This window comes from Centroberyx affinis, unplaced genomic scaffold (assembly GCF_046629955.1).
Source record: "Centroberyx affinis isolate AG114_WGS23_722 - 3 ecotype Tasmania unplaced genomic scaffold, CSIRO-AGI_Caff_v1 ptg001403l_1, whole genome shotgun sequence".
NCBI classification, from domain to species: domain Eukaryota; kingdom Metazoa; phylum Chordata; class Actinopteri; order Beryciformes; family Berycidae; genus Centroberyx; species Centroberyx affinis.
This window is the reverse complement of record NW_027279885.1, coordinates 1020-72920: the sequence shown is the minus strand read 5'-3', so window position 1 is coordinate 72920 and position 71901 is coordinate 1020. Positions and strand designations below refer to the sequence as shown.

General features: G+C 44.6%; 5 protein-coding genes and 1 pseudogene across 5 annotated transcripts; all 6 read right to left on the bottom strand.

The window, feature by feature from the left end:
* Positions 1-1820: 1820 nt before the first annotated feature.
* LOC139649839 (olfactory receptor 11A1-like) lies at positions 1821-2753 on the bottom strand. Its single transcript, XM_071526340.1, has one exon. The coding sequence runs from the start codon at positions 2751-2753 to the stop codon at positions 1821-1823; it is 933 nt and encodes a 310-aa protein (XP_071382441.1).
* A 2724-nt stretch (positions 2754-5477) lies between these two features.
* LOC139649838 (piggyBac transposable element-derived protein 4-like) lies at positions 5478-13491 on the bottom strand (annotated as a pseudogene).
* A 3987-nt stretch (positions 13492-17478) lies between these two features.
* Positions 17479-18411, bottom strand: LOC139649837 (olfactory receptor 11A1-like). Its single transcript, XM_071526339.1, has one exon. The coding sequence runs from the start codon at positions 18409-18411 to the stop codon at positions 17479-17481; it is 933 nt and encodes a 310-aa protein (XP_071382440.1).
* A 14446-nt stretch (positions 18412-32857) lies between these two features.
* LOC139649834 (olfactory receptor 11A1-like) lies at positions 32858-33790 on the bottom strand. Its single transcript, XM_071526338.1, has one exon. The coding sequence runs from the start codon at positions 33788-33790 to the stop codon at positions 32858-32860; it is 933 nt and encodes a 310-aa protein (XP_071382439.1).
* Positions 33791-45983: 12193 nt separating this feature from the next.
* On the bottom strand, positions 45984-46916 carry LOC139649833 (olfactory receptor 11A1-like). Its single transcript, XM_071526337.1, has one exon. It carries the CDS (start codon positions 46914-46916, stop codon positions 45984-45986), a length of 933 nt encoding a protein of 310 aa, XP_071382438.1.
* Positions 46917-55054: 8138 nt separating this feature from the next.
* On the bottom strand, positions 55055-64749 carry LOC139649832 (olfactory receptor 11A1-like). The gene is made up of 2 exons (XM_071526336.1): positions 63856-64749; positions 55055-55297 (listed from the first exon to the last, which is right to left on the bottom strand). The coding sequence occupies exons 1-2, from the start codon at positions 64747-64749 to the stop codon at positions 55055-55057; spliced, it is 1137 nt and encodes a 378-aa protein (XP_071382437.1).
* Between the last annotated feature and the right edge of the window lie 7152 nt (positions 64750-71901).

Here is a 71901-nt window from a genome sequence, read left to right as displayed (position 1 = left end):
TGACAGAAAGCTTGGTTGTTTACAATTCTTTCAAGATAACATACTGACTCCGGTATGATCATACTGTTGTTGTCACTACCAGCGTTGAGACACGATTATAAACAGGAAGTTGAAGTTGCAGTTGCAACTGAAGTAGCTCAGTGGACAGTCAGGGTGTTGTGATCGGTTGGTGGATGGGCCGATGAGTTTGACTTCAATGCTGATGGGAGTTCAATTCCCAGCTTGTACGAAGGAAATTTCTAGTGTGAGTCAAATTTAAAATTTTTAGCGAAAGGTTTTCTTATTTAACCATGACCAAAGCCTTTCCCTAACCTTAACCAAGTTGTTTTAGTTCCTTAAACTTAAGTTAGCCAACCTTTAGCTGAAAATGTCATGTCCAATTCATTTAATTCACCCACTTAATGAAATTGGTGCCAAACCCAAATCTGTAGCCACAGCTGATGAAGTGCGCGTGCTGAGACTGGATTTCTTGTTCTTGTCTTCCTGCATCAGACTCTCTGCTGCACGGCGCCTCCTACTAACAGACTGGAGGACCAGAGACATGTTGACTGATTGACTAATTCATTGTAGAACTAGTTTTAATAGAATGCCTTGCTGTTTGCATGCGTTTTGTCACCTTGCACTAAATGTGAGCTGTATTGTGCTCTTATATATCATGTGCCATGTGTACTCTCGTTCTTTCTTTATTCTCTTATTTTGTATTTTTATTTTTAAGGAGTGCTAATTCCTTGTGATGTTTTTGTTGGGGATTTTTGTATATACTTCTGGTTTATGTTAAGTGTATCTGTGTATCATGGAAAGTGAACCAGTCACACTTCTGCTGTGACATTTATGTTGCCACTAGCTCTTTTTCTACAGATTATTAAAATAATTCCAAAATACATGAACATGTTTTTAATCTTGTTCCTGTTTAGTGTTACATTAAACCTTAAATAAAACAGAACATGAAATAACTTCCCATTAATGTAATAACACTTTGCATCTAAAGCATCATAATCCTGTTAATGTACAGAATAGATTTTCCTTCAGCGGAGAAACAGTTACCTGCCATTAATGTCAAAACTTCTTTCTTGTTAATGTGATCATTTTTTTTAAATCATTGCTTTTTTACATGAACAAAAAGGTTGATATTTTCAGTTAAAAAAGTAATAACTAAACTGATAGTGTTTATATGCATCCATTAGTTAAGAGCCAAATACATTTTTTGGCAATTTTGACTATTATTATTATTATTCAGATTTTTATGTATGTTATCTATGTTTTCATTAGATTATTGTGTTGACAGGATGATGACACCATCAGCTGTAAATTGTTATTAGTCTAATGGTCTAAAGATTTATTTCATAAATGGGAATGTTAATACATAAGCAGTTGTGACAAACAGCAGCAGACTGTTTGTGCTGGTCAGATCCCAGTGTGACTGTGTTGAGCTGCTGAGTGGAGCTCTGTTAATATTCCCTGGATCAATAAAGATTCAAATAACAATGATGATAAGAATGTGATGGTTAACAATCATGACGCAGTTCCCTAGTAACACAACAGGTTTTTCACCCATTCAGAAAACTTTGATATACATTATCCATGTTTTTGTTACTATGTTTTATTATATGATTGAAATATGTGTTACATTAACAGGAAACAGGATTATGACTCTGTTTACTTTAATGCTTTATTTCCTAAATGGGAAGTTATTCTCAGTTGTGACAGCAGCAGACTGTGGTTGCACCCAGTGTGAGTGTGAAGCAGAGTGGAGCTCACTCAGCCTTTCCTGGATCAATAAAGGTTTAAAGAACAACAGCAATATGAAAGCTTTAAAAAAATTATCCTTCAGTTCTGTGGTAACACAGCAGTTTTTTAACGCGTTTAGAAATCTCCTGTGTCTTCAGCCCGTAAACCACCGGGTTGAACAGAGCTGTGATGATGGCCATCAAAATGGACATGACGCCGGGAATGACGGCGTCCACATCGGCCTGCAGTCGGTTGTTGACGAGCTCGAACACGGTGCAGACGGAGTAGTTCATGAAGACGAGGAGGTGAGGCAGGCAGGTCCGCACCGCCTTCCCTCTGAAGGAGCCGGACTGCTGCAGGCAGACCACTAGGATCCGGCTGTATGAAAACAGAACAAACGCTATCGGCAAAAACACGACGGTTGCGTTGCACAGCAAGCCGTACACGTTGTTCACCAGCGTGCTCCCGCAGCTCAGATTCACAAAGGAGTAGATGTCACAGTAGAGTCTGTCCAGTTGAAACCTGCAGAGCCGCAGACGGCCGGCCAGCAGCGCCGCCCCCGCCAGCAGGCTGGCCGGCAGCAGCCAGGCCAGCAGCAGCAGCGCCGCTACGGCCGAGGGCGACACCAGTGTGGCGTACCGCAACGGCTCACAGATGGAAACGTAGCGGTCGAAGGCCATGACTGACAGCAGCATGAAGCCGGACCCACCCAGGGAGTAGACGACAAACGCCTGACAGAGGCAGGCGGAGCGTGACACGACAGGACGCTCGGACAGGAAGTCAGAGAGTAGTTTGGGGTAGACGGCGGTGCTGCAGGTGAGCGAGTTCAGCAGCAGAGCGGCGATGAAGACATACATGGGCTTGTGGAGGCTCCGCTGGGAGCAGATGAGGAAGACGATGAGGGAGTCTGTGAAGGAGATGAAGATGTAGACTGTCAGGAACATGAAGAAGAAGAGATATCGGAGTTTGTCGAATCCGGCGTGACCGGGCAGAGTCAGATAGGTCTCGTTAAACTCCTCCGCCATCCTGGATGTCTTCATGTCCGAGAAATATTAGACTCAAACAACAGGAGCAGAGGTGCAACCATGAAACATGCAGGAATATTACATCAGTAAACACACACTGTCTCTATTAAAAACACTGTGGATCAGTTGTGAAAGGAAAAGGCTGACATTTCAGTCATGGAGCCTGAAAAAGTAGATTGTTATCTTTTGTAAGGAATGACAACAACAGAGACATGAACATTTTCATCTAAAATGAATTCAACAAGATGAACATTGATTAGAAAAAGTGGATCAGACATTTCAAACCATCCAGTGTGAATGTTTCAAACACTTCCACACAACTGCTCAGTGTTTCCTCTGAGCAGACGCTGATCCGTCTGTCAACAGTCAACTGGTTTTATCCCACAGTTTCCATCCTCCATGGATCTCATTAGACACTCAACCAGCAACTGAAAACAACAGCAACTTTATTCCCAACAGTTTCCTCATTGTCACTGTTTGACATTTGTCCATCAGGGCTGAGAATTTGGTTGCAGGCAAAAAAACTTCACCCGGAAAACTTCATGAAATGAGTCTGAACTGTGAAGCTCAGCCTCCATGTTTCTGACAGGAATACTGCTCAGATCAGGTTCCTCCACCAGTAAAGGATTATGAGCCAACAGCAGGAATTGTTCTGGACATTTCCACCTGTTGGTCACTGTAAAGTTTCTGAATAAAACACTGACACAACTGAATAATAAAGTTAACTTCTTTAGTGAACTTAATCAACTCTAGTGGCTTCCAAACATGTTGCTTTTCCCACTGTTGCAGCTATCACACCGGGCTCTCATAATCTGTCCAACCTATTTCTTTTAAACACACTACCACCGAACCAATGAGAGCCTCCATACCCCAACAACAAAACTAAGAGCGTCCCCCCGCGGACAAAATAAAACACTATCAAATTATAACATAAACACATCACATGCCATAAGCCATAAACATTACAACCCTCCTTTCCTTACTTTTATTTTATTTATTTATTTATTTTTTAAACATTAACTGTTAGCCAGTTCAACTCAAATCTTTTTTTTTTTTTTTTTTAGCATTACACCTTTCAGTCCGTTCACATTATTCAAAGTCAGTGAGGTATGACGGGGGCCCTCTGTTTGTCCTGACTGGATATCTACGAACAGGTGACCGTGACCCAGAGGGGTCAGGGGCCAAGGGCTCTGGGGTTTGTTCAGGATGAATTCCAGTCTAGTCCATGAAATGTTGACCGCCATCCATGACTTTCCATTTACATGACTGAGAGTGGTGATTTTCAACCACCAGTAGAGTCTTAAAGTGGGATGAGTTTCTGGTGATGACATAGTCGTTGCATTTGGCTGTCACCATGGAACCTTTGACAGCGATGACCCTGTATGGGAGGGGATTGTAGGCAGGGCATAGCTTCCCTTCCTTCCTTTGATGACACAGGACAATGTCGCCCACTTTTAGAGCCAAGGGAGCAACATGGCGCGTTCTGTCAGCATTGTGTTTCATCCTCTTCTTTGCCACCGCATCCGCTTGTCGTGGCTTTGCATCAGTCCGAGACTGGAAGGGAAGAGGAGAGTCAGGCAGCTTGATTCTGAGGGGCCTACCAAATAGCACATCAGCAGGAGCCAGCCCAGTCGAGCAGTGAGGCGTGGCACGGTACTTGCGGAGGAACGCATACAGTCTGTTTCCATGGATGACCTTCAACATGGGCAGCACGTATAGTCTTTTCAAGAGTACGCATGAAGCGTTCGGCCTCTGCATTGGCCTGCGGCCACAGTGGAGTTATCTTCCTATGTCTGAAACCCAAGTATGTAGCGAAGTCTGCAAATTCCGTGCTCTGGAAGAGCGGGCCATTGTCTGTTTTAACCACAAGTGGAATTCCTAATGTTTTGTCAAGTTTAGGAATTGTCGCTCTGGCTGATGTGGACTGTAGAATCTCAACCTGGAGTATTCATCAATGACCACCAAAAGGTAATCACCAGAGGGGAACGGACCACAAAAATCCACACCAACGTTTTCCCACGGTGATGATGGCAGCTCAGACATGCGGAGAGGTTCATGTGTGTGATTGGGCACAACAGCCTGACATGGGATGCAGCCAGCTATCATGCTTTCTACCTGGCTGTCAATGCCAGGGAACCAGACTTTCTCTCTGATCAACTTCTTAGTCTTGACCACCCCCTGGTGCCCTTCGTGTGCCAGTGAAATTGCCCTGATGTGTAAAGAATAAACGATCCTTGTGCCCCGTAGTACAGTGTCATCAGTAGCGTTCACTGTCAGTTCATCTTTGATCTTTTTTAATGACATGAGAGCAGTAACATCAACTCCGTGAGCAAAATCCTGCTTCCCACACAGTGACCCCCACGAGCCTTCTCTGATGAGTCAAATGACTTCGCACAGAGTGGGGTCAGCCTTTGTCGCATCCTGAATTTCAGCCAGTGTCATTGCCTTAGTGACAGCATTTGCAGTGACAACGTTCACGTATGCAGACTTGTAACAGACTGTGTAGTTGTAAGGGTGCAGACGTAAACTCCAGCGTTCTATACGAGCAGGTGGCTTGGATTTGGGGTTGTTGAAGATCCATTCCAAAGGTTTGTGATCACTGACAAGGATACGGACTGTCTACAGCCCTGGAGTCCATTACCATGCCAAGGAACTGCATTGTCTGGGAGGGCTCCAATCTGCTCCTCTTCAAGTTCAGGTGAAGGCCCAAGCCCTGAATATGCTCTAGGTCATGCTCCTGGACACGTGACGGCGCCACTGTTGCTCTGTGTGGGTGCAGATCAGCCAGTTGTCCAGATATTTTAGGACCCTCAGCCCCTGCTGCTGCAGGGCTGCAAGGACTGCATCCATGCACAGGGTGAAAGGGTGGGGTGCACACAATAACCTAACCACAATAACTGCAACCCGTAGCCCTGTGTCATGGTGGAAAGGATCCAGGGGCACGCCCCCATTGCTAACCATGCTGTGTCTGAGAGGGAGAAATGCCAGGCTGGGCTCAGGACACCATCAGGAGCGAGATGGTTGCTTTGGATCCCATGACCTCGAGCTCTGCCATCTTTCTTTGCCTGCTGAGACTTACACTTACAAAATGTCTCAAGTTGAGGCCTGAGGTCCCCTGGGCACCAGTGTGGCTGCTCTAGGGAGTCCCGGGATTGAACCACTTTTGCCACCCTGGTTCCAGCCGAACATGCCTGACACCTGAAATGCACGGCGATGGGCCTCCTGGGCCTGCGGCTACCAGCCGCCTGCCCATCCCAGACCAGCGGTGTGCAGCTGCAGGGGTAACAAACTATTTCTGCACTACTTCCTCAAAGTCTGGTAGAAGAGGCACCACTGTTGGGTGTCATCCTCAAACCACGAGAGTGCATGTTAACATCAAGCTCTCTAGCTGCCTTGCTTATAATAGTTCCTATCCAAATAGAACACAACTATTGACAGAAAGCTTGGTTGTTTACAATTCTTTCAAGATAACATACTGACTCTGTATTTTATGGTGTGATCATACTGTCGTTGTCACTACCAGCGTTGTGTCTTCGGCTAGTGAAGTTATGGTTTCTACGAATAGGGATCATGACGGAAAACATGTTATTGGTCCCCATCGTTCAAAATACCTAACTATTCCTTTAACAACATTTGTAGTGAGGATAACGTTGGGCCAGATGACTGTGGTCGCTCACACTTGGATAGTCCAGTGCTGATACTCACCTTCCTATCAAGTGTCTATAATCTGTCACTAAAAAGTCTACATAGCTTGTGATACTCATGATTGTGTTAAAAGTCTCTATAGATATTCAGTGCCTGTGCTAGGGTTAATGTGAGGGTTAGGGTGAGAAATACTCTCATGTTAGTGTCAGGGTTAGGTTTGTTTATAGTCAAGTCAAGTCAAGTCAGATGTATTTCTAAAGCACATTTAAAAACAACTCACGTCGACCAAAGTGCTGTACAAACCAGAGCAGGAAGTAAAATCACAATAAAAAGACTAAAAACATAAACACCAACATAAGCATCAACACACACAGCACATGGGTACAGATCGACAAGTCAGGCACATATCAAACTACATCAGGAGGATCCAAACGCTAAAGAATAAAAGTGTGTTTTGAGCCTGGACTTGAAGGAATCAATGGAGGGGGCAGATCTGACAGACAGGGGGATGCTGTTCCACAGTCTAGGGGCTGCAACAGCAAAGGCGCGGTCACCCCTGAGCTTAAGTTTAGATCGCGGGACAGGCAGGAGCCCTAAGTCAGATGACCTGAGGGACCTGGAGATGGAATAAGAGGTTAAGAGGTCTGCGATATAAGAGGGAGCCTGCCCATTCAGGGCTTTAAAGACAAACAGGAGAACCTTGAAGTCAATTCTGAACCGCACTGGGAGCCAGTGGAGAGAGGCCAGAATAGGACTAATATGGTCTCTCTTCCGGGTACCCGTCAGGAGCCTGGCAGCGGCGTTCTGGACCAGTTGCAGGCGGGACAGGGACGACTGACTAATCCCAGTATACAGGGAATTTACGAAGGCATGGATGACCTTCTCAAGATCTTTGAATGAGAGAAAAGACTTGATTTTGGCAGTAGTGCGAAGCTGGAAGAAACTGGCTTTTACTACTGCATTGACCTGCATGTCAAACTTAAATATCATGCCATGGTTTTTGACATAGGGTTTAATAAGAGCGGACAGGTTGCCTAGGCTGTTGGCGATCAGTTTGATGGAGTCGTAGCTATCCTATGACTCTCTCCCAACCTGATCTCACACAAAAACATGAAATAAACATGACTTGTCAACACCAAATATCCAACTTGTACAATGAAAATTGAACAAGGAAGTCGAGAGCCAGAAACAGAGACAGCTCGCCTTCAAAATAAAAGTTGCGCGTTTTGAAGCGTGTTGGCTGCAGCGGTCAATTTAAGGAGAGCTAAAATAAATAAATAAACAACTAGCTGAAATAATTAACATAAATTATAACTGTTAACGCTTCGCTCATTTTTATTTTACACACTTTGGGGATGAAACGGGATGAAACATAAACACAAACAGAGTACATTGATTTCGTTTTGGATTTAAGCACTGTCTTTTCATTTACTAGATGATTAGACGAGATAGTTAATGTTTGTACAGTGTACATGTACAGTAGCTCATACTGGTCCCATAAAATGAATTCTTCATCATAAATCATTGTGGTTGTAGCGATACCAGTGAGACCTTTGGAGAAAGCCCCAACCTCTCTGTTGCTTTCTTGAATCAACACAACATGGCCTATCACAACAAATGGCCATAAAGGTGTCTGGTTGATACAAACCACAACTTCAAAAGTGGTATCTGCCAGCAGGAGATGTAACCCTAAAAGCTTTTGGGGAATTAACGGCAGGATACTGCGAAGAGGTTTGCAACTTTCTCACACATTCCAGAGTTAACGACCTTTATCTTCCAGCCATTGGGAGAAGAAGGACCCAAGGACTCAGGAGCCCCAATAAACAATACATCCACACATTCATACCTTCCACACCTATGAATATAGGGAATCATCCTCCCTTCTTCATTGGAGTACCAGACGGTCTGATTAATCAAAAGGGACAGTCACCATTGGGTGAGAACGGGTATATATACCAATGTGTCAATACGAAGGAACAACAGACTGCTGTTGACACTTACCAGAGTCTCATCACTACCCCTCTCTGGAACAGGACTGTCATAAATCTTTTCCCCTCTCTCTGCTCTCTCCTCTGAACTTACTCTCAACCCTATGCTTCTTAAAATGTTTTTAATAAATGTATTATGTATCTTGAAGTATAGGCTAAATGTGCCAACTATATATGGTGAAGCTGTTTAATTTGTGGTGATTTGTATGCACCCACAATGTTAGCTATTTTAGTTGAGGAAATAATTACAATTATATCACTCTCCCTTCCTTTTTGCATGGTACCACACTGCCACCGTGTGGTCATTTATAACTAGGACAGGTCAATATAATGTCGACCAAGCTTAATTGTATTAAATGGTTAAATTGTTTTTCACATTAGTCTCACAGTTAGAAACACAAGTTACATGTATGAGTTAACTTGGTGAAGACAGTATAGTCATAGATTAGACCATGAAGGTTTATTTGAGGTCCTTATATTGATATGCTAGCCATATAAATTTGAATGTAAGTTCCCAGGTTTTTATTATTTTGATCAATTGACAACAGTAATTGGTGGAGATGTAAAATACCTGCGTATTACTTTAGGAAGAAATCTTAATTAAGATCACTTTGGAGGGGATCTCAAAATAAAATAGACTAGAGGAAAAATTCCTCTTACATCCATTTCCCCCCCTCTCCCTATTCGGGGTGGAACCTTCTCAAACAAAGAAATTAATTAGTAAACAAGGCGTAAAAGAAAAAAGAGTGCGAAGCGTGATTTGCATGGCAAACCACGCCTGAAAATTTAAAGATCTATAAAACTCTCTTATCTGGCCCTTGTTCACAGTTCAACGTTCGTTCAACACCCCGTTCTCGCCAAGAAACCAGCTGAAACCAAGATCAACAATTTTAGCTGCAATTCGCCTTTAGTGAAACTTAGAGTTTGAGCCTGGAGTTAGAGACGTCTTCTCCAGATGAACTTAAGAATCGCTTGCAAGAAGTTTGAACCTTGCGTCTAATAGTCAAGAAGTTATCGACGCCCAGCCAAGCGAAGATTGCTTTCTAAGCTATTTAGGAACGAGATTATTTAGACATTACAACAGTTAGAAGAGCTAGAAACTTCAACTCCATCCAGCAGCCAACACTGTGCAACATCTCCACAGTGTTCTACATCCGCGGGCCTGACGACTACAGCTTTGAGAAAGCCGGTAGCGCTGCTTGCCCCGACGTGACGATAGTACCAGAGACCAGCTGTTCCATCCAGCATCTGCCGTTGCCTGGTAACCGGCCACGCCGAGTCCGTCTCCCAGACAACCCCGACCGGCAAGACCTCCCAACTGAACAAAGTAGGCTCTGACTATCCACGTCTTTACTGCTGAGAGTTGATGCAAAAGCTTAGATTCAAATTAAATAGATCAAGAAAGTTAGGCTTTATAGTTTAGTTGTCCCGTAGCTTTCCGCCTCGTTCCTCTGCTTAATTGATCCATACATATCTCCATTTACTGCTGCCAATTCTTATTCCCACATTTCATTATCGTTTTCCTTTCATCCTATTCTGTTTCCATGTCTATTTTAGTCTATAGTTTCCGTATTTCATTCTGGTGATCAATATCAGTGACTTTTTGACTTATATTGCTTATTTCATTGAATATGGTTATACTTGGATCGTAAAATAAATATTCCCATCTATTGCAGAGAAGTTGTCATGTGTTTCCTTACCTGCAGAGAAAAGTAATCCCTGAACTGGAAAGATCTCATGATCTTTAGATTGATGACTGATTAGTATGAGTAAAGGTCCTTCATTTACGAAGGTGGTGCCCCTACGAGTGTAATTTGATCTCTTGATCAAAATATTAATATTTATATGCCTTTACCAAATTATAAGTTCAATATTTTCGACTCAGCACGCTACATGGTATTGTTTTGTTGGATTTGTATTCATCAGTGATGGTGTACACAACATGGTCTAATTCTGTCAGTAAAAAATGCAACAATTCATGAAATAAAGTAAATTTTACTTGTGTATTGTGCCCCCTCCTGCCAATGTTAAAAGCCTATTAAAATGCTAAATGTCTTAAATAAGTGGAGGGAGTTATAAATACCTGCTAACTTAAAGAAATAATGTGTTGAATGACGTTTTTCCCCCTTAAAATCAAATAAAGGATGTGTATTGTTATGAATCATGGGTGGTAATTAAATGCAATAAATTACACAAATAATTTATTGTAATTTGGAATTTTCACGCAATTAACTCAGTAACACATTAAGGCATTTTGAAACTGTCTTGTGAAGGAACTGCAGATTATCAACCGGGATTTCAATGTTGATTTCTAGTTGAAAACTAGAAATCAACATTCTGAACGTCTGAACGTCTCAGACCTCTTTTCGCCCTCTTGTCAACCAGCTAAAATGTGGTTACAACATCAACGTGTCACAAAACACAAATTTGTTTAATCATTTGATAATTTGTTCAGTTGTAGCTTGAAAGAGAGATGACTTTCTCCAAAGTCATATTGCACTGGTAGGCGAAATGTGGTCTACACGAAGACGTAATTTCAACGCATTTAATGTTTCATAAAAATGTCATAAATATGGAACTATATAGTCTCTGTGCTGCCAACAAGAAGCTTCCAGGACATCACAATGGGAGCACTTCTATATGTTCATGTAAAATAAGAAATTGCGCTTACTGCTGTAACGCACATGAGCAAGTACTTAGGTGGTACAGCTTCGACTACAACTGACACTGACATACTGTAGTTAAGTGGTGTATATACTAAGGGTTATATACTAAAATATTTAATGCAAAATGTTGCGCGCTCCGGTAGCCTCCTGGGGCCAGTTGCATAAACATAGACCTGGTCTTAGACTTAAATGTGACTTTAAGTCAAACTTGCTATAGACATTTATATTTACCTGTTCCTACTACTACCAATCCAGCAGAGGATGGTGTTCGAGGAAGGTGTTGGCGCCTTTGAATGAGGGGTGCCACCATGGCTTTCCCCAACTCTTCTAGGAATAGTCTCCTCTTGAAGAATTTCCCTGCTTCCAGCCTGGATTCACCTCCATCCACACCACAAACGCGTTGTAGGCCGACACATCTAGCATGTTGAAGAACGTCACCATGGGCCAACGTGCCGTCATCCTCTTACAAGAGTATGTGCCAGTAACATGCAAATGTGCAACAATCAGTAAATAAAATAATGAGTACATACAAGTGATACTTCATGTCTTGCATAGTAACATGTGAAAAATTGCATCAAAGCATTATTTTAATTTATCACATCTAAAACATATTTACATATTCAAATGAATAGAATTGACTCCATATTTTTCACAAATTCAATGAGCATTTCACCAAACAACAACATGTCTTATTTTTATGGTGCAGATAAAACAATCTGGTAATAGAAAAAAACAGTACATGAGACTTGAAAGATAAAAAGTAACATACCTTATCAAGGTTGTCAACTTGTTCCTGTTGTAATCCAGGACAGCGTTGGACTTCTTGTCTTCCCTGGTACTCACAGTGGCATCCCTGTGCAGAGTTGTCATCAGGAGCACATTCGTCTTTTTCTTCAGGCAGTAGGACACAAGAGTGTGTGTAATTTAGAGGTAAAACGATCCATGTCCTTGGTAGTGAGTAAGGCAGGAGGCAACTCAGGCTTGTTCCTTCTGACCGTCCCCACCATGGTCATTTTTTTTTGGGGCAGCTCCTGACCAAGAGCATATGAGGTGAAGAAATTGTCACATGTTATGTTGTGCCCCTGGAGACCTGCAGTCATTTCCAGGACCACCCGCTTCCCCTGGTTCCTTTTCGGGAACACCGTCCCGTATATCTTTATTCCATATTTAGACGGTTTGCTTGGCATGTACTGTTTGAATGGGCAGCGCCCCCTAAAAGCGACCAGACGCTCATCCATGAGTGGCAGGTGCTCCACCCACTTGTGCCAAACCTCTCTGATCGCTGCCAGCTTGTCTTTTTGAAGGCGTGACAACACGTGAAATGTCTGGAGGGACATAGTGGCACGAGAAATTGCCCGACCAGACTCTGCATCCCATGAACCGGTGGTAGATTTGTTTCTGGATCTGTACACACCAGACAAAATCAAGAGACCCATGTATGCTTGGACGTCTGTGCGGTCTACCTCCTTCCAGTTGTCTTTGTAAACACGTCTCCCCTCCAAGTTGGTCATGTTTATCACTATAGTTTCCATTGGCTCTGTCAGGAACAGTTCGAAGCAGGATTTTATGTCATCAACCCGGGACATGGCATATCTCTTTGGTCCTGGGGTCATCCTGACAACATTTTCAGCCGACAGCCGACCTCTCCTCTCAGGTGGGGATGAAGACCAGGACAAATTCCCATTCTTTGACCGGAATGTAACAGCAGCCTCAGCAGGGCCCTCTTCCACACCGGTTGTCTCTTGGTCTGGATCATATTCTGTGTTGTCTTCAACTTCTGACACTTCCTCCTCTAATGCATCTTCACTGTCAGTTTCCTGGCCTCTCTCCTCATGTCATGATCAAAGATAAGATCAAGAGCCTCACTTACAGTATATTGTTTGGTCATTGTGCTGCTGTAACCCCTCAATTTCGGCTTGACACAGCAGACTGAAGAGACCATGCTGCAACTTCTCTCAGGTTCATGTTGTTTATTTCTGTCAGATAACACAGAAATCAATGTGGTTCAGAGTGGTGGTTGAGAGACACATTCAGCTCCTGCCCAGTCTGGAAGCATCAGCAGGCAAAAGGGCTACAGTGTTTACACAATGTGATCGTATAGTTTTGTTACATAAAAAGATAATAAAAAAACACTCAAACGAATCAAACGAAAAGCTTATTCATAAATGTACACTGTACATTCTGTAACATCTGAGTTTACTACATAAACAACCATGGACCCATTTTTATATATTTATATAGCAAATAACTTTCTATCCAAAGGTTTACACATTGCTTATAAAAATAATGAGCAGAAACACTACGCTTCATATAAGTTATAAACATACCTGTCAGATAACACAGAAATCAATGTGGTTCAGAGTGGTAGTTGAGACACATTCAGCTCCTGCCCTACACATTAGAATCAGAATAAAATCAGCACACCAAAGCAATCGCCATTTTATATAAGTTGCACGCTCCGTGCGTGAGGTACAGCAGCTAGCCAACAAAGACTAACAGACTTTTAGCTAGCTGGATTTCACTCGACCTAGCACCATGAAAATTCAACTTAGCAACTCAAACACAGTCACAAAACATGGCCACACTATTTATGTCACTTTATATGCACTTTGATATAGACTGGAGTAAGGTTTCCTAATTTAATAAGTAGAAACACTGTAGAGCTGTTTTCATTACATACCAGTCTGGAATCGTCAGCAGGCAAAAGGGGCGAACTGAGCGATTCCGGTTACTATGGTTACTACTAGAGATGCGCCGATCGATCAGTCTCATATATCCGATTCTGTGCCGGTCAAATTTAAGACGCTGTAATTAAGCAATATTACACGAAAGGGTGTGCGTTACCTTGATGCTGACCGCATCACTGGTGACAATAATGACGGTAATGCACACCCTCGAGTGTAATATTGAGATTATACAACAGTTACCAACAACATAAAAGATACAAACAAAATGTATTCATAGTGTGGGGCAATTCGGTCTCAAAATAAAAAACGTTTTGCTAGTGTTATCTCCGTTTCCCTGGAAATACATGGGGTCTGACTAATAACTGGAAAACAATCAGTCACGTCAGTAGGGTCCTATGTAATGGAACCTAGTTTACTGCTCCAGCAAGTAGGCGGAGCCTTAGTACCGACCTGCAACAGACGAGTTCTAGTCCCTGTTGAGTCAGCAGCCAACTGGAGCTAATGCTTTCTAGAGATCGCGGGATTTCCCAAACTGAATAAATACCACACATATAAACACAAAACTGCCTTGCTAGCCCAATCTTGTTGTAACTAAGATATCTGCTGAAAAAAATATGTTTTTCCATGGACAGATTTAGCTAATATGTCCGCGAACTTCACATGTATTTTTAAGCTAGTAGCGCCGGGTCACCGACTCACCGGACAGCTGATGGAGGATGCAGAGCGTCTGGAAACGTCAAGGCTGAACAGAGTTAGCGTTCTATTTAAATATATTGTATGATAATATGGCGGAGTAATATTTAGTGATGAGGCTAGGTGTGCTGTCATGCTGATTTGATCACGTTCTAAATGTCTAGTTGACCAATCAGATCGCTTAGTCGGAACTACCTGTTGTATAATACATAATAGTAATAGTCCGTGTGTTGTTATATAGATCTGTTGCACCTGTTTTCTTTCGGGAAAGTATCAATTGGGATGTACTGCAATTCATTTTCATTTGGATTTTATTTGTTCAAAAAAGGTCTGTCCAGTAACCTGGAGCACTTTTTTATTTTGAGATTTGTTTGAGTGAGAGTGAGAGAAGATCCTGTAACCTGGTGCAGTTTTGTAGAAAATGTAAGTTATTAATAGTCAATGTTTTATTATGAACATACAATTGAATTTTAATTTTCCATTAAAGAAAAGTTACAAAAATGTTTGTGTATGCTGTTTATAGTTCTTAGAAAGAAAATCGGAATTGGCCAAAATCGGAATCGGCAGGTCAGACTTTTAAAAAATCGGAAATCGGAATCGGCCAAGAAAATTGCAATCGGTGCATCTCTAGTTACCACCACTCCCCGCATCAGGGCGCTTGAACAAAACAAATTGAAAACATAAAATAATACAGGATATGAAAACACTTCCCCAAAGAAATAAAAATAGCAAAAATAAATTGAATGCATGAAAGTTAAATAAAACAAAATGTAAAAAAAAAAAAATTATTAAAATGTATTTTGTGTGTTCAGATGCCCTGTGTGGACAAAGTCATGGAACCTTATGACAATCAGATTAAATGAACTACATTTTTCAGAGAGAAAACCTGTAAATCGGTCCAATTCGACTGGAACACAACAGGAGGGTTAACTCAAGATTAGCCGGGGGGGAAGGTGGCTAACATTCCTACCTCAAAATAGGTCAGTTGTAATATTTAAGTAACAGACCGTCTTAATTAGACTATTCCAACCTGAGAATCTAAGACCAGTCTAAGGCTTAGACTAGTCTTAAACTAGCTTTATGCAACCGGTGACCATATTTCACCGGTGAAATATGTTCTAAATGTGAACGTTCAATCAACGTCTTCAAATAGTCGGTGAAAAAACTTTAACTTTTGAGCCTGATTTGAACGTCTTTTCACCGGTGAACATAGTCATTTTTTAAACGTCTTTTCAGCGGAAAAATGCTCACTATACATTCTAATGTTTCAGTTTGAGGTGAGTCCTCTGAACACAGCACATAAAACATGGCTAGATTCACAACATGAAAACCATATCTAGGTCTTCAGTTTTCAGTACAGTCATAGTGAGGTTGTTGGCCTGCTTTCAGAATTCCTTGTTTCACATAATATGTCATCACATTGTGTAGGTGTTATCAGACACGTGCTGTATATAAATACAACTCAATAGAAATGACCAGAAGTAAGATTTAAAGTATTTTAAATGTATTACAATAAGTGATAAGATGCTAAGAAATTTGAATATGAACAATGAGTCAGTTACACAGCCTGTCCAGTGTGACCTGGAGAGTCTGGAACCTTGAGTAAGGAGTAACCCTGATCCCATTTCACTGCAGAGATGCAACCAGCTGAGTGTCTCAGTGCAGGTCAGTGAGGTTAGGACTGACAGCAAGTTTCATGCTATATAGTGATTAAAAACTGTCAATACACTGTAGTTAATAAACAGATCAGAGTCAGGTTCTGGGTTTAACTAAACAATTTTTAATGAACAATTGCACCTTAAACGTGTGAACAAACTCACCTTTTCACATTCAACACGTTATTTCTTTAAGTTAGCAGGTATCTGTAACTCCCTCCACTTATTTAAGACATTTAGCATTTTAATAGGCTTTTAACATTGGCAGGAGGGGGCACAATACACAAGAAAAATCAATTATATTTCATGCACGGACCCTTAATCAAGTTGTTTTAGTTGCCTAACCACAACCTTAACCCAAACCTTAACCAAGTTGTTTTAGTTGCCTAAACTTAACTTAGCCAACCTTTAGCTGAAAATGTTGTGTCCAATTCATTTAATTCACCCACTTAATGAAACTGGTGCCAAACTGGTGTTTTGTCACCTTGCACTAAATGTGAGCTGTTGTCATCCTGTGTGTCAGTGTGTACTCTAGTTCATTTTTAACGAGTGTTAATTCTTTGTGTTGTTTTCTTTTTTTTTTATATATATACCTCTGGTTTATGTAAAGTGTCACATGAAAAGTGAACCAGTCAAACTCCTGCTGTGGCATTTCTGTTGCCACTAGCTCTTTTTCTACAGATTATTAAAATAATTCATAAAGACATGCATATGTTTTTAATCTTGTTCCCGTTTAGTCTTAAAATAAACTTTAAATTGAACATAACTTCTTATTGGGTTTTGTTATATTAACCAAATAGTTGACATTTTCAGTTTAAAAAAAGTAATGACTAAATTGATAGTGTGATATTTACATCCATCCCTTATTTAACAGCCAAATCTATGAATGGATGACAGATGTTGAATTTTGACTGTTATTACTCACATTTTCTTATGTATATTATCTGTTTTCATTAGATTATTGATAAATGTATTGCGTTGACAGGATTATGACACTATCAGCTGCAAACTGTTTCTCCATTGTCTTGAGGAGTTGGAGTTCTCTTAATATTCCCTGGATCAATAAATGTTTGCATAATGATAATAATAATAATAATAATAATAATCATCATCATCATCATATGAAGGTTTCAAAATTGGTAAAGAAGTTTTTTACATTATCAGTTTTTATTACATGATTGAGATATGTGTTACATTAACAAGACACAAGATTATGATTTCTTACTTAAATGCTTTATTTCACAAATGGGAAGTTATTCTCAGTTGTGACAGCAGCAGACTGTGGTTGCACCCAGTGTGAGTGTGAAGCAGACTGGAGCTCACTCAGCCTTTCCTGGATCAATAAAGGTTTAAAGAACAACAACAATAATATGAAAAGTAAAAAAAAACAATCATCCCTCAGTTCTGCGGTAACACAGCAGTTTTTTCACCTGTTTAGAAATCTCTTGCATCTTCAGCCCATAAATCATCGGGTTGAACAGAGTTGTGATGATGGCGATCAAAATGGACATGACGGCGGGAACGATGGTGTCCACATCGGCTTGCAGTCGGTTGTGGACGAGCTCGAACACGGTGCAGACGGAGTAGTTCATGAAGATTAGGAGGTGAGGCAGGCAGGTCCGCACCGCCTTCCCTCTGACGGAGCCAGACTGCCGCAGGCAGACCAGCAGGATCCGGCCGTATGAAAACAGAACAAACACTATCGGCAGGAAGACGATCACCACGGTGCACAGCAAGCCGTACACGTCGTTAACCAGCGCGTTCCCGCAGCTCAGCTTCAGAAAGGAGTAGATGTCACAGTAGAGTCTGTCCAGTTGAAACCTGCAGAGCAGCAGCTGGCCGGCCAGCAGTGCCGCCACCGCCAGCAGGCCGGCCGGCAGCAGCCATGCCAGCAGCAGCAGCGCCGCTATGGCCGAGGGCGACACCAGTGTGGCGTACCGCAACGGCTCACAGATGGAAACGTAGCGGTCGAAGGCCATGACCGACAGCAGCATGAAGCCGGACCCGCCCAGGGAGTAGACGACAAACGCCTGACAGAGGCAGGCGGAGCGGGACACGACAGGACGCTCGGACAGGAAGTCAGAGAGCAGTTTGGGGTAGACGGCGGTGCTGCAGGCGAGCGAGTTCAGCAGCAGAGCGGCGATGAAGACATACATGGGCTTGTGGAGGCTCCGCTGGGAGCAGATGAGGAAGACGATGAGGGAATCTGTGAAGGAGGCAAAGATGTAGACTGTCAGGAACATGAAGAAGAAGACATATTTGCGTTTGTAGAGTCTGGTGTGACCTGCCAGAGTCAGATAGGTCTCGTTAAACCCCTCCGTCATCCTGGATGTCTTCATGTCCGAGAAATATTAGACTCAAACAACAGGAGCAGAGGTGCAAACATGAAACATGCAGGAATATTATATCAGTAAACACACACTGTCTCTATTAAAAACACTGTGGATCAGTTGTGAAAGGTAAAGGCCGACATTTCAGCCATGGAGCCTGAAAAAGTAGATTGTTATCTTTTGTAAGGAATGACAACAACAGAGACATGAACATTTTCATCTAAAATAAATTCAGCAAGATGAAGGTTGAGTAGGAAAAGTGGATCAGACATTTCTAATCATCCAGTGTGAATGTTTCAAACACTTCCACACAACTGCTCAGTGTTTCCTCTGAGCAGACGCTGATCCGTCTGTCAACAGTCGACTGGTTTTATCCCACAGTTTCCATCCTCCATGGATCTCATTAGACACTCAACCAGCAACTGACAACAACAGCAACTTTATTCCCAACAGTTTCCTCATTGTCACAGTTTGACATTTGTCCATCAAGCCTGAGAATTTGGAAAATGCGTTTCCCCAGGTTGCAGGCAAAACTTCATGAAATGAGTCTGAACTGTGAAGCTCAGCCTCCATGTTTCTGACAGGAATACTGCTCAGATCAGGTTCCTCCACCAGTAAAGGATTATGTGCCAACAGCAGGAATTGTTCTGGATATTTCTACTTGTTGGTCACTATAAAGTTTCTGAATAAACACCAACACAACTGAGTAATAACTGAGTAATTTAGTGGACTTAATCAACTCTAGTGGCTTCCATACATGTTGCTTTTCCTGCTGTTGCAGCTATCACACCGGGCTCTCATAATCTGTCCAACCTATTTCTTTTAAACACACTACCACCGAACAAATGAGAGCCTCCATACCCCAACAACAAAACTAAGAGCGCCCCCCCGTGGACAAAATAAAACACTATCAAATTACAACATAAACACATCACATGCCATAAGCCATGAACATTACAACCCTCCTTTCCTTACTTTTCTTTTCTTTTTCTTTTTTTTAAACAGTAACTGTTAGCCAGTTCAACTCAAATCTTTTTTTTTTTTTTAGCATTACACCTTTCAGTCCGTTCACATTATTCAAAGTCAGTGAGGTATGTTTGTCCTGACTGGATATCTACGAACAGGTGACCGTGACCCAGGGGGGTCAGGGGCCAAGGGCTCTGGGGTTTGTTCAGGATGAAATCCAGTCCATGACATCTTGTACGCCATCCATGACTTTCCACTTACATGACTGAGAGTGGTGATTTTCAACCACCGGTAGAGTCTTAAAGTGGGATGAGTTTCTGGTGATGACATGGTCATTGCATTTGGCTGTCACCATGGAACCTTTGACAGCGATGACCCTGTATGGGAGAGGATTGTAGGCAGAGCATAGCTTCCCTTCCTTCCTTTGACGACACAGGACAATGTCGTCCACTTTTAGAGCCAAGGGAGCAACATGGCGCGTTCTGTCAGCATTGTGTTTCATCCTGTTCTTTGCCACCGCATCCGCTTGTCGTGGCTTTGCATCAGTCCGAGACTGGAAGGGAAGAGGAGAGTCAGGCAGCTTGATTCTGAGGGGCCTACCAAATAGCACATCAGCAGGAGCCAGCCCAGTCGAGCAGTGAGGCGTGGCACGGTACTTGCGGAGGAACGCATACAGAATCTGTTTCCATGGACGACCTTCAACATGGGCAGCACGTATAGTCTTTTCAAGAGTACGCATGAAGCGTTCGGCCTCTGCATTGACCTGCGGCCACAGTGGAGTTATCTTCCTATGTCTGAAACCCAAGTATGTAGCGAAGTCTGCAAATTCCGTGCTCTGGAAGGGCGGGCCATTATCTGTTTTGACCACAAGTGGAATTCCTAATGTAGAGAATATTTTGTCAAGTTTAGGAATTGTGGCTCTGGCTGATGTGGACTGTAGAATCTCAACCTCTGGATACCTGGAGTATTCATCAATGACCACCAAAAGGTAATCACCAGAGGGGAACGGACCACAAAAATCCACACCGTTTTCCCACGGTGATGATGGCAGCTCAGACATGAGGTTCATGTGTGTGACTGGGCACAACAGCCTGACATGGGATGCAGCCAGCTATCATGCTTTCTACCTGGCTGTCAATGCCAGGGAACCAGACTTTCTCTCTGATCAACTTCTTAGTCTTGACCACCCCCTGGTGCCCTTCGTGTGCCAGTGAAATTGCCCTGATGTGTAAAGAATAAACGATCCTTGTGCCCCGTAGTACAGTGTCATCAGTAGCGGTGACTGTCAGTTCATCTTTGATCTTTTTGAATGACATGAGAGCAGTGACATCAACTCCGTGAGCGAAATCCTGCTTCCCACACAGTGACCCCCACCAGCCTTCTTTGATGAGTCGAATGACTTCGCGCAGAGTGGGGTCAGCCTTTGTCACATCCTGAATTTCAGCCAGTGTCATTGCCTTAGGGACAGCATTTGCAGTGACAAAGTTCACGTATGCTTCCGCTTGTCTTTCAGCGTTCGAAGCGTCCTGAGAGATACACGATACTTATGCAGGGTGGCGTGACATATAGTCTGCCGGGTTATCCTTACCAGACTTGTAACGGACTGTGTAGTTGAAGGCTGCAGACGTAAACTCCAGCATTCTCTACGAGCAGGTGGCTTGGATTTGGGGTTGTTGAAGATCCATTCCAAAGGTTTGTGATCACTGACAAGGATAAAGGGTGCTCCGTACAGGTATATGTGAAAATGTTCACAGCCCCACACAATGGCAAGAGCTTCACATTCTGTTTGTGAATATTTTCGTTCAATGGGGGACAGTGCTCTACTTGCATAGCTTATCACTCTAGCCATTTCATTAGGGCCATTTCTTTGTGCCAATACGGCCCCAAGACCTACTGGGCTTGCATCAACTACCAGTTTGGTTAGTTTGTGTGGGTCAAAGTAGTTCATCACAGCATCACTTGTCAGACTTTGTTTCATCTCATTAAGGGCACTCTAATTTGCCATGCCAAGAAGACTGCGGACCTCACTGGCATTGGTTGGGGCAGCAGCGTCATGAAGCGCCTGAACCTTCTTGGGATCAGGAGAGAATCCTCCATCCGAGAATGTATATCCGAAGAAGTCCAGAGTGGTTCGTGCGTATGAGCACTTGGCCTTGTTGAGAGTCAGGTTCTTTTCCTTCAGGTGCTGAAACGTTGCCGTAAGGGCTTGATCATGGGCAGCCCGTGTTTCACCAAACACCAAACTGTCATCACTTAGGTTGATAACTCCTGGGATGCCATCCAGGGCTTGATGGATGGCATTTTGGATCATGTCTGCGGCTGAGGAAACTCCAAAACTCAGTCGACTGGAATAACATCTTTTCTTATGTGCAACTTGACTTGAAAGTCATTCAATTTGCCCACCCCGTGAAAGAGGTCAGCATAATCAGTGAGGAGATCATCTACTGCTTTCACTTCTGTCTGGTTTGAGGTTGTTGTGGGCTGCACTGGCTGTTGTGGAGATGTGTGAAGTGCGTTGGCAACTTTGACCAATCCCAGTTGAGTGGCAGTGTCATAGCCAAGTAAATTGCCATTATTGCCCTGCAGCACATTGAACGTTGCAGTTGTGAACCATGACTTGGATTCCACTAGCGAGGTGAATTTTCCAATGGCAGGCAGTGGGATGCGGGAGCCATAAGGAAAGATGGGATTTGGTGCATTTGGTGAGTAGGGGCTTACATCTCAAACTCTGATAAGTTGCTTCATCAATGATATTCGCAGATGCCCCTGTATCAAGCATCACAGTTACATTGCAGTCACTGACCTTTATCTTTGCATGTGGGAGCTTTGCTTTTGGTTGGGGAAACTGTGTAACGATACTCCTCAGAAGACTCTGTGTCCACATTATTTGTTGCTTGAGATGTGATGCCCCTACTCACCAAATGCGCAGTTCCCATCTTTCCTGAAGAGGTTCGCTAACGCTTCAGTTTAGCATCTAAAACAGTTTGGTTCAGGTTAGCTTGCTCATGGTTCAATAAATGAAAACTTGTTGTCATGAGTTGAGAATTGAACCTGGGTTGTTGGGCCATCCGCCCCCCTGACCTCCACACCCTTACTTACGTCAAACTACTTCCTGTTTCTAGTCCTGTCTCCTCCACTTGATGCTTTTTCCTGGTCCATGTAGTGTTTGGATGTGGTGGAAGTCTTAGTCAAACTTGTTCATTCCCCACTGCTGCCTTTATGTTGAAGTGCCCTTGAGCAAGGCATCCACCACCCTTTGGAGTGGCCACTCAAGCCAGCCCACAAGATGTTAAGCTAGCTGACAAAGGAGACAGTATTTTCAGTATTGGACCCAAGTGCAGAGAACAGACAAGAGGCAGTGGAACAGTTCAACAGGTTTATTTGAACCACAGGAAATACTGGAACAGGCAGGGAAGTAGAATACCTAACATATAGTTAGGTATTCTACTTCCCTGCCTGTTCCAGTACCAAAATACCAAATACCAAAAAGTAACAAAATACTTTAAGAAAATAATGCACCGCGCCGTGACAGGACGCGCCGTGACAGGATGTGCCCCTTCAGGACCGCGGACAGCCTGCACAGGACTGATTTCTCTGTGGTTGCGGCCACCTTACTGTTCATTCTGACCAGTACATGGTGATCCCGCAAGCGCAGAAAGAAATGCTGGAGCGCTAAGAAGATAGTTCTCAGCTCTAGCACATTTATATGCTGGGATGCCCAGGACCCAGTCGAGCACCCGCTCACGCCCCAGCCCTCGTGCACCATGCCCCAGCCATTCAGGGACATCTCTGCTGAGATTAGCTGACGGAAGGTCACCACACCAAATGTGCTGCCCCCCGCAACATTGCCCAGGCTCTCCCACCAGCAGAGGGCCACACAAAGTCTCCGACTTACTGACACTTTGGTCAACAAGGACGTCTGTTGGGCCAGGCCCAAGCCCAGGAAGCACCTCTGTACAGGACGCATGTGCAAGAGACTTAACGGAACTACCTGAACCATTGCTGCCATTAGACCCATGAGGTGAAGACACAGCATCCAGCTGGCTTTCGCCCCCGGCCGGAAATAGGAGAGGCCTCTGAGAGCCTCCTACCTCTCCAGAGTCAGTCAGTATTGCAGCCCTGGAGTCCATTACCATGCCAAGAAACTGCATTGTCTGGGAGTGCTCCAATCTGCTCTTCTTCGAGTTCAGGTGAAGGCCCAAGCCCAGAATATGCTCTAGGTAATTCTCCTGGACATGTGCTCTGTGTGGGTGCAGATCAGCCAGTCGTCCAGATAATTTAGGACCCTCAGCCCCTGCTGCCGCAGGGCTGCAAGGACTGCATCCATACACAGGGTGAAAGGGTGGGGTGCCACGGAGATGCGAAAGGGGAGGACACAGGACTCAAGGTGTTGCCCTCGAATGCAAACCTCAGAAACTGCCTTGCTCCACCTCTTTGATTGCTGCTTTCTCCAAGAGGGAAGTCAGTTCCACATGCAACACCTCCCTGTGCTGTGGGTCTGACATAGATAGAGAATATAGAGAAGGTAGCCACCATTGTTAGGGGAGGGCTGCAACAAAACTGTAACCGGTAGCCCTTGGTCATGGTGGAAAGGATCCAGGGGCTCGCCCCCATTGCTAACCATGCTGTGCGGTGGTCTGAGAGGGAGAAATGACAGGCTGGGCTCAGGACACCATCAGGAGCGAGGTGGCTGCTTTGGACCCCACAACCTGGAGCTCTGCCATCTTTCTTTGCCTGTTGAGACTTATGCGTACGAAATGTCTCAAGTTGAGGCCTGAGGTCCCCTGGGCCCCAGTGTGGCTGCTCCAGGGAGTCCCGGGATTGAACCACTTTTGCCTGGCGGCCACCCTGGCATCAGCCAAACATGCCTGACACCTGAAATGCACAGTGATTGGCCTCTTGGGCCTGCGGCTACCTGCCGCCTGCCCATCCCAGACCAGCGGTGTGCAGCTGCAGGGGCAACAAACTGTTTCTGTACTATTTCCTCAAAGTCTGGTAGGCACCACTGTTGGGTGTCATCCTCAAACTGCAAGAGTGCATGTTAACATCAAGCTCTCTAGCTGCCTTGCTTATAATAGCTGGCCATCCACCCATAGGCCCATGGGTTAGCCGAAGACACAACGCTCACAGTATAATCATACCGGTGTCAGTATGTTATATTGAAAAAATAGTAAAAAACCGAGCTTTCTGTCAGCAGTTATTTTTGGATTCTTCTGGCTCTCATGGATGCTTACACCGGTTTAGAAGGTAGTGCATCTTTGGGAAAAATTGTTCCTATCCAAATAGAACACAACTATTGACAGAAAGCTTGGTTGTTTACAATTTTTTCAAGATAACATACTGACTTCGGTTTTATCATACTGTTGTTGTCACTACCAGCGTTGTGTCTTTGGCTAGCAAAGTTATGGTTTCTACGAATAGGGATCATGACGAAAACATGTTATTGGGGCCCAGGGTTCAAAATACCAAACTATTCCTTTAACAACATGTACATTGAGGATATTTTGGACCAGATGACTGTGGTCGCTCACACTTGGATAGTCCAGTGCTGATACTCAACTTCATTTCAAGTGTCTATAATCTGTCACTAAAAAGTCTGCATAGCTTGTGATACTCATGCTTGTGTGAAAAGTCTCTATAGATCTTCAGTGCCTGTGCTAGGGTTAATGTGAGGGTTAGGGTGAGAAATACTCTAATGTTAGTGTCAGGGTTAGGTTTGTATGTAGCTATCCTATGACTCTCTACCAACCTGATCTCACACAAAAACATGAAATGAACATGACTTGTCAACACCAAATAATGGTTACATGAAGGAGACGCGATTACAAACAGGAAGTTGCAGTTGCAATTGAAGTAGCTCAGTGGACAGTCAGGGTGTTGTGATCGGTTGGTGGATGGACCGATGAGTTTGACTTTAATGCCGATGGGAGTTCAATTCCCGGCTTGTATGAAGGAAATTTCTAGTGTGAGTCAAATTTAACATTTTTAGCGAAAGGTTTTCTTATTTAACCATGACCAAAGCCTTTCCCTAACCTTAACCAAGTTGTTTTAGTTGCCTAAACTTAAGTTAGCCAAGCTTTAGATGAAAATGTCTTGTCCAATTAAATTAATTCACCCACTTCATGAAATTGGTGCCAAACCAAATCTGTAGCCACAGCTTATCAAGTCCGCATGCTCAGACTGGATTTCTTGTTCTTGTCTTCCTGCATCAGACTCTCTGCTGCACAGCGCCTCCCAATGACAGACTGGAGGACCAGAGACATGTTGACACTGGAAACTGATTCATTGTAGAACTAGAACTTTCACCTTGCACTAAATGTGAGCTGTTGTCATGTGTCCTGTGTGTCAGTGTGTACTCTAGTTCTTTCATTATTTTCTTATTTTGCATTTTCATTTTTAAGGAGTGTAAATTCTTTGTGATGTTTTAAATTTTTTTTTTATATACTTTTTATATACTTTATATATATTTTTTTATACTTATATACTTTATATACTTTTTGTTTAGTTTTAAATTAAACCTTAAATAAAACAGAATATAAAGTAACTTCCCATTAATATAATAACACTTTACTTCAAAAGCGTCATAATCCTGTTAATGTACAGAATGTAAATTTTCCTTCAGTGGAGTAACAGTTACCTGTCATTAGGGACTAGGGCGACTATGATAGGACGATTTTGAAAAACGTCACAGGAAGCCAGAAGCTCTGTCACGGCTCTGTTCGTTCGTCCGTCTGAAGCTCTGTCACAAATTGACAATTTTATCCAGTTCTAAGCCACATCCTTATCTACTCTTTTGGATCCTGGTTGTTTTTACCTATATGTTTGAACATGGTAAAAGTTTTACGTCTCCCAGTTGGGACAGCCTGCCGCGCAAATGGACTTGCTGCTAGCACCGGCTTGTTTTTAGCACAGGAGCTAGCTTGCCAACGGGGACTGCAGATAACATCACTGCTATTTTACGCCATCAACATGCCCTGTGAAAACTGTCTGCTGCTTACAATAACAGAGAGGTTACTAACCTCAAAGAAGATATCCGTAGGCTCTCTGCGGAGCTACGGAAGAAGGACTCCATGCTTTCCAGTTATATGGACATGGCAGCCACTCAGGCTAGGAGGATTTCGGCTATGAACTCCGCCATCTCGGATACCATTCTGTGGGATCCAGTATGCCCTCGGCCATCCTCTTGCTCGACCCCCAATCCACAGGCCACCTGGTCGGAGGTGGTGGTCAGGGGAGGAAGGAAAGGGGGGTGGGCGGTCGTTTCTCCCCCACCACTCCACCTGTCAAATCGCTACACAACGCTGCCAGACGAAGCTCCGGACCACCCAGGTGATGCTGGTGAAACCTGCCCAGCTCCAGACCGTGTCTCCACTGGAGCGTCTCCCGATCCTGCTCACTGTCCAGCAGCGTCTGCTCCTGCTTCTGCTCCTGCTCCTGCTAGATCCAGCGGTGGCAGATCCTCTGTCAAAGCTGCGTCGCACACCTCTGCTGTCACTGCCCCTGCGGCGATAAACATTCTGCCGTGCTCTCTGGATCGTGGCCAGCAGTGTCCACCGTTGGGCAGGACTGGAAGGTCCTCCGGTTGTTGTTTTCCGGTGTCAACAGCTCCTCCCATCCACCTGGTAGACCAGAGCCATCCAGTCAGGCAACACGACAGTCTCCCCCCAAACCCGAGGGGCGTGAAACATGGAAGGGGCCCAGACGTCGCCCTCACTCTCAGGAGACTCACCACCAACCACTGGCTGCTCAGCTTGGACCTCCATCTGTGCTCGTTGTCGGCTCATCCATGGTTCGACACATCACCCTGCCTGCGGCTAAAACCTTCTGCTACCCGGGTGCCCGAGTCCAGGATATAGACTCCAAAATCCCACAGCTGCTGGATCAAAACCCATCTGCTTCAACCGTTGTCATCCATGTGGGAATTAACGACCTCCGGAATAAACAGTCGGAGACACTTAAAGACGACTTCACGAACCTTATTGACATACTTTTACAATCAGACCGCTGGTTCATCATCTCCGGCCCGCTGCCCTGTCCCAGCTTTGGAGACGTCAAATTCAGCCGTGTCCGTCAACTTCATACATGGCTCAAGGGATAGTGCTGCTCGCTTAGCGTACCGTTTGTTGACAACTTTATTACCTTCTTCAACCGCCCATACCTCTTCAGACATGATGGAGTACATCCAAATTCTCACAGATCACGTCTTCTCGCCATGAACATGGAACTTGCATTAAACTCCTCCAACGCACTACGAAACTGATGTTTGGTGAGTCCGATTCATTATACTAATGACTGTCACTCTGCTACACAAATTCCTGTAATTATAAGTCATAGACACAGACCCTGTAATCTCTCTGTAACATACAGGAATCTAAACAATTTATTACTGGTTCGGACTCCAATTATCAATCCCCCACAAAGCCATGCACCTCGAACAATAAAAATGGCTTTATTAAACGTCAGGTCGCTAACGAGTAAGTCATTTTTAGTTAATGATCTTATAAGTACACATAACCTAGACTTCACCCTACTGACCGAGACCTGGCTGGATAGAAATGGCACAGCCACGCTCATTGAGACTGCACCTCCTAACTTCAAGTTCATCCATACCACTAGATCTGATAAGAGAGGCGGTGGAATAGCTGCTGTCTTCTCTGATATATATAGCTGCAAGGGAATCTCCCTCGGGGAATTCACATCTTTTGAATACCTTGCTGTATCTATACTCTGTCGTGCTGCGATTTTAATAATTACTGTCTAACGGCCACCAAAATCGAAATGTGGCTTTCTTGATGAACTCTCTGAGCTACTGTCCAAGGTCTCCACTGACTACTATTGTTTAATTATCTCAGGTGACTTTAATATTCACGTTGACAATCAAACAGACCCTGATGCCAGAAATGAATTAGCCTACTGGAGGCAATTGACCTCAGCATGTTTCTGGCCCCACCAATAAGGGGCATACTCTGGACTTGGTCATCAAAAGGACTTAATATTTCCGTAACCCGTGTCATGGATGTTGCTATCTCAGATCACTGTTGCATATTATTTGATGTGTCTGCTTTTCCTGTACAACAGAAGGGTACTCGAACAATCAAAAAACGTACCATTGATAATAACGCAATTGAAACCTTTAAGAAAACTGTAAATGAGTTACCGTTGTTCATGGCATCACCAACTGAGGATCCTGTGAACAACTTCAACTCAAAAGTATGAAATATCATTGACAGCATTGCATCTGTTAAAACTAAAAACATAAAAAAACAAAAATCCCCCTGGAGAAATGGAGTGGTTGTCAGGCAGTTTAAGAGAAAGTGCAGAACGACAGTGGAGAAAGACAAAACTTCAGGTTCACTATGAAATCTACAAGGATAGACTGAGTTACTATAACAAAGAAATTAAACAGGCCAGAGAATCCTGCTTCTCTAAAATAAAAAAAATTAATGAAAATATCAACAATAGTAATGTGCTCTTCTCTACTGTTGATCGATTTATTAATCCACCATATCCAACCCCATCAGAGATGCTGTCCACTAAAAAAAAAAATTCTCCAGGAATATTACTTGTGCCATGTCTCATTTTGACCCTCTAGACCTACAACAACTAGACAATTTTGTTGGGCAGCTCAGGTCCTCCACCTGCTGCTTGGATCCTCTCCCTACCACATTTTTTAAAACTGTTTTTGACTGCTTAGCACTTGAGGTATTGGAAATGATTAACTGCTGTCTTTGCTTAAAACAGCTGTCATTAAACCACTTCTGAAAAGTAACCTTGATGCAACAGTTATTGCTAACTATAGGCCCATCTCCAACTTACCTTTCCTCAACAAAATACTACAATACAACAGTTTTTCTCAGCTTAATAACTACTAACATCAAACAGCCTTCTAGACACTTATCAATCTGGTTTTCGATCCCACCATAGCACAGAAACAGCACTTATCAAAGTTGTGAACGATCTGCATATAAACACAGACTCCAATAAACTATCTGTTCTTGTGCTCCTGGATCTCAGTGCTGCTTTCGACACTGTTGACCATGTCATTTTACTACAGAGGTTAGAAAAATGGGTCGGCCTATCCGGCCCCGGGTCTAAACTGGTTCAGATCCTACCTACTGGACAGGCAGTTCTTTGTGTCCATTGGCGACTTTGCCTTGGAAAGAATGAATATTATGTGTGGAGTACCCCAAGGTTCGATTCTTGGACCACTACTGTTTAATCTGTATATGCTCCCACTCGCACGTTATACAGAAACACAAAATAAACTACCATTATTATGCAGATGATTCACAACTGTACATCCCTATCCCACGATGACCTAGATCCCATACATTCCCTAACTCAGTGTATTGATGATATGAATCTATGGATGTCACAGAACCTTTTACAACTGAACAAAGATAAAACAGAAATACTCATCTTTGGTGCAAAGGCTAAGAGACAGAAAATTGCAGCTCATCTCAGTTCCCTGTCTCTGGAGAGCAAAAGTGAAGCTAGAAATCTGGGTGTAGTCCTAGACGGCGATCTAAATTTTAAGAGCCATATCAATCACAAGATCAGCCTTCTACCATCTAAAAAGATTGAGGGGCTTTCTATCAAAATCAGACTCTGAGAAATTAATTAATGCATTTATAACAAGTAGACTAGATTACTGTAATGGTCTTTTCACCGGCCTCCCAAAATCAGCTGTGCGGCGACTACAGTTAATTCAAAATGCAGCGGCGCGCGTTCTCACGGGAACTAACTATTTTGCACTTGTTGATGCATATTGCATATGCATACTGGAATTGGAATGCAGAGCGGAAACCTTTCTCCCCTCTCAGGCAAGATGACCGCGCCTCTGTCTTCGGCTGCTTGTCGTCGCCTGTTGCCGCCTCTGTTTGTCCTGGCTCTGTTCATGTCTTTGTGTATGCATGTTGTGCAAGCCACTATCGTCTATGATCGCCAAACACTACTGAATATTCGAGCTTCTGTTGTGGACTTAAGCTGAGGATTCTTGCTCGCTCTCCCTCGACACCGGCTTACCTTTTCCAGCTCCGCGATGTTGGACCTGGAAGGCTATGTTGCTCCATTCCTTGGTGTTCCCTGGAGACGAGGTACGCCTTTCTTCGACCGATTACCCCGGACACAGACCTGGACATCAGGATCTGTGAAGCGCGGTGGGGTAGTCGTCCAGAACCTCCGCCCTCTGGCGTGGGTACCGTTGTCGGATTATGAATCTGCTGCTGCTCCAGTCAAAATGGCTTTGATCAACGCAAGATCTCTATCCAATAAGACTTTTACTCTTTTTTTTTTCAACATCTGTTTATTGGTATTTTAGTCAACAAACAGTAAACAGTGTATACAAATTATATAAAGGATTTAAAAAAAAAAAAAAAAAGCAGTACAGAGTGTATACACAGACAACCACACAGTAAAAAATATATAAATAAATAAATTAAAATAAAATAAATAAATACATAATAATAATAAATAAATATACAAAAATAAAAATAAAATAAAAACAATTATTATGACACATACAAAACATATACAGTATAAGACTTTTACTCTTAATGACTTTTTCTCCGCCCATGGATTGGATTTCATGCTGGTGACGGAAACTTGTCTTAACGTTGGTGAGCTTGCTCCACTTGTTGAACTCTGTCCTATTGACTGTAACTTTTTTAGCATGCATGGGGGTCTAGCTGTGTTTAAGAAGCATTTCAATTTCCGCCTGGTAAACTCTGATCATTTCTCCAGCTTCAAGGTGCAATTAATTAAAGTAGGCCTGGTCAATCCCCTTTTAATTGCTCTTGTGTATCGTCCACCAAGAATGCATAAAGAATTTATTCCACAATTTTGAGACTTTCTTTCAAATACCATGCCTAACTTTGATAGAGTCCTGATTCTTGGTGACTTTAATATTCATGTTTGTTGTCCCTCTAAGCCTCTTGTGAGTGAATTTATGCATGTGGTTGAATCTTCTAATCTTGCTCAGTTTACTACTGGCCCTACTCACAAGCTAGGCCATACACTCGACCTAGTCTTATCGTTTGGTTTTCCGATTTGCAATATGGAAATAATTGATGCTTGTCTGTCGGATCATAGTGTTGTTGTATTTGATTCATTCCTGCCTTTCTCACCTACTAAATCTCAGCTCCCTGTACGTTGCTCTCGTTACATTAACTCTTCGACTGCCAATAAATTCTCAGAGGCCCTCATAGCTGCTCCCAATACATGTACTATTGAGGCTTCTCCTCCCCATCTCAACACTGATGAACTTATTTCCTTATTTAACACCACCTGCTCTTCTATTCTGGATTCTGTTGCCCCCCTTAAATTGAAAAATCCTAAACCTAAAGGTTTGCCTTGGCTTAATGACACCACCAGAGCCCTAAAGAGGGAGTGCAGAAAAGCAGAGCGGAAGTGGAAGTGTGATAAACTTCAATCTCAGGGGTGACCGCGCCTTCGCTGTTGCAGCCCCTAGACTGTGGAACAGCATCCCCCTGTCTGTCAGATCTGCCCCCGCTCAAAACACACTTTTATTCTTTAGCGTTTGGATCCTCCTGATGTAGTTTGATATGTGCCTGATTTGTCTGATCTGTACCCATGCGCTGTGTGTGTTGGTGTTTTTGTTTTTAGTCTTTTAGTGTGATTTTACTGCCTGCTCTGGTTTGTACAGCACTTTGGTCAACGTGAGTTTTTTTTAAATGTGCTTTAGAAATAAATCTGACTTGACTTGACTACTGTATTGTCTTTTTATGTAAAGCACATTGTGTTGCCCTGTGTATGAAATGTGCTGTATAAATAAATTTGACTTGACTTGACTTAATGTCAAAACTTCTTTCTTGTTAATCTTTTCTTACATCATTGTTTTTGTTTACATGGTTTATATTCATCCCTTAGTTAACAGCCAAATACATGAATGGATGACAGGTGTTGAATTTTGACAGTTATTATTCACATTTTTATGAACATCATCTATGTTTTCATTAGATTATTGTGTTGATAGGATGATGACACTATTAGCTGCAAGTTGTTATTAGTCTAATGGTTTATTTCATAAATGGGAATGTTAATACATAAGCAGTTGTGACAAACAGCAGCACACTGGCTGTACTGGTCAGATCCCAGTGTGACTGTGTTGAGCTGCTGAGTGGATCAATAAAGATTCAAATAATAATGATGATAACAATATGAAGGTTTAAAAATCATTACGCAGTTCTCTAGTAACACAACAGGTTTTTCACCCCTTCAGAAAGCAACTTATATATATATTATCCATGTTTTTGTTACTATGTTTTATTACATGACAGGAAACAGGACTCTATTTACTTAATGCTTTATTTCATAAATGGGAAGGTATTATCAGTTGTGACAGACAGCAGCAGACTGTGGTTGTGAAGCAGAGTGGAGCTCACTCAGCCTTTCCTGAATCAATAAAGGTTTAAAGAACAACAGCAATATGAAAGCAATATGAAAGCTTAAAAAATCATCCTTCAGTTCTGCGGTAACACAGCAGTTTTTTAACCCGTTTAGAAATCTCCTGTGTCTTCAGCCCGTAAACCACCGGGTTGAACAGAGTTGTGATGATGACCATCAAAACGGACATGACGCCGGGAACGGCGACATCTGCATCGGCCTGCAGTCGGTTGTGGACGAGCTCGAACACGGTGCAGACGGAGTAGTTGATGAAGACGAGGAGGTGAGGCAGGCAGGTCCGCACCGCCTTCCCTCTGAAGGAGCCGGACTGCTGCAGGCAGACCACTAGGATCCGGCTGTATGAAAACACAACAAACGCTATCGGCAAAAACACAATCATTGCGTTGCAAAACAAGCTGTACATGTTGTTCACCAGCGTGCTCCCGCAGCTCAGATTCACAAAGGAGTAGATGTTGCAGTAGAGTCTGTCCAGTCGAAACCTGCAGAGCCGCAGACGGCCGGCCAGCAGTGCCCCCCCCCCCAGCAGGCTGGCCGGCAGCAGCCAGGCCAGCAGCAGCAGCGCCGCTACGGCCGAGGGCGACACCAGTGTGGCGTACCGCAACGGCTCACAGATGGAAACGTAGCGGTCAAAGGCCATGACTGACAGCAGCATGAAGCCGGACCCACCCAGGAAGTAGACGACAAACGCCTGGCAGAGGCAGGCGGAGCGGGACACAACAGGACGCTCGGACAGGAAGTCAGAGAGCAGTTTGGGGTAGACGGCGGTGCTGCCGGCAAGCGAGTTCAGCAGCAGAGCGGCGATGAAGACATACATGGGCTTGTGGAGGCTCCGCTGGGAGCAGATGAGGAAGACGATGAGGGAGTCTGTGAAGGAGATGAAGATGTAGACTGTCAGGAACATGAAGAAGAAGAGATATCGGAGTTTGTTGAATCTGGCGTGACCTGCCAGAGTCAGATAGGTCTCGTTAAACCCCTCCGCCATCCTGGATGTCTTCATGTCCGAGAAATATTAGACTCAAACAACAGAAGCAGAGGTGCAACCATGTAACATTCAGGAATATTACATCAGTAAACACACACTGTCTCTATTAAAAACACTGTGGATCAGTTGTGAAAGGTAAAGGCCGACATTTCAGCCATGGAGCCTGAAAAAGTAGATTGTTATCTTTTGTAAGGAATGACAACAACAGAGACATGAACATTTTCATCTAAAATGAATTCAGCAAGATGAACATTGATTAGAAAAAGTGGATCAGACATTTCAAATCATCCAGTGTGAATGTTTCAAACACTTCCACACAACTGCTCAGTGTTTCCTCTGAGCAGACAGTGATCCGTCTGTCAACAGTCGACTGGTTTTATCCCACAGTTTCCATCCTCCATGGATCTCATTAGACACTCAACCAGCAACTGACAACAACAGCAACTTTATTCCCAACAGTTTCCTCATTGTCACAGTTTGACATTTGTCCATCAAGCCTGAGAATTTGGAAAATGCGTTTCCCCAGGTTGCAGGCAAAACAGACCCAGAAAACTTCATGAAATGAGTCTGAACTGTGAAGCTCAGCCTCCATGTTTCTGACAGGAATACTGCTCAGATCAGGTTCCTCCACCAGTAAAGGATTATGTGCCAACAGCAGGAATTGTTCTGGACATTTCCACCTGTTGGTCACATGAAAAGGTTGGCTAACCTTCCAGTTTAGCAGCTAAAACAGTTTGGTTCAGGTTAGTTTCAGGTTTTTCTCTTTGTTCAATAAATGAAAACTTGTGAGTTGGGAATTGAACCATCTGCCCCCCTGACCTCCACAGCCTTACTTTCCACCATCAAACTACTTCCTGTTTCTAGTCCTGTCTCCTCCACCTGATCCTTTCCTGGTCCATGTAGTGTTTGGATGTGGTGGAAGTCTTAGTTTGGTTTGTTTTTCTCTCTTAGCCTCATCTCTCTGTATCTCTGTTCACACTGCAACACCATGTGTGCTCTGGTGTGAACAGCAAACAGCTGCATGGAGACTATCGCTCCGCCATACATATTACATATGTATGGACTCACAAGAAAACTCACAAGAAAGCCATATAGGCCCACAACAAACAAACTTTTTACAAATGTACACTATATACACACCTAACAGCTGAAGGCCCCGTCAGACCCTAAGACCAATACTGAGAGGTGGAGTGGCCACTCTAGCTGGCCCGCAAGATGCTAAACTGGCTGACAAAGGAGACAGACATCACCCCGACTGGGACCCTGTAGCAGCCAATAATGTAATAACTACCGTTAAAAGTCGATAATGTAATAACTGGCCAATAATGTAATACATTTTCTGAACCAATAATGTAATAACTTTTTGTGCATAATGTAATAAGTTATTACATTATTAGCTTGGTTAAAAAACTTACATCACATTATTTAAGTTTTATTTATTGGCTATAAAGTGTCACACTTCCATGACACTTACCCTTACCCTTACTGCCTCTTTCAAATAGCTGCTCAAAAACCTGACCACACACACACACACACACACACTAGGAATTATGACTATTTATTTGTTTGTGGTACTTGATGGTTAGACTTATCTCCAGCCCTGCCTTCTACTCTTTAACCATTTGAATACCAAATGAAGTGCGAGCACACATTTGAAAACACAGACAATTACTCTTATGTTGTATAATATGAAATTTATACCTCTTTTGTAATACATTTTGTATGTAATACTGTGTAATGTAATAACCAGCCATTAATGTAATAACTTATTACATTATGCGCAAAAAGGTTTTACGTTATTGGTTCAGAAAATGTATTACATTATTGGCCAGTTATTACATTAACAACTTTTATTCCATTCAGAACAGAAAAATGATTACGTTATTGGCAGTTATTACATTAATGGTAGTTACTACATTATTGGCTGCTACAGACCCTCATGGCTGGGCCTCCAGTGCAATGGGTGAACAGGATAACTGCCTCTGAGCCGAAAAGGGACTGCCTAAATCTTGAAAAGGTTGATGGAGCTGCCCAAGAGGCAGCTGCACAAAGGGATACCCACTTTAAGTTCACCAACTCAATTAGCTCAAAAGGAGGGGGCTGCAATGCACCTAGGACCCTGTTCAAGTCCCACAGGGGAGCTGCGGGTTTCCTGTCTCGGGCCTACAGCCTTTGGGCACCCTTAAAGAAATGCGTAATCAGGCCCAGCAGCCCTCAGCACCCATGTGATCCCTAACACCTGCAGCTTTGATGGCTGCTACCATGCCGCTGAGGGTAGTAGAGGATTTACCCACATGCAGCTGCTCCTGCAAAAATGTCAGGATCTCACGAGCTGACGCCGTTAGGGGGGCGATGTGGCTTGTCTTGCACCATGACGCAAACACATCCCATCACATAGGAATAGACAGCTCTAGCCGATGGTGCTGGAGCCCTCTGCATGGTCCTGACAACTGGTTCTGGCAGTCCCAAGGCTAGAAGCCCTGTCCTCTCAGAGGCCAGGCCCAGAGTCTGAGTCCCTGGGGTAAGTGGTGGAACAAGGTCCCTCCTGCCAGGGACAGCAAATCCCTCCCGACTGGAATTTCCCAAGGCACCCCGTCCAGGAGAGGATTCTAGAGAACCACACCATGTGGGGTCTCCACGTTCTTCCCCCCACGATCCTCCTCTCGTTCCTGAGAGAAGGATCACTTCTCCCCAGGGATAAGAACAGATGGCAGTGTGCCAACACCCTGGAGGCAAACAAGTCGACTTCTGCCTGTCCGTAGCGGTGTCAGATCTCCAGGACCACCTGGGGATGGAGCCTCTGTTACAACTATTAAGGTGCATAAAACAAGCGCACCTCAACAGTGACGTCATGTCACACACACACATCATTTATCAATGAACTGATTATCTGGGGGTGGGTTTTTGTATTTACTATTAAGTGTTCTTGTCTTGAATGAGATTTCAGTGTTGAGCGAATAAATCACGCAAAAGAGCACTCCTGCTTCTGTCTTCATTGAAACAAAAAAGATGTATTGCAAAAGCCTCCATTCCCCTGGGTTTGGGCCTCCTCTTGACAACCAGTCTGTGGCGAGGTTTGCAGGTCCTGGCACATGGATCGCCCTCAATAACCGGAACCACGGGAATGCCCAAGTCCACAATTTGTGCACCAGCCTGCACAAGACAGATGTGCCCGAGACCTCCCTGATGGTTGGGGCCACCTTGCTGTTAGTTCTGACCAGTACATGATGATACGGATAAGGAAATGCTGGAGCACCAAGAGGAATTGGGGGCTCGTCCGTTCTTTTCCTCATGTTTCGTCGGGTAGGTTCGGTAGGTATTTTGACCTGTTTCATAATTTTGGTTGACATTTTTTTCTTGAGTGGCACTGTGGATTTTGATTTGGACAGTTTTTCAAGAAATCCTAGTTTGGGGCAAATAAATAAATGTAGAAAAGTGGACTTGATGCTCATTGCGAATTTGTTTACTGTGCAAGTGCCAGTAAATGCAAGGAAAGAGGAGCTGAGAGAGCTCGTGGTTGAGACGCTGAAGGAGGGGGGTTTGCTTGAGGGCTCATCCATGGCAGAGGGAGAAGGGAAAAGTTACGTGGAGCTCCGAGATCTAGTGCCGCCGTTACTCCCACCGCTCCCACAGATCCTCCTATTACGTCGGGGATGTCGGTTGAGGAGATCCGGCTGACTTTCTGCATTAAGGAAATGGAGGTGAGAAATCGGGAATTAGAGGTGGAGGCTATGCACCTTAGGGTGAAGGCTTTAGAGCTAGAACGCCAGCCTAGTGTTGCTCCCCATTTCCCCTGTTATACAGCAAACCCCGCACTCTCCCCGTGGAGGCTTCGATGTGAGCAGGCATATTGCACTGGTTCCACCGTTCAGGGAGTCTGAGGTGGACTCGTATTTCAACGCATTTGAGCGCATTGCAGCCACTTTGAGCTGGCCAAAGGATGTTTGGTCATTACTGCTTCAGTGTAAATTGGTAGGGAAAGCTCAGGAGGTGTGTGCCACCCTCACAGTTGAACAGAGCTTGGATTATGAGATTGTTAAGGCTACTGTCTTACGTGCCTATGAATTGGTCCCTGAAGAATATAGACAAAAATTCAGAAAGTGTGAAAGGAGTGTCAACCAGACTTATGTTGAGTTTGCGCGTGAAAAGGGAGTGCTTTTTGATAAATGGTGTCACGCCAGTAAAGCTAAGGATTTTGTGCAGCTGCGAGAGCTTGTGCTCTTGGAGGAGTTTAAAAAGTGTTTGCCAGAGCGCATTGTTGTGTATTTGAACGAACAAAAAGTTGTGTCTCTCGCTGAAGCTGCTGTCCTGGCTGGTGAGTTTGCTTTAACTGTGTTTTTCCATCTCCCATGCATCACGAATCCCCAGTATGTGAGAATAAAAGAACGCGTTCACCAAGACTTTCTCGGGGATGAAAACTGTGCGTGTTTTTATTGTCATGAACCTGGCCACCTCATTTCAGTTTGTTTGAAAAAACAGTATGATAAGAAAATTCTCAGTCGCAATTTTCTATATAGTATAGTACTATAGTGTCACCGTCGTATAGTCCCGAGGAGGACGGGTTGCGTGGGCAGCCTGTTTCAGTTCCGTGTACGCGGTTGGAGAATTCCAGAATTCTGGAAAACCTGGAGGAACATTTGTCGTATTTGTCAGAGCCAGCCAAAAGTGATGTTTGTCATCTCATTCGTTGTCACGCACCGTTATTTGGTGACAAGCCCACCCAAACTACAGTCTTGCAGCACGATGTAGATGTTGGTGACCATAAGTCCATTAAGCAGCACGCGTACCGCGTCAACCCGGTAAAAAGAGCTGCAATGCAAAAGGAGGTTGAGTATCTCCTGGAAAATGGCTTTGCTGTGCCAAGTTCCAGCCCGTGGAGCTCACCCTCACTTTTGGTTCCAAAATCTGACCAAACTCCTCGGTTTTGTAATGATTTTCGTAAAGTGAATGCCGTTACCAAGCCGGACTTATTTCCTCTGCCGCGTATGATGATTGCAGAGATCGTGTAGGGTCAGCAAAGTACATCACAAAGTTAGACCTACTGAAGGGTTATTGGCAGGTGCCTCTTACACCTTGTGCATCTGAGGTCTCAGCTTTTGTTACTCCTGATTATTTCCTACAGTACACCGTTATGCCTTTTGGTTTAAGAAATGGTCCTTCCAAAGGTTGATGAATACGGTTCAGTCAGGAACACTTTAGTCACGGATGAAACCATTAATTGCAACTAATGGTAATACAGTTATATTTGGCGGATATGGCCCTGCTCGAGCAGCTCCCTGCTTACCCGGCAAGCATGCTGAAGGTATAGCAGGGGCGCCATGCAAATCCCCCCATGGGAGTGGACAGAGCAGAGCCAGAGCAGCAATACTCAGTAGTGTTGACATTTAAGAGCCACCGTGGCTCGATTGCATAGACTATAACAGGTGGAGGCTGGGGAGGTGGAGGTAAAGCTTTACCAAGCAGCAGAGTGTGCAGCAGTTGTGAAGCAGGAATCAGTGTAGGAGGAGGCCATTTAAATAGACCGCCTTGTTATGAGAATGGAGTATGATTGGTGTGTGTGGTGATCAGCTGGTAGATGACTAGCAACGCGTGACGTCCGTGCCCTGCCTGAACTAACGCGATGCTTCATTTCAGTCAGGAACACTTTAGTCACGGATGAAACCATTAATTGCAACTAATGGTAATACAGTTATATTTGGCGGATATGGCCCTGCTCGAGCAGCTCCCTGCTTACCCGGCAAGCATGCTGAAGGTATAGCAGGGGCGCCATGCAAATCCCCCAAACAGAACCATATGGCAAACATAACTGGTGCAGCCGATTCTTAGTAAGTTACCAGCTGATCAATAATGAAAGATCAATGTGTAGCAACAAGCTTGTTGCAGACCTCAAGCAGTGGCACCAGACGAGCCTACATGAAAGGATGCAAGCATGCATCCTGATAGGTCATTCTACTGTTATGTGTAATATCTATGTGTAGCAGCAAGCCTGCTGCAGACCTCAGAAATTCATTATCTGAAGAATAAGGATGCAAGCATGCATCCTGAAAGAGGCCATCCTACAGTTATGTGAAATATCTATGTGAGCAGCAAGCCTGCTGCAGACCTCAGCTATCACCTACTGCTTCTTGGGAGGGATGCAAGCATGCATCCCGTGTGAGGTCATACTACCTAAATCAAAGCAGTGAAACCCAGTCAACCACCTTATGCAGCATCTCTTATGTCATATGCAATTTATTGACGACAGCAATAGTATCAATTAGGCTATATGCACTCATGGCTTTGAGCTGAGACAATATCAAGAGTCCAGTCGAATATAAGGGAGAGATTCTTTAAGGAGCGCAAAAAATCCCCCAAAACAAAAAATTGCTTCTCACTAAAATGAGCTGCATTGAACTATTGCAGACCCATGTAAAGCAACAAGCAATTGTAGTACAAGCTTACAATCCCAGCTAAGCAGCAGCATGTCAGCATTATGCTTAAATACACAGCAACACTGAATCGAAAATGGAGCTCGCCCAGCCAGCCATAATGATGCATGCTTGCACCATAATAAGAGCAAATATTCAATGCAAATACTCAGCTTAGGTGAAGTGGAGCAATGGGAACTACAACTCCCAGCATCCTTATCGGCGCCATGACGTCATTGTTTGCAATGAAATCCCATGGGAATGCCCTGGTCCATGGTGGGGTTTAATGGCCGCTGACGCTGGCAGGAAAAGACCGGTTTCCAGGCTTGAAGCGGACATTCACGACCGAGTGAGAGCTGGATATAATGACCGACCGTCGGCTCGAAGTAATCAGAGTTCGGACTCTCGCTCCTTTGCGAGAGTCGCGGCAGGATGAGTCGCGCAAACGCCATTCTTTCCTGGACAATGCCTTCTTGAAGCGGTATTACAAGACTGTATTTTGCGAGATGGAAGCTCCGACAGCGGGTTTGGAGGCCGATGGTGCTGCCTCCTGAGATTCTTCATCTGACGAAAGTGAGACATCTTGAGCCCGAGAAATCAGCGCGACCAGCGGCAACTTGTAGCAGGTAGGAGCAGCAGCATGACCAGTAACAGCAGCAGTAGCATAAAGCTTTACCAAGCAGCAGAGTGTGCAGCAGTTGTGAAGCAGGAATCAGTGTAGGAGGTGGCCATTTAAATAGACCGCCTTGTTATGAGAATGGAGTATGATTGGTGTGTGTGGTGATCAGCTGGTAGATGACTAGCAACGCGTGACGTCCGTGCCCTGCCTGAACTAACGCGATGCTTCATTTCTGTCTGGTGTCAAAAACTGTGAGGCGTACTTGGATGACATCGTGGTTTATTCTTCCACCTGGTCAAGTATTCAGTCGTTTGAAGGGTGCTTCTTTGACTTTGAATCTGGTGAAATGTGAGTTTGGTAAGGCGGTAGTTACTTACTTGGGAAAACAAGTAGGCCAGGGGCAGGTGGGCCCCCTTTTGGCCAAAGTCCAGGCCATCCTGGATTTTCCTGTGCCAGAAACACGGCGGCAACTCCGCCGGTTTCTGGGAATGTGTGGCTACTATCGGGGGTTCTGTAAAAATTTTGCTAGTGTAGTTGCGCCACTAACTAGCTTGGTAAGCCCCTCCAGCCAATTTGTCTGGACTGCTGCGTATCAGGACTCCTTCTATGCAGCGTGCCTGTACTGGCTGCACCTGATTTTGCACGTCCCTTTAAGTTGGAGGTAGATGCCAGTGCTTATGGGGCAGGCGCTGTACTTCTACAGGAGGATGATCATGGTATTGATCACCCGGTGTGTTACTTCTCAAAGAAATTCAACAAACACCAATTGAATTATAGTACCATTGAGAAAGAAGCCCTGGCATTGCTTTTGGTGTTACAACACTTCGAGGTCTATGTTGGTTCGAGCGCAATTCCGGTACATGTTTATTCAGACCACAATCCTCTCGTGTTCTTGTCTCGCATGCGGAATAACAATCAGCGTCTTATGCGCTGGTCGTTATTGCTGCAGGACTTCAACATTGAGATACATCACATCAATGGATTGGATAATAATGTGGCTGATGTATTGTCTCGCGTGGGGTGTTAGGAATCAAGCATTTCTTGCGGGAAGAAATGTTTGATCTTAGGTGGGGGGTGTTATGACCCTGGGTCATAATTTGTATTTGAGTGTATTTGTAGTTCTTCTGTTCTCCCTCCCTGCCTGCGGGTTGCGGTGTTCACCCTCATTGTATGTTTTCCCCAGTGTGTTGAGTTGCAGGTGGCGGCTGGTGATTGGACGGGAGACTAATGGCGCCTACTTTAAAAGGGGCGTCTGTCCAATGCTGGCTCACTCCTTCTTACTGGCTCCCAACCAGACCGTGCAGTGCTGTATTGAACCAAGTGAACGCCGTATTGACCGAATGCTGTAGATTGATCTCTGTTGTACAAAATGTAAATAACTTCTAAAAGAGCAGTCCTGGTAGCTGTAGGGGTGGGAAGCCTTTTCCTTTGTTTCCTTTTTCTCCTGTTTATGTTAGGGAGGCAGGTAAGCTGCTTGTATTTTTCTTTGCTTTCTTTTGCTGTTTAGGTAAGTTAGTGGTTATAATTTCAGGTTGTTGTGTTTGTTATTTTGGCTGTGCTCCCCCCGACGCTTTTTTGCTGCACCTGCTGTGGCACTGGTCATCCTTGGGAGTGGGGAAAGAGGGGAGTCACTTTTATGCTATGCCCGGTGTTTCTCCTAGGTCGGGCGTAACACAGCTCTCAGATCTAGTACGTTTCTATGCTGGGTTGCCCAGGACCCATTCTAGCACCTGCTCATGCCCCAGCACTCGTGCACCGTGCCCCCAGCCACTCAGGGATGCATTTAATCTGTTGAGATTATCTGACTTTCCCAGGTTCTCCCACTAGTGGAGGCCCACACAAAGTCTCTGAGTGGCTGACATTGACATCACTTCTGTGGGGCCAGGCCCAATCCCAGGAAGCACCTCTGTACAGGACGCATGTACCAGAGAGCTAACAGAACTCCCTGAACCATTGCCGCCAATAGGCCCATGAGGCGAAGACACAGCCTCCAGATGACTTTCGGCCCTAGCCGGTAACAGGAGAGGCAGTCTTTGAGAGCCTCCTGCCTCTCCAGAGTCAGTGTCAGTATCGCAGCCCTGGAGTCCATTGCCATGCCAAGGAACTGAATTGTCTAGGAGGGCTCCAATCTGTTCTTCTTCGAGTTCAGGCAAAGGCCCAAGTCCTGAATATGCTCTAGGAGCATGGACACATGACGGCGACACTGTTGCTTGGTGCAGACGCAGATCAACCAGTCGTCCAGATAATTTAGAACCTTCAGTTAGGACCCTTTAGGACCCTGCAGAGCAAGGACTGCATCCATGCACCGGGTGAAAGTGTAGGGTGCCAGGGAGAAACCAAATAGGACGACACAGAACTCATAGGTCTTGCCCTCGAATGCAAACGTCAGAAACCGCCAGTGCCCCTTCCAGATGGGTGATAGGAAATAGGCATTCTTGAGGTCCACTGTGGCAAACCAGTCACCACTATTGATGGCTTGCCTCACCTCAGCACTGTCAACATCCTGCATCTCAGGGGACAGATTTGTTGAGCCAGAATAGGACACAAAACCCCCGTCCTGCTTAGGGTCAAGGAAGTAGCAGGAAAAGAACCCAGCCTGTGTGTTTCCTTGCTCCACCTATCTGATTGCTCCCTTCTCCAAGAGTGAAGTCAGTTCCGCATGTAACACCTCCCTGTGTTGCCGGTTTGTAGAGAAGGTAGCCACCCTTATTAGGGGAAGGCTGCGACAAAATTGCAACCGGTAGCCCTGGGACCCAGGTGCTTGCCCCCATTGCTAACCATGCTGTTTGGTGGTCTGAGGGGGAGCAATGACAGGCTGGGTTCAGGACACCATTAGGAGCAAGGTGGCTGCTTTGGACCCCCATTACCTCAAGCTCTGCCATCTTTCTTTCCCTGCTGAGACTTACACCTACGAAATGTCTCAAGTTGAGGCCTGAGGTCCCCTGGGCCCCAGTGTGGCTCCAGGGAGTCCCAGGATTGAGCCACTCTTTCCTGGTGGCCACCCTGGCACTGGCCAAACGTGCCTGACACTTCAAAGGCACAGGCTGTAGCACTTGGCAGTGTCTGACCCAAACATGGCGTAAAGCTCAACAGGAAACCTCAGCAAACAGTCCCAGTCCTCCTGCTGCAGGTGGGACTGGGACACTCAAAGGTGGTGCCGCACTGTCCACAATGTTGCCATGGCTTTTCCTACCACCTTTGCCTGTTCCTTCATTACACTAGGAAGCAAAGCAGAAACTTGCTTGATTTCCTCTGGATCCTCCGGATCTTCCTGCTCATTCTGCAACCTACGTGACAGCTGATGTAGGTTTAATGAGAGGATGGCACCCATGTTGGCTGGGTCAATAATGCGCCAATAATGCGCCCTTTAAATAGCAGGAAAATACTGCGCCATTGACTTTAGACCAGGTTTTTGTTGGTCAATGGCGCAATCGCTTTCCAATGCCTCAAGATAGCAATGTGCCAACAATGCTCCTGACCAAATCTCATTTTGAGACCAACATGCCCATGGGCGCACAGATGGGCGCAAGTACATTTGCTATTTAAACAATGTGGGCGCTGGCCATGAAAATGACAACTGCGTCAGTTGGAAACTAACAATGACACTTGTGCTGCACTTTGCGCCGGGTGTAAGATAGGGCTCTTAGTCTTGTTGGATAGCATTCTCACTTACAGAAAGTACCTGTTATTTCGTGGTAACATCTTCTGGCCTCAACGAGTGGCGTAAAGTCCAGTGTAAGGAGGAGTGGGGTGAGGGGGCGTCCCTGCCTCGCTCCTCTCCCTAAGGGGAAAGTTAGAGAGAGCCTGCCATTGACCGGTAAGATGGCCATTGGTGAGTGGTACAGAATACAGGTAGTTCAGAAGTCTAACCCACTTCATGAAATTGGTGCCAAACCAAATCTGTAGCCACAGCTTATCAAGTCTGCATGCTCAGACTGGATTTCTTCTTCTTCTCTCCCTGCATCAGACTCTCTGCTGCACAGCGCCTCCTACTAACAGACTGGAGGACCAGTGACATGTTGACACTGGAAACTGATTCATTGTAGAACTAGTTTTAATAAAATGCCTTGCTGTTTGCATGTGTTTTGTCACCTTGCACTAAATGTGAGCTGTTGTCATGTGTCCTGTGTGTCAGTGTGTACTCTAATTCTTTCTTTATTTTCTTATTTAGCATTTTCAATTTTAAGGAGTGTACATTATTAGTGATTTAATTTTTTTTTATATACTTCTGGTTTATGTAAAGTGTCTCTGAGTATCATGAAAAGTGAATCAGTCACACTCCTGCTGTGACTTTTATGTTGCCACTAGCTCTTTTTCTACAGATTATTAAAATGATTCCTAAAGTCTTGTTCTTGTTTAGTTTTAAATTAAACCTTAAATAAAACAGAACATGAAGTAACTTCCCATTAATGTAATAACACTTTACAACTAAAGCGTCATAATCCTGTTAATGTACAGAATGTCAGCTTTCCTTCAGTGGAGTAACAGTTACCTGCCATTAATGTCAAAACTTCTTTCTTGTTAATCATTTTTTACATTATTGTTTTTTTTTTTACACGGTTTATATTCATCCCTTAGTTAACAGCCAAATACATGAATGGATGGCAGGTGTTGAATTTTGACTGTTATCATTCACATTTTTATGTATGTTATCTGTGTTTTCATTAGATTATTGTGTTGACAGGATGATGACAATATTAGCTGCAAGTTGTTATTAGTCTAAAGGTTTATTTCATAAATGGGAATGTTAATACATAAGCAGTTGTGACAAACAGCAGCACACTGGTTGTACTGGTCAGATCCCAGTGTGACTGTGTTGAGCTGCTGAGTGGATTAATAAAGATTCAAATAATAATGATGATAACAATATGAAGGTTTAAAAATCATTACACAGTTATCTAGTAACACAACAGGTGTTTCAGCCCTTCAGAAAGCAACTTTTATATATATTATCCACGTTTTTGTTACTATGTTTTATTACATGATGAAACGGGACTCTATTTACTTTAATGCTTTATTTCACAAATGGGAAGGTATTATCAGTTGTGACAGACAGCAGCAGACTGTGGTTGAACCCAGTGTGAGTGTGAAGCAGAGTGGAGCTCACTCAGCCATTCCTGGATCAATAAAGGTTTAAAGAACAACAGCAATATTAAAGCTTAAAAAATCATCCTTCAGTTCTGCGGTAACACAGCAGTTTTTTAACCCGTTTAGAAATCTCCTGTGTCTTCAGCCCGTAAACCACCGGGTTGAACAGAGTTGTGATGATGACCATCAAAATGGACATGACTGCGGGAACAACGGCGTCCACATCGGCCTGCAGTCGGTTGTTGACGAGCTCGAACACGGTGCAGATGGAGTAGTTGATGAAGACGAGGAGGTGAGGCAGGCAGGTCCGCATCGCCTTCCCTCTGAAGGAGCCGGACTGCCGCAGGCAGACCACTAGGATCCGGCTGTATGAAAACAAAACAAACACTATCGGCAAAAACACGATCATTGCGTTGCACAGCAAGCTGTACATGTTGTTCACCAGCGTGCTCCCGCAGCTCAGATTCACAAAGGAGTAGATGTCACAGTAGAGTCTGTCCAGTTGAAACCTGCAGAGCCGCAGCCGGCCGGCCAGCAGTGCCCCCCCCGCCAGCAGGCCGGCCGGCAGCAGCCAGGCCAGCAGCAGCAGCGCCGCTACGGCCGAGGGCGACACCAGTGTGGCGTACCGCAACGGCTCACAGATGGAAATGTAGCGGTCGAAGGCCATGACCGACAGCAGCATGAAGCTGGACCCACCCAGGAAGTAGACGACAAATGCCTGACAGAGGCAGGCGGAGCGGGACACAAAAGGACGCTCGGACAGGAAGTCAGAGAGCAGTTTGGGGTAGACGGCGGTGCTGCCGGCAAGCGAGTTCAGCAGCAGAGCGGCGATGAAGACATACATGGGCTTGTGGAGGCTCCGCTGGGAGCAGATGAGGAAGATGATGAGGGAGTCTGTGAAGGAGGCAAAGATGTAGACTGTCAGGAACATGAAGAAGAAGAGATATCGGAGTTTGTCGAATCTGGCGTGACCTGGCAGAGTCAGATAGGTCTCGTTAAACCCCTCCTCCATCCTGGATGTCTTCATGTCCGAGAAATATTAGACTCAAACAACAGGAGCAGAGGTGCAACCATAAAACATTCAGGAATATTACATCAGTAAACACACACTGTCTCTATTAAAAACACTGTGGATCAGTTGTGAAAGGTAAAGGCCGACATTTCAGCCATGGAGCCTGAAAAAGTAGATTGTTATCTTTTGTAAGGAATGACAACAACAGAGACATGAACATTTTCATCTAAAATGAATTCAGCAAGATGAACATTGATTAGAAAAAGTGGATCAGACATTTCAAATCATCCAGTGTGAATGTTTCAAACACTTCCACACAACTGCTCAGTGTTTCCTCTGAGCAGACAGTGATCCGTCTGTCAACAGTCCACTGGTTTTATCCCACAGTTTCCATCCTCCATGGATCTCATTAGACACTCAACCAGCAACTGACAACAACAGCAACTTTATTCCCAACAGTTTCCTCATTGTCACAGTTTGACATTTGTCCATCAAGCCTGAGAATTTGGAAAATGCGTTTCCCCAGGTTGCAGGCAAAACAGACCCAGAAAACTTCATGAAATGAGTCTGAACTGTGAAGCTCAGCCTCCATGTTTCTGACAGGAATACTGCTCAGATCAGGTTCCTCCACCAGTAAAGGATTATGTGCCAACAGCAGGAATTGTTCTGGACATTTCCACCTGTTGGTCACATGAAAAGGTTGGCTAACCTTCCAGTTTAGCAGCTAAAACAGTTTGGTTCAGGTTAGTTTCAGGTTTTTCTCTTTGTTCAATAAATGAAAACTTGTGAGTTGGGAATTGAACCATCTGCCCCCCTGACCTCCACAGCCTTACTTTCCACCATCAAACTACTTCCTGTTTCTAGTCCTGTCTCCTCCACCTGATCCTTTCCTGGTCCATGTAGTGTTTGGATGTGGTGGAAGTCTTAGTTTGGTTTGTTTTTCTCTCTTAGCCTCATCTCTCTGTATCTCTGTTCACACTGCAACACCATGTGTGCTCTGGTGTGAACAGCAAACAGCTGCATGGAGACTATCGCTCCGCCATACATATTACATATGTATGGACTCACAAGAAAACTCACAAGAAAGCCATATAGGCCCACAACAAACAAACTTTTTACAAATGTACACTATATACACACCTAACAGCTGAAGGCCCCGTCAGACCCTAAGACCAATACTGAGAGGTGGAGTGGCCACTCTAGCTGGCCCGCAAGATGCTAAACTGGCTGACAAAGGAGACAGACATCACCCCGACTGGGACCCTGTAGCAGCCAATAATGTAATAACTACCGTTAAAAGTCGATAATGTAATACATTTTCTGAACCAATAATGTAATAACTTTTTGTGCATAATGTAATAAGTTATTACATTATTAGCTTGGTTTAAAAAAAATCATGAAAATGTAATAACTGGAGCCGATAATGTAATAATATACTTACATCACATTATTTAAGTTTTATTTATTGGCTATAAAGTGTCACACTTCCATGACACTTACCCTTACCCTTACTGCCTCTTTCAAATAGCTGCTCAAAAACCTGACCACACACACACACACACACACACTAGGAATTATGACTATTTATTTGTTTGTGGTACTTGATGGTTAGACTTATCTCCAGCCCTGCCTTCTACTCTTTAACCATTTGAATACCAAATGAAGTGCGAGCACACATTTGAAAACACAGACAATTACTCTTATGTTGTATAATATGAAATTTATACCTCTTTTGTAATACATTTTGTATGTAATAATGTGTAATGTAATAACCAGCCATTAATGTAATAACTTATTACATTATGCGCAAAAAGGTTTTACGTTATTGGTTCAGAAAATGTATTACATTATTGGCCAGTTATTACATTAACAATTTTTATTCCATTCAGAACAGAAAAATGATTACGTTATTGGCAGTTATTACATTAATGGTAGTTACTACATTATTGGCTGCTACAGACCCTCATGGCTGGGCCTCCAGTGCAATGGGTGAACAGGATCACTGCCTCTGAGCCGAAAAGGGACTGCCTAAATCTTGAAAAGGTTGATGGAGCTGCCCAAGAGGCAGCTGCACAAAGTGATACCCACTTTAAGTTCACCAACTCAATTAGCTCAAAAGGAGGGGGCTGCAATGCACCTAGGACCCTGTTCAAGTCCCACAGGGGAGCTGCGGGTTTCCTGTCTTGGGCCTACAGCCTTTGGGCACCCTTAAAGAAATGCGTAATCAGGCCCAGCAGCCCTCAGCACCCACGTGATCCCTAACACCTGCAGCTTTGATGGCTGCTACCATGCCCCTGAGGGTAGTAGAGGATTTACCCACATGCAGCTGCTCCTGCAAAAATGTCAGGATCTCACGAGCTGACGCCGTTAGGGGGGCGATGTGGCTTGTCTTGCACCATGACGCAAACACATCCCATCACATAGGAGTAGACAGCTCTAGCCGATGGTGCTGGAGCCCTCTGCATGGTCCTGACAACTGGTTCTGGCAGTCCCAAGGCTAGAAGCCCTGTCCTCTCAGAGGCCAGGCCCAGAGTCTGAGTCCCTGGGGTAAGTGGTGGAACAAGGTCCCTCCTGCCAGGGACAGCAAATCCCTCCCGACTGGAATTTCCCAAGGCACCCCGTCCAGGAGAGGATTCTAGAGAACCACACCATGTGGGGTCTCCACGTTCTTCCCCCCACGATCCTCCTCTCGTTCCTGAGAGAAGGATCACTTCTCCCCAGGGATAAGAACAGATGGCAGTGTGCCAACACCCTGGAGGCAAACAAGTCGACTTCTGCCTGTCCGTAGCGGTGTCAGATCTCCAGGACCACCTGGGGATGGAGCCTCTGTTACAACTATTAAGGTGCATAAAACAAGCGCACCTCAACAGTGACGTCATGTCACACACACACATCATTTATCAATGAACTGATTATCTGGGGGTGGGTTTTTGTATTTACTATTAAGTGTTCTTGTCTTGAATGAGATTTCAGTGTTGAGCGAATAAATCACGCAAAAGAGCACTCCTGCTTCTGTCTTCATTGAAACAAAAAAGATGTATTGCAAAAGCCTCCATTCCCCTGGGTTTGGGCCTCCTCTTGACAACCAGTCTGTGGCGAGGTTTGCAGGTCCTGGCACATGGATCGCCCTCAATAACCGGAACCGCGGGAATGCCCAAGTCCACAATTTGTGCACCAGCCTGCACAAGACAGATGTGCCCGAGACCTCCCTGATGGTTGGGGCCACCTTGCTGTTAGTTCTGACCAGTACATGATGATACGGATAAGGAAATGCTGGAGCACCAAGAGGAATTGGGGGCTCGTCCGTTCTTTTCCTCATGTTTCGTCGGGTAGGTTCGGTAGGTATTTTGACCTATTTTTGTTTCATAATTTTGGTTGACATTTTTTTCTTGAGTGGCACTGTGGATTTTGATTTGGACAGTTTTTCAAGAAATCCTAGTTTGGGGCAAATAAATAAATGTAGAAAAGTGGACTTGATGCTCATTGCGAATTTGTTTACTGTGCAAGTGCCAGTAAATGCAAGGAAAGAGGAGCTGAGAGAGCTCGTGGTTGAGAAGCTGAAGGAGGGGGGTTTGCTTGAGGGCTCATCCATGGCAGAGGGAGAAGGGAAAAGTTACGTGGAGCTCCGAGATCTAGTGCCGGCATTACTCCCACCGCTCCCACAGATCCTCCTATTACGTCGGGGATGTCGGTTGAGGAGATCCGGCTGACTTTCTGCATTAAGGAAATGGAGGTGAGAAATCGGGAGTTAGAGGTGGAGGCTATGCACCTTAGGGTGAAGGCTTTAGAGCTAGAACGCCAGCCTAGTGTTGCTCCCCATTTCCCCTGTTATACAGCAAACCCCGCACTCTCCCCGTGGAGGCTTCGATGTGAGCAGGCATATTGCACTGGTTCCACCGTTCAGGGAGTCTGAGGTGGACTCGTATTTCAACGCATTTGAGCGCATTGCAGCCACTTTGAGCTGGCCAAAGGATGTTTGGTCATTACTGCTTCAGTGTAAATTGGTAGGGAAAGCTCAGGAGGTGTGTGCCACCCTCACAGTTGAACAGAGCTTGGATTATGAGATTGTTAAGGCTACTGTCTTACGTGCCTATGAATTGGTCCCTGAAGAATATAGACAAAAATTCAGAAAGTGTGAAAGGAGTGTCAACCAGACTTATGTTGAGTTTGCGTGTGAAAAGGGAGTGCTTTTTGATAAATGGTGTCAGGCCAGTAAAGCTAAGGATTTTGTGCAGCTGCGAGAGCTTATGCTCTTGGAGGAGTTTAAAAAGTGTTTGCCAGAGCGCATTGTTGTGTATTTGAACCAACAAAAAGTTGCGTCTCTCACCGAAGCTGCTGTCCTGGCTGATGAGTTTGCTTTAACTCACAAGAGTGTTTTTCCATCTCCCGTGCATCACGAATCCCCAGTATGTGAGAATAAAAGAACGCGTTCACCAAGACTTTCTCGGGGCAATTTTTCCGCCGGGGGTGAAAACCGTGTGTGTTTTTATTGTCATGAACCTGGCCACCTCATTTCAGTTTGTCCTGTGTTACAGAAAAAAGAACAGACAAAGGTTAAAGGTCCCTCTGCTGTTGGTCTGATTCAGTGTGGGCCAGTTGCTAGTCAACCTGAACTGTTGACAGGAAAGTTGCCAACAAAAGAAATTGACGATGACTTTAAGCCTTTCGTTACGCAGGGGTTTGTTTCTCTGACTGATAATGAGGTGGACAGGGTTCCCGTTACTATTCTGCGAGATCCTGGTGCGAAGTATTCTGTGGCTCGACGTGGTGTTCTGCCTTTTTCCGACCAGTCGTACTGTGGTTCAGACCTATTGGTGTAGGGAATTAAATTGAGTGTGTTACGCGTGCCGCTTCACACAGTTAATTTATCCTCCTCCTTGGTGTCTGGTACAGTGCGAGTTGGTGTGCGTGATCAGCTGCCTGTTGCAGGGGTAGATTTCATCCTTGGGAATGATTTGGCTGGTGAAAAAGTGTTTCCTACTCCCGAGGTCACTGAAACCCCCACTGCTGATGTGTGTGTTGTTCCCGCTGCGCTCGACTCTCCTCCCGTTTTTCCGGCGTGCGTAGTGACGCATGCCCCGGCTCGTAAGTCGACCTTTCGGATTCTTTTTTGAACGCGTTGGATGATTCGGTCAGCCCCTCTTCCGAACCTAAAAGTGTGCCTGTTACTGTGGATGTGTTGCCTGATAACATGGACTTGTGTTTAGCAGTAGATAAGGATCAGCTCATCAAGGCTCAGCAATCAGATAGTACATTGGCTACATGTTTGTCTGCAGCTCAGGAACAGAAAAATGATTCACAGCCGGTGTCTTACCTGTTTGATGAGGGTGTACTGTTGCGCAAATGGTCCCCGGTGTCTGGGATGGAATGTGATGTGGTTCCCAGGTTGTTGTGCCAAAAGAGTTCCGGCTCCAAGTGTTAAGTTTAGCCCACGATCACAGTCTGTCCGGCCATTTGGGGATCAAGAAAACATACCATCGGTTGCTCCGATATTTTTTCTGGCCAGGATTAAAATCCGATGTTGCCAAATTTTGTCGATCTTGCCATGTTTGCCAAATAACTGGAAAACCAAGCCAGGTTATCCCTCCGGCTCCGTTACATCCGATCCCGGTAATTGCCGAACCTTTTGAGCATGTCATAATAGACTGTGTCGGTCCCTTGCCAAAAACCAAGACTGGTCACCAGTACCTGCTTACCATCATGTGCGCAGCCACCCGTTTTCCTGAGGCCGTTCCGTTGCGCACTTTGAGGGCTAAAGCAGTGGTGAAAGCCTTGGTGAAGTTCTTTTCCACTTTTGGGTTGCCCAAATGAATTCAAACCGACCAAGGATCTAACTTTATGTCCAAGGTTTTTTCGCAGGTGATGACGGAGTTGTCTGTTAAACATCAGATCTCCAGTGTGTACCACCCGGAGAGTCAGGGCGCACTGGAGAGATTTCATAAAGCATGGACGTTAAAGTCCATGCTCCGAAAGTATTGTGCTGAGTCAAACAGGGAGTGGGATGAGGGTCTGCCACTGCTTCTGTTTGCCATTCGTGAAACCATACAGGAGTCTCTTGGGTTTAGTCTGGCTGAGTTAGTTTTTGGGCATACTGTGCACGGCCTGCTGCGTTTGCTGCGGGAGAGGTGGCTTGCAGACAAACCCAGCCCCGCGCACAGCATCTTAGACTACGTGAGTTCATTCAGGGAGAGGTTGCACACTACTTGTGAGCTGGCACGCAGTTCCCTCTCCGCTGTGCAGTCTAAAATGAAAAAACAGTATGATAAGAAAACTCTGTCGCAATTTTCAACCAGGTGACCGGATGGCCAAAGTCAAGGCCATCCTGGATCTTCCTGTGCCAGAAACACGGCGGCAACTCCGCCGGTTTCTGGGAATGTGTGGCTTCTATCGGGGGTTCTGTAAAAATTTTGCTAGTGTAGTTGTAAGCCCCTCCAGCCAATTTGTCTGGACTGCTGCATATCAGGACTCGTTTGATTCTGCCAAGGCTCTTCTATGCAGCGTGCCTGTACTGGCTGCACCTGATTTTGCACGTCCCTTTAAGTTGGAGGTAGATGCCAGTGCTTATGGGGCAGGCGCTGTACTTCTACAGGAGGATGATCATGGTATTGATCACCCAGTGTGTTACTTCTCAAAGAAATTCAATAAACACCAATTGAATTATAGTACCATTGAGAAAGAAGCCCTGGCATGTTTATTCAGACCACAATCCTCTCGTGTTCTTGTCTCGCATGTGGAATAACAATCAGCGTCTTATGCGCTGGTTGTTATTGCTGCAGAACTTCAACATTGAGATACATCACATCAATGGATTTGATAATATTGTGGCTGATGCATTGTCTCGCGTGGGGTGTTAGGAATCAAGCATTTCCTGTGGGAAGAAATGTTTAATCTTAGGTGGGGGGGGGGGGGGGGGGTGTTATGACCCTGGGTCATAATTTGTATTTGAGTGTATTTGTAGTTCTCTGCTGTTCTCCCTCCCTGCCTGTGGGTGGCAGTGTTCACCCTCATTGTGTGTTTTCCCTAGTGTGTTGAGTTGCAGGTGGCGGCTGGTGATTGGACGGGAGACTAATGGCGCCTACTTTAAAAGGGGCGTCTGTCCAATGCTGGCTCACTCCTTCTTACTGGCTCCCAACCAGACCGTGCAGTGCTGTATTGAACCAAGTGAACGCCGTATTGACCGAATGCTGTAGATTGATCTCTGTTGTACAAAATGTAAATAACTTCTAAAAGAGCAGTCCTGGTAGCTGTAGGGGTGGGAAGCCTTTTCCTTTGTTTCCTTTTTCTCCTGTTTATGTTAGGGAGGCAGGTAAGCTGCTTGTATTTTTCTTTGCTTTCTTTTGCTGTTTAGGTAAGTTAGTGGTTATAATTTCAGGTTGTTGTGTTTGTTATTTTGGCTGTGCTCCCACCAACGCTTTTTTGCTGCCGTGATAAATGACTCACTTTTGTTTGGACTGCACCTGCTGTGGCACTGGTCATCCTTGGGAGTGGGGAAAGAGGGGAGTAACTTTTATGCTATGTTTTTATGCTATGTGGTGTTTCTCCTAGGCCGGGCGTAACACAGCTCTCAGATCTAGTACGTTTCTATGCTGGGTTGCCCAGGACCCATTCTAGCACCTGCTCATGCCCCAGCACTCGTGCACCGTGCCCCCAGCCACTCAGGGATGCATTTAATCTGTTGAGATTATCTGACTTTCCCAGGTTCTCCCACTAGTGGAGGCCCACACAAAGTCTCTGAGTGGCTGACATTGACATCACTTCTGTGGGGCCAGGCCCAATCCCAGGAAGCACCTCTGTACAGGACGCATGTACCAGAGAGCTAACAGAACTACCTGAACCATTGCCGCCAATAGGCCCATGAGGCGAAGACACAGCCTCCAGCTGACTTTCGGCCCTAACCGGTAACAGGAGAGGCAGTCTTTGAGAGCCTCCTTCCTCTCCAGAGTCAGTATCTCAGCCCTGGAGTCCATTGCCATGCCAAGGAACTGAATTGTCTAGGAGGGCTCCAATCTGTTCTTCTTCGAGTTCAGGCAAAGGCCCAAGTCCTGAATATGCTCTAGGAGCATGGACACATGACGGCGATACTGTTGCTTGGTGTGGACGCAGATCAACCAGTCGTCCAGATAATTTAGAACCCTCAGTTAGGACCCTTTAGGACCCTCCTGTGCAAGGACTGCATCCATGCACTGGATGAATGTGTGGGGTGCCAGGGAGAAACCAAATAGGACGACACAGAACTCATAGGTCTTGCCCTCGAATGCAAACGTCAGAAACCGCCAGTGCCCCTTCCAGATGGGTGATAGGAAATAGGCATTCTTGAGGTCCACTGTGGCAAACCAGTCACCAGTATTGATGGCTTGCCTCACCTCAGCACTGTCAACATCCTGCATCTCAGGGGGCAGATTTGTTGAGCCAGAATAGGACACAAAACCCCCGTCCTGCTTAGGGTCAAGGAAGTAGCAGGAAAAGAACCCAGCCTGTATGTTTCCTTGCTCCACCTATCTGATTGCTCCCTTCTCCAAGAGTGAAGTCAGTCCTGCATGTAACACCTCCCTGTGTTGCCGGTTTGTAGAGAAGGTAGCCACCCTTGTTAGGGGAAGGCTGCGACAAAATTGCAACCGGTAGCCCTGGGACCCAGGTGCTCGTCCCCATTGCTAACCATGCTGTTTGGTGGTCTGAGAGGGAGCAATGACAGGCTGGGTTCAGGACACCATCAGGAGTGAGGTGGCTGCTTTGGACCCCCATGACCTCAAGCTCTGCCATCTTTCTTTCCCTGCTGAGACTTACACCTATGAAATGTCTCAAGTTGAGGCCTGAGGTCCCCTGGGCCCCAGTGTGGCTCCAGGGAGTCCCAGGATTGAGCCACTCTTGCCTGGCGGCCACCCTGGCACTGGCCAAATGTGCCTGACACTTCAAAGGCACAGGATGTAGCACTTGGCAGTGTCTGGCCCAAACATGGTGTAAAGCTCAACAGGAAACCTCAGCAAACAGTCCCAGTCCTCCTGCTGCAGCTGGGACTGGGACACTCAAAGGTGGTGCCGCACTGTCCACAATGTTGCCATGGCTTTTCCTACCACCTTTGCCTGTTCCTTCATTACACTAGGAAGCAAAGCAGAAACTTGCTTGATTTCCTCTGGATCCTCCGGATCTTCCTGCTCATTCTGCAACCTACGTGACAGCTGATGTAGGTTTAATGAGAGGATGGCACCCATGTTGGTCAGCTGTGTTTGAACCGCCATGGCCTTGTTCATTTTGCTAAGCAGGCCATCCATGATACTGCAGTTTTTGGTAGGACAGCTGGCTCTTCCATGAACCGACTTATAGGGGGAGACCAGTACTGTCATGACCTGATCCAATTGGGATAACTGCCCACAACCAATATTCTCATGGTTGTGCACATTTCCCAGCTGCCTGCCTATCCCAGACCAGCAGTGTGCAGCTGGAGGGGCAACAAACTATTTCTGCACTACTTTCTCAAAGTCTGGTAGAAGAAGCACCACTGTATGTTTGGGCCATGCCTGGGTGTAGTGTGAGTAGCTGAGCCATCACTGATGTGGGCTGGCTTGAGATGCAATTGAATGTATAGGGGCTGGCTTTGAGATCAGCTGCTGTCAGCTGATGTAGCTGGGTTTGTGGGCTGAGCTTGACTTTGTGGTCTGCCTGAACTAACGCTATGCTCAATTTTTAAACAAAAAAGGGTTCTTTAGAGGCAAATGGTTCTAGGTAGATCCTTACCCCTCCCTAAAGAACTCTTTTGGAACCCTGATTTCTAAGAGTTCTAAGAGTGTCACGGTGATGGCTGTTCACCACCATACAAAGCTGATGTAACTTCAGTCCTTGGCCAGCTGAGACCGTTAGCCTAGGTGGCTAATGTGCAACCCCCGTCTCGCTTAGCAAACCACAGAGTTTAGCACAGTAGACCCCCTAGACGCATTAGCTACACAGCCGTGAGCAATACGCCTTGTGGGGACTCTACACCCTGCACACGTGCCACCGGAGTCGCTGCCGCACACGGGGGAAACTAAGTGGATGTACAGAGATACAGGAGATACACCTGCTGCCTGCTGCCACCAGCACAGCAACACAGGACTCCTGGGTGCATCAGCCATGCAATCGAGTGCAAAACACCCAACAGAGCACCTCCACAGTATCCAGGTTCTGGTAACCACTCTCTGACTGTCACCAGAAGGTTTCAGCAAATGTACAGGCAACGGCAGTCTGGGGAGGCTGCCAAGAGACAGACGCCCTGTTCGCCGTTGTCTGTTCAATTTCGTTTTTTCTCCACTATCTGTGACTTCACGTCTGATGCACCTGACTAGGTGGAGATCAAAAGATCAGTGATACCACGCCAACACAGGTGCTTTATAGAATAGCAACCTAGAGGTGTCTTAAAGATGTATCCATGTGACCCAGGAGGTGTTCTTCCCCGTACATATGGAATATGTAAGGGTGGAGAGATAGTTTTGATATGATACAGAACTACATGCCACTTATACTTGAAAGCTCAAATCACAATTTGTCAGTGTTGTCATGCCAACAAGTAAGTCTTACATTATTCACTTGAGCCAAAAGCTTGTCTGAGTCAGTTCATACTATTATAGGATATGGGTTACTTAGATATGAACTCATTCATAAAAACATATATTGAGTGTACATATTGTAACCGAATAGAGAAGCCAGGTACATTAATTGACATCGCCAATCTGGGAATTTCACCCAAAGAGTTATTAACCAGAATGGAATTATATCCTTTCCCAAAAAGGAGCAGAGGCATAGTGTTCCAAGTATACAACCATTACAAATGTATTTGGAATTACAACAGTTAAAACCTATAATACGGGGAGCTTAACACTCTAAAAAATCGACAGAACAATACAGGTTACGACAACATAAAGGCCTCGAATAGCCCAGAGGAGTGGTTGGTTGTCTACAGAGAGGGGCTAGAGTACTAAGGCTATCCCAGAGGGGTCAAGGCCACACGTGCGGGTTCACTACAAACTAGCACAGCAAAAGGTGAATAATGTAAAACGTAACACATGCAAACAGGTGTTTAGGAAGGGGGAATTGCAAGTAACCGCCTCTCTCTGCAGGACAATTGCTCCTCCGCTCCTGGGAAGGCCAACCTGCAGCCAGAGGTTTAAAAGAAGGGAACATAAGCAGCTGGTTTGGGATACAGTAACAATGCCAAAAGAAACAATACACAGACAAGATAAAACCAGGCAAAACAGCAGCTGACACTCTAAGGAAACAGACAAACACAAAGGTGGTTAACACATGTCCACATATTCAGTACCAATACCTCTAGAACTATTTAACTTCAGGGTTTTACCTTCACATCAGTGGAGGATAGACCTCTTGGGATTCTGAGGCTGGGGTGATCACTCTAAGCCGTGTCTTCACTCCCGCCTACAAACAGTCAGTCATATTGTAGCGACTGGACATGCACAGTAGTTCAGCATAGACCTTCTTTATCCAAAGATGCAAGTTACTTGCATAATGTGCCAGAAACCATGCCCTAACCATTTCCAGGCCAAGAGGGTGAGGGATGAGAACAGCACAACCAAATAATCTAAAATGCCAAGCACTTATTAGGGGCCCCTACATCTATGTGATGAGCAGCACCTGTGCTCTGTAATGGGTGTTAACCACTCTAGGGGCGGGCCAAAACCTAGCTACCGAATGGGCCAGCCCTCCAAGTGAGCCTGGCTACAATATATTGGATATATGTTGCATATATTGGAGTCACAGGCCTGCAGTCTGTGACTCCATTTAAATCTGGTGTTAACCTGCATTGTTCAGATAGTGTTTAGACAGAGCAGAAACACATCAAATCCAGGTTTAAACTCCCAAGACGCAGTAAGGATCTGATTAAACTAGCTCAGCTCATCAGCAACAAGGTGGAAATGCAATATGTGTCTAATTCACATATAGCAACTATGGAAACAAAAATAAATGTTCACATACCCATCAAAGCAGGAAGCACATCCAAACAACATAGTTGGCAGTAACTTAAAACTAGCTGTGAGTGTTAAAAATAGTGACTTAGCAACATGTTCAATGAGGATAATGTTGGACCAGGTGACTGTGGTCGCTCACACTTGGATAGTCCAGTGTTGATACTCAACTTCCTATCAAGTGACTAATCTGTCACTAAAAAGTCTACAGAGTTTCAAGTGATGCTCATGATTGTGTGAAAAGTCTCTATAGAACTTCAGTGTCTGGGCTAGGGTTAATCTGAGGGTTGAGGTTAGGTGTAGAAATACTCTCACGTTAGTGTTAGTGTTAGGTTTGTGTATAGCTATTCTATGACTCTCTCCCCCAACCTCATCTCACACAAAAACATCAAACGAACATGACATGACACCACGTTATGTGTTGGTGGCACATAACACATTATAATCCTGTTTTCCCAGCACACAATGGTTTCATGAAGGAGACATGATTATAAACAGAAAGTTGAAGTTGCAGTTGTAGCTCAGTGGAAAGTAAGGGTGTTGTTGTCCAGGGCCGGCGCGTCCATATAGGCGAACTAGGCAACTGCCCAGGGCGGCACTTTGGCAAGGCGGCAAAATGTGCCGCCTTCTGCCCTATTCAAAAAATATATTTTTGGAATAGCTGGCCCCTGGTTGGCCCCATTTTGCCGCCTTGCCAAAGTGCACCTGCAGCGCGCAGCTGCCTCCCTCCCCCGCCTCCCGCCCCCAGCTCTCACGAGCCACGACTGAGGAAAAGGAAGCAGCATGTCTAAACGACCGAAATTCTGGCTGCGAATATAAAACGAGGAGACAATTGAAGGAGCAAGCTCTCCAAAAACAGAGGGATTCGTTGTTAAAATATATTGATCCCAGGAATGTTAGCAAGGATGACGCACCTTCAAGTCCACCACCGAACCAAGAGACCGCTAGCACAACTTCCGCCATTGCTAACTCAGCTAGTGACATCGCTGGACTGGCAAAGATCTCCATAGAACATGAACTGGCACAAAGAATCGAAATAGAGGATGCAGTTAAGACCTTCGCTGCGATGAAGGCCTGCCGTGTACATTTCTGAAAGGTAAAGGTTAAGCTTTATTTGCTCTCTAGTCGTTGTTTAAGTTGTGAATCTGCTGATGATATAATTTGCTTGAGCACATTTCATGTGTGTGTGTTTTACGCGCATGAGAGAGTGGTGTATAGGAGAGATTTGCACTGGTATTATTTAGTTTGAGGAGCTGAAATTGGATTATTTGGAAAATAGTTGTGCTGTCATGACTCTGCTGTAAAGAATTTAGAACCAGGTTATTGGAGTTATTATGCAGACCTGTTTGGTGCGTTATTTGCATATGGATCCGCAAAATGCCTGCATACTTTAATATTGTTGACACTTTGAGCACACTAGCGTTGCACTAGAATATTTGCGTTATGTGTATGGCATGTATTGGCGTTTGTGTGTTGTTGCTGGTATGGTACGTTGCAAATAGAGGGGTGGCATAATTGTTTTTCACCTAGAGCGGCAGAAGTGCATACGCCAGTGCTGTTGTTGTCGGATGGTGGATGGGCAGATGAGTTTGATTCAAGTCGATTCAAGTTTGATTTGAGTTTAATTTCTACTGAGTCAAATTAAAATTTATAGCGAGAGCAAGTTTTTCTTATTTAACCATGGCCAAAGCCTTCCCCTTACCTTAACCAAGTTGTTTTAGTTGCCTAAATTTAACTGTTATGTTTTTGTCACAGAATCCAGTTTGTGGTGGAGGAACAACATTTTAACATAATTCGTGTCCACAGCACATAAATCTGCATTTCAGAGTCTGTGCTCATTTCGCCACTTTTTATATCATGTTGCTCTCACCGCATCGTCTGCCGAATTTGCAGTCCTGAGTGGCACGGTCGCATGTCACTCAGGACGCTCCTGTCTGTGTGAGGCCCCTTGTGTCAGCATGCTGTCCTCATGTAGGGCTAACGGACCATAGACAGTGAATGGTCAGTGTGCTGGCTGATGGCTGATATTCGTGACTTTTTGCTGGGCTGTGCTTTTTGGCTGGACCGCAACAGCGGGGCCAGCCCTACAAATGCGAATGTCTGTCACTGACTGACTGACTGACTGACTGACTGAGTTACTGACTGAGTGATCAAGTTACACCATTGGTTGGCCGTGGCACATCATAGGATCACAGAGCCAGAAATTGGCTGACCAATATCATGCATGTAAGCTGGAGCTAAAGTAGAATCTATACAATTATATCATATCACCGTTCATGTTGATGCATATGCGCGAGCTCAGTCCACCTGAAGCCCCTCTGTTCTGTCGGGGGAGAGAGAGACACAAACAAGCATGGATGTTTCATCACGCCGAGGGCTTAATGCCGACCTTCCCAAAGTTTCCCGGGGCCACGGTTCCGGCCGGTGCCGCTAGCTGGGCGCCGATTTGTTCCTGATGATCCGGCCGACTTCGGCCGGGGTCCCGACGACGATGCGCCCCTGGTGTCCAGCGAACAGCGTTTTCGGCACCGATGGGTAACAGAGCGCCTGGCGCTTGGATCGGCAGGATCAATGCGGGCCGTGGGTGAGGGAGAGGACAGAGAGAGAGAGACGGGACGCGCTGGAACCGAGATCAGTATGGATGCATGGACTATTATTCTGTATTAGCAGTCTACAGCTTACACCATTGTTCGGCCGTGGCACGTGGCACACTCATACACGGTCCAGCCATATACTTGGTTTTCCCCTAGTCTTGTTACATATTTACTGTGTTATTTTTCTTGGTTGTAGGTTGCGTATTTAGCAATTGGCAATGTGTGATGATGGTTATCAGGACATGAATGTTGTGGAATTGGCATTGCATAATGGGGAGAGGGACACAGTTTTTGGCATTTGGCATTGCGTATGAAGTAAAGTGCAAATTTTCATAGTAGATGATCCTATTTTTCTATTTGCCTGGTAACGTGTGTGTGTGTTTGAGAGAGAGAGAGAGAGAGAGAGAGAACTGATTGATGCTGTGGGTCATTGTGTGGCAATAACAATGGGCTTCATATTATTATTCGTTTTTGAGTTAATATAACACAACAGATGTAGGCGCATCTTACTATCTGAATAATGCGCCCTTTAAACAGCAGGAAAATACTGCGCCATTGACTTTAGACCAGGTTTTTGTTGGTCAATGGTGCAATCGCTTTCCGCTGCCTCAAGATAGCAATGCACCAACAATGCTCCTGACCAAACCTCATTCTAAGACCAACACGCCCATGGGTGCACAGATGGGCGCAAGTACATTTGCTATTTAAACAATGTGGGCGCTGGCCGTGAAAATGACAACTGCATCAGTTGGAAACTAACAATGACACTTGCGCTGCGCTTTGCGCCGGGTGTAAGATAGGGCTCTTAGTCTTGTTGGATAGCATTCTCACTTACAGAAAGTACCTGTTATTTCGTGGTAACATCTTCTGGCCTCAACAAGCGGCGTAAAGTCCAGTGTAAGGAGGAGTGGGGTGAGGGGGCGTCCCTGCTTGGCTCCTCTCCCTAAGGGGAAACTTAGAGAGAGCCTGCCATTGACCGGTAAGATGGCCATTGGTGAGTGGTACAGAATACAGGTCTGTGCGAGGGACCTCTAGTTCAGAAGTCTAACCCACTTCATGAAATTGGTGCCAAACCAAATCTGTAGCCACAGCTTATCAAGTCTGCATGCTCAGACTGGATTTCTTCTTCTTCTCTCCCTGCATCAGACTCTCTGCTGCACAGCACCTCCTACTAACAGACTGGAGGACCAGTGACATGTTGACACTGGAAACTGATTCATTGTAGAACTAGTTTCAATAGAATGCCTTGCTGTTTGCATGTGTTTTGTCACCTTGCATTAAATGTGAGCTGTTGTCATGTGTCCTGTGTGTCAGTGTGTACTCTAGTTCTTTCTTTATTTTCTTATTTTGCATTTTCATTTTTAAGGAGTATAAATTCTTTGTGATGTTTTAAACATTTTGTTTTATATACTTCTGGTTTATGTAAAGTGTCTCTGAGTATCATGAAAAGTAAATCAGTCAGACTCCTGCTGTGACTTTTATGTTGCCACTAGCTCTTTTTCTACAGATTATTAAAATGATTCCTGAAGTCTTGTTCTTGTTTAGTTTTAAATTAAACCTTAAATAAAACAGAACATGAAGTAACTTCCCATTAATGTAATAACACTTTACAACTAAAGCGTCATAATCCTGTTAATGTACAGAATGTAAATTTTCCTTCAGTGGAGTAACAGTTACCTGCCATTAATGTCAAAACTTCTTTTTTGTTAATAATTTTTTACATCATTGTTTTTTTTTTACACGGTTTATATTCATCCCTTAGTTAACAGCCAAATACATGAATAGATGGCAGGTGTTGAATTTTGACTGTTATTATTCACATTTTTATGTATGTTATCTGTGTTTTCATTAGATTATTGTGTTGAAAGGATGATGACACTATTAGCTGCAAGTTGTTATTAGTCTAAAGGTTTATTTCATAAATGGGAATGTTAATACATAAGCAGTTGTGACAAACAGCAACACACTGGTTGTACTGGTCAGATCCCAGTGTGACTGTGTTGAGCTGCTGAGTGGATCAATAAAGGTTCAAATAATAATGATGATAACAATATGAAGGTTTAAAAATCATTACGCAGTTATCTAGTAACACAACAGGTGTTTCAGCCCTTCAGAAAGCAACTTTTATATATATTATCCACGTTTTTGTTACTATGTTTTATTACATGACAGGAAACAGGACTCTATTTACTTTATTGCTTTATTTCATAAATGGGAAGTTATTATCAGTTGTGACAAAAAGCAGCAGACTGTGGTTGAGCCCAGTGTGAGTGTGAAGCAGAGTGGAGCTCACTCAGCCTTTCCTGGATCAATAAAAAAGGTTTAAAGAACAACAGCAATATGAAAGCTTAAAAAATCATCCTTCAGTTCTGTGGTAACACAGCAGTTTTTAACCCGTTTAGAAATCTCCTGTGTCTTCAGCCCGTAAACCACCGGGTTGAACAGAGATGTGATGATGACCATCAAAACGGACATGACGCCGGGAACGGCGACTTCTGCGTCGGCCTGCAGTCGGTTGTTGACGAGCTCGAACACGGTGCAGACGGAGTAGTTGATGAAGACGAGGAGGTGAGGCAGGCAGGTTCGCATCGCCTTCCCTCTGAAGGAGCCGGACTGCTGCAGGCAGACCACTAGGATCCGGCTGTATGAAAACACAACAAACACTATCGACAGAAACACGATCATTGCGTTGCACAGCAAGCCGTACACGTTGTTCACCAGCGTGCTCCCGCAGCTCAGATTCACAAAGGAGTAGATGTTGCAGTAGAGTCTGTCCAGTCGAAACCCGCAGAGCCGCAGCCGGCCGGCCAGCACTGCCGCCCCCGCCACCAGGCCGGCCGGCAGCAGCCAGGCCAGCAGCAGCAGCGCCGCTACGGCCGAGGGCGACACCAGTGTGGCGTACCGCAACGGCTCACAGATGGAAACGTAGCGGTCAAAGGCCATGACTGACAGCAGCATGAAGCCGGACCCACCCAGGAAGTAGACGACAAACGCCTGGCAGAGGCAGGCGGAGCGTGACACGACAGGACGCTCGGACAGGAAGTCAGAGAGCAGTTTGGGGTAGATGGCGGTGCTGCAGGTGAGCGAGTTCAGCAGCAGAGCGGCGATGAAGACATACATGGGCTTGTGGAGGCTCCGCTGGGAGCAGATGAGGAAGACGATGAGGGAGTCTGTGAAGGAGATGAAGATGTAGACTGTCAGGAACATTAAGAAGAAGAAATATCGGAGATTGTTGAATCCGGCGTGACCTGGCAGAGTCAGATAGGTCTCGTTAAACCCCTCCGCCATCCTGGATGTCTTCATGTCCGAGAAATATTAGACTCAAACAACAGAAGCAGAGGTGCAACCATGAAACATACAGGAATATTACATCAGTAAACACACAATATCTCTATTAAAAACACTGTGGATCAGTTGTGAAAGGTAAAGGCCGACATTTCAGCCATGGAGCCTGAAAAAGTAGATTGTTATCTTTTGTAAGGAATGACAACCACAGAGACATGAACATTTTCATCTAAAATGAATTCAGCAAGATGAACATTGAGTAGAAAAAGTGGATCAGACATTTCAAATCATCCAGTGTGAATGTTTCAAACACTTTCACACAACTGCTCAGTGTTTCCTCTGAGCAGACACTGATCCGTCTGTCAACAGTCCACTGGTTTTATCCCACAGTTTCCATCCTCCATGGATCTCATTAGACACTCAACCAGCAACTGACAACAACAGCAACTTTATTCCCAACAGTTTCCTCACTGTCACAGTTTGACATTTGTCCATCAGGGCTGAGAATTTGGAAAATGCGTTTCCCCAGGTTGCAGGCAAAACAGACCCAGAAAACTTCATGAAATGAGTCTGAACTGTGAAGCTCAGCCTCCATGTTTCTGACAGGAATACTGCTCAGATCAGGTTCCTCCACCAGTAAAGGATTATGTGCCAACAGCAGGAATTGTTCTGGACATTTCCACCTGTTGGTCACATGAAAAGGTTGGCTAACCTTTCAGTTTAGCAGCTAAAACAGTTTGGTTCAGGTTAACTTGCTCATGGTTCAATAAATGAAAACTTGTTGTCATGAGTTGGGAATTGAACCATCCGCCCCCCCGACTTCCACACCCTTACTTTCCACTGTCAAACTACTTCCTGTTTCTAGTCCTGTCTTCTCCACCTGATCCTTTCCTGGTCCATGTAGTGTTTGGATGTGCGGGCCACTCTAGCTGGCCCGCAAGATGCTAAGCTGGCTGACAAAGGAGACAGACATCACCCCGACTGGGACCCTGTAGCAGCCAATAAGGTAATAACTACAGTTAAAAGTCGATAATGTAATAACTGGCCAATAATGTAATACATTTTCTGAACCAATAATGTAATAACGTTTTGCACATAATGTAATAATTTATTACATTATTGGCTGGTTATTACATTATTAACTGGGTTTAATTACAAGCCCACAATTTGAGAGGCAGCTCAGCAATGTGTGTCAAGCTTTCCTAGTAATAAATCTGTAATAAACATTGTGTTTTGCCTATTCAAATTTTGGAAGTTTACAGTGTATAAGGGCTTAGGACATTATAATGGAAGTATATGATGGCCATTCCCATCCTCAATGGTGTCAGATTTGGTGCAAAATCTAACCATTTTTGACCAATTTAGAATTGATAAAAATGGTCAAAAATCCCTCCAAAATACCACATTAAGACACTAAGACCTTGAGGAACACCATAGAAAAATGGATGCACTGTGCTTTGGTATCAAAAACTATTGACATTTGGAGATTTCTGTAAGAATTGGATTTTCCTGCGATTGGATGGAAAGCACTTCTGTTCTGGAAATTGCTCAGAAACCCCAAGGGACCCCTTTGAAAATGGCCATGCCAGTTGTTCCCTCACCTTTGGAGCGTTATTTAGCCCCCTTCGCGACAAGCTAGCATGACATGGTTGGTACCAATGCATGCCTTAGGTCGTCTAGTTACCTCCGCCAAGGAGGTTATGTTTTCGGTGCCGTTTGTCTGTTTGTCTGACTGTTAGCAGGATTACAGGAAAAACCATCGGCCCGATTTTCATGAAACTTCGTGGAAGGGTGTAGCATGGGCCAAAGAAGAACCCATTAAATTTTGGAGCGGATCTGGATCCGACTCAAGAACAAGCAATAATAGCACAAACCTTGGTGGAGGTCTGTGCTCTCTGAGTGCCCTTCTAGTTACATATGATACCAGTATCTTCACTCTAGCTTTAAATCTGAGCCCGCTACAGCCGCTACAGTAATGTCGGCCACCATAAGCATGATGATATGGTAACATATTAAACTGAAGTAGGCTGGTTTTAAATAAATAAACATTTATTTAAATTCTTCTTTTTTGGTAAAATGAAAATGGCAACAGGTATTTCCACAATTTTAGAGAATGTAATTAATATTTTCCTCATTAATGATGTATTATTTCACCCACCCACAAACCATCCGCTATTAATCAGAATGTTAATTTTTATGACCCAACCCACCCGATCCGTGGATTAACCGCAGTGCCCGCGGATATAACTGCAATCCGCACATCACTACTGAATAGCTATAATAGTTTCGTTGAAACAGTTTGCTTGAAAAAGTGATTTAAATATGTTTAATTAAAGATGATATTTTTCATGAAAATAAATGGTGGTCTTTGTATACGAGGACAAAGCATCTTCAAAGAGGTATAGATTTCATATTATACAACTTAAGAGTAATTGTCTGTGTTTTCAAACGTGTGCTTGCACTTCATCTGGTATTCAAAGGGTTAAGGAGTAGAAGGTAGGGCTGGAGATAAATCTAACCATCAAGTACCACAAACAAATAAATAGTCATAATTCCTAGTGTGTGTGTGTGTGTGTGTGTGGTCAGGTTTTTGAGCAGCTATTTGAAAGAAGCAACAGTAAGGTTAAGTGTCATGGAAGTATGACACTTTATAGCCAATAAATAAAACTTAAATAAAGTGATATAAGTACATTATTACAGGTTCAAAAAATATATTACGTTATTGGCACCCGGTGCATGGATGCAAGGACTGCATCCATGCACCGGGTGAAAGTGTGGGGTGCCAGGGAGAAACCAAGCAGGACGACACAGAACTCATAGGTCTTGCCCTCGAATGCAAACGTCAGAAACCGCCAGTGCCCCTTCCAGATGAGTATCTGGAAATAGGCATTCTTGAGGTCCACTGTGGCAAACCAGTCACCAGTATTGATGACTTGCCTCACCTCACTACTGTCAACATCCTGCATCTCAGGGGCAGATTTGTTGAGCCTGAACAGGACACAAACCCCCGTCCTGCCTGGGGATGAGGAAGTAGCAGGACAAGAACCCAGCCTTTTGTAGAGAAGGTAGCCACCCTTGTTAGGGGAAGGCTGCAACAAATAAAACGTAGCCCTGGGTCATGGTGGAAGAACCCAGGTGCTCGCCCCCAGTGCTAACCATGCTGTTTGGTGGTCTGAGAGGGAGCAATGACAGGCTGGGTTCAGGACACTATGGCTGCTTTGGACCCCCACAACCTCAAGCTCTGCCATCTTTCTTTCCCTGCTGAGACTTACGCCTACGAAATGTCTCAAGTTGAGGCCTGAGGTCCTCTGGCCCCAGTGTGGCTCCAGGGAGTCCCAGGATTGGTGGTCTGAGAGGGAGCATTGACAGGCTGGGTTCAGGACACTATCAGGAGCGAGGTGGCTGCTTTGGACCCCCACAACCTCAAGCTCTGCCATCTTTCTTTCCCTGCTGAGACTTACATCTACGAAATGTCTCAAGTTGAGGCCTGAGGTCCTCTGGCCCCAGTGTGGCTCCAGGGAGTCCCAGGATTGAACCACTCTTGCCTGGCGGCCACCCTGGCACCGGCCAAACGTGCCTGACACTTCAAAGGCACAGGCTGTAGCACTTGGCAGTGTCTGGCCCAAACATGGCGTAAAGCTCAACAGGAAACCTCAGCAAACAGTCCCAGTCCTCCTGCTGCAGGCGGGACTGGGATACCCAAAAGTGGCCCTGCACTGTCCACAATGTTGCCATGGCTTTTCCTACTACCTTTGCCTGTTCCTTCATTACACTAGGAAGCAAAGTAGAAACTTGCTCGATTTCCTCTGGATCCTCCGGATCTTCCTGGCTTCCTGGATAGGTTTTTGTGACAGTGAAACACGATTTTTTCGGACAAATATGCAACTGAGCCGAATTTCGCATCATTCACGTCTGTTCTCGTCTTTGCATTGACTTTGTATGTAATCGCGCCACGCGATAAATTCACGTCGCGTTTGGTGTGAACACACCTTTAGCCAACTTTTAGCTGAAAATGTCACGTCAAATTTATGTTTTTGTCACAGAATCCAGTTTGTGGTGGAGGAACATCATTTTAACATAATTTGTGTCCACAGCACATGAATCTGAGTAGTAACTGGACAGATTATAAACCAGAATAAAACACTAAACTATAGGTTGACTCATGAAATGAGAATGAAATAAAATAACAGGAGAATGAAGTGAAAATAAAATGAGAAGGATAGAAACATTGGAATGAAAATTATTGGCAACAGTAAATAATGTTTTGTCAATTTAGACCTATAAACCGGAGGAACGAGACGGGTCACCCTAAGGGATAACTCAGACTATACTAACTTTCCTGATTGGACAATTGATAATTTGTCCAATCAGGTGATAATTTTAGTAAAGCTTTTGCATCAACTCTCAGCAGTAAGACATGGAAGTGTTTCAGCCTTACTTGCCGGGGATCCATCGTGAGGACTGTGTGGAAGCAGGTTTCCCGAAGATCAGCGAGTCGGGTAAGCTCTTCCAGGTGAATGTCCTACGACTGGCTTTCCGCTGTCGACTGGACCAGGAGGCGATCGGCAGGTGGTCATTGATCAGCTGAGAGAGTTGACTGTAGCTTCTGACTTCTCTAACTTTTACTAATTAACGGATTAATAACTCGTTATTAAAATAACTTTGTAACAGTCTTCGCGGTTCAGCGAGGCTCAACTTCGTAGTATGAACGGCTTGAAAAATGGGGTCACATTAGTGACAAAGAGTAGTTACAGGTGCCGAGATCTGAATCTACGCTTGCGTTAAGACTTGGATTGATGGTCTTTCAGTTGGTGACGGCATCATGGCCTCCGCCATGAAGCTCAGGGCATGAAGCGCACAAGGTGACAAAGAACTCAGAGTTTTATAGTTTTTCCGAATTCCAAGGCGGGGTTTGCAGTGTAAAAAGAAAAAAAAACTTTGTTACATTTCTTTGTTCTGGAGACAGGCAACGGCCTTCATAAAACAGAGAGACACATGAGGATACCTCTCTCAACTACTTTAGTAGCCTAAATAGGTAGCCTAACTGTAATGATAAAGATTTAGAATACACGTTTGGATTTTACATACTCAACCAATTACTGTTGTCAATTGGTGAACATTACGAAACCTGTAAACAAACACTTATGGATTGCATAAAACCATTACATGAAACATGATTAGACAATAAAACTTTCCTGTGAACTGAGTTGTTTAGCAGAATAACCTAGATATACACTTATAAGCTTAATATTTGAATCACTAATACATAGTAACTTTGGTGGTTGATACAGGAAAACAATGAAATAGAACATAATTATCAACGTGGGGGCCAAGAATGTGTAAATATAACCAGACCTTAACTATTGTGATGATAATTAAAATACCTAAGCATATATGATTAACCAATTTAGTATACTTCACACTATTCTAAAACTCATTGGAGACATTAGAAAATACAAAGTAGGCCTAGAGAAAGGGAAGAGGACTAAACCAAGAATGAAAAGAATTGTGGCTCGTAGGTAAGACCTGTAAATGGGAGAAGAGCTGTCTGATTGGTGGAGGGGATTCCCCCCTTAGTCTGGTTCAGTGTCAAGATGACACTTTTATAGTTTTAAAGGTGAAGGGTCATTTTTGTTCCTGGGAAAGAAAGTTACTCAAAGATCCATTTGACTGTAGAGACCTGGTTCTGCTACAAACAGTAGGACTATACTTGTCTGGAGTTGCGTTCTAAGGCCGATTGAACACATTGTCCGCTATCATCCCAGTATACTAATCCTAATCCAAGAGGTTTGCAGGTGGCTTCCCCATTTGTAGCGTTCTACCAAACTCGGGGTGTAGTGTATTATGTACATTGACATTTTATGTTAGGCTTCTTGCCATCTTGGGTTAGGGTTCGACTAAAGTCAGATTTACATAGTCTCTAGAGATACACTAAATAGGCTAACCTAACCTCACTCCAAAATTCAAATTTTAGCTCTGTGACAGCAGGGTCTCTACGGATGGTATTGTCGGTCGGTCGGTTAGTCAGTCGGTTGGTCGGTCGCTCAGTCGCTGTGTTCACCACTTTATAGTCACATGGCCCGCAGTTAGACTGCAGACTCTTAAGCGGGAGACCCGAGTTTGATTCCCAGCAGGAACGCTTCCACAAAATTCAGCGTTGCAGGGGTGTTAGACTCTTAGTCTTGTTGGATAGCTGTCTCACTTACAGGAGGTACCTGTTATTTCGTGGTAACATCTTCTGGCCTCAGCGAGCGGTGTAAAGTCCAGTGTAAGGAGGAGTGGGGTGAGAGGGCGTCCCTGCCTCGCTCCTCTCCCTAAGGGGAAAGTCAGAGAGAGCCTGCCATTGACCGGTAAAATGGCCATTGGTGAATGGTACAGAATATAGGTCTGTGCGAGGGACCTCTAGTTCAGAAGTCTAACCCACTTCATGAAATTAGTGCCAAACCAAATCTGTAGCCACAGTTTATCAAGTCCGCATGCTCAGACTGGATTTCTTCTTCTTCTCTCCCTGCATCAGACTCTCTGCTGCACAGCGCCTCCTACTAACAGACTGGAGGACCAGTGACATGTTGACACTGGAAACTGATTCATTGTAGAACTAGTTTTAATAGAACGCCTTGCTGTTTGCATGTGTTTTGTCACCTTGCACTAAATGTGAGCTGTTGTCATGTGTCCTGTGTCAGTGTGTACTCTAATTCTTTCTTTCTTTTCTTATTTTGCATTTTCAATTTTAAGGAGTGTACATTTTTAGTGATTTAGTTTTTTTTATATACTTCTGGTTTATGTAAAGTGTCTCTGAGTATCATGAAAAGTGAATCAGTCACACTCCTGCTGTGACTTTTATGTTGCCACTAGCTCTTTTTCTACAGATTATTTAAATTATAAAGTCTTGTTCCTGTTTAGTTTTAAATTAAACCTTAAATAAAACAGAACATGAAGTAACTTCCCATTACTGTAATAAAACTGCGTCATAATCCTGTTAATGTACAGAATGCCAATTTTCCTTCAGTGGAGTAACAGTAACCTGCCATTAATGTCAAAACTTCTTTCTTGTTAATCATTTTTTACAGTATTGTTTTTTTTTACATGAACAAAAAGGTTGAAATTTCCAGTTAAAAAAGTAATAACTAAACTGATAGTGTTTATATTCATCCC

Bases quoted from the DNA above. Each gene is read 5' to 3' on its own strand.
- LOC139649834 (XM_071526338.1), bottom strand. From the start codon at position 33,790: ATGGCGGAGGGGTTTAACGAGACCTATCTGACTCTGGCAGGTCACGCC.
- LOC139649833 (XM_071526337.1), bottom strand. From the start codon at position 46,916: ATGGAGGAGGGGTTTAACGAGACCTATCTGACTCTGCCAGGTCACGCC.
- LOC139649837 (XM_071526339.1), bottom strand. From the start codon at position 18,411: ATGACGGAGGGGTTTAACGAGACCTATCTGACTCTGGCAGGTCACACC.
- LOC139649839 (XM_071526340.1), bottom strand. From the start codon at position 2,753: ATGGCGGAGGAGTTTAACGAGACCTATCTGACTCTGCCCGGTCACGCC.
- LOC139649832 (XM_071526336.1), bottom strand. From the start codon at position 64,749: ATGGCGGAGGGGTTTAACGAGACCTATCTGACTCTGCCAGGTCACGCC. The intron at 55,298-63,855 runs GTTAAAAACTGC...CCTGAGATGCAG, and splicing joins CACAGGAGATTTCTAAACGG to GATGTTGACAGTGCTGAGGT.